A 72,089-nucleotide genomic window follows, 5' to 3' on the forward strand; every position below is an offset into this window, starting at 1 on the left:
TCTTTTTCTCAGCTCCTCTCTCTCTCTCTCTCTCTCTCTTTCTCTCTCAATCTCTCTTTCTATCCATTTTGGTCTCATTCTCTTTAACATATCTCTTTGCTAGTTTGATCTCTTCCCTCCTCTCTCTTTTTTTTTCTCTCTCTCTCTCTCTTTCTCTATCCCCTTCCCCCTCCCCCTCTCTCTCCGTCTTTTTTTTTAATTTCTGCACTCTCTATACCAATTCATGTCAAGGTCTAAAAACTTCTATTGACTTTCACTTTCAATACACTTGTTCAAAAAATGAGAACACCGCACTCCGACTAGATTAATTTCTCTCTAGTTGTGACAAATGCATATTTGTGAAAAATGATATCCAAATAATTGAACGCACATAATTATGTTATAGTAATTTTCTGATGTCTCAACCCCAAAACCCAAATAAATATTTATAAAATTAAGTTACAGGCGAACCATGTTTATCAGACCATCACCTTTTGGTAACAATGTGCTTCTAGGAGCATGCAATTAGGAGCGAAATATCGAATGACAGTGAGGAGTCAGTACATGAACGTTGTTGCCCATAAAGTTGCTTTCATGTGTTTTGATAAGAGAATGCGTTCTGGTGAAGGTGAACAATACTTTGTGGTCATTGTCATTCTCATGTCATAGTAGAAAGTCTCCTATAAATGGGATTGTCCTTTAATGCCCTAATATTCGAATTAGGACGAGAAAGAGCTGAAGAGTTTGAACCAAGCTTTCATGTCTTGACACATGTATGTATAGTCCCTTTTACCGCTGGTGGAGTACATGTGATTTGCAGAAGGGCTAAGTCAATTTATTAACATTTTATCACCCCAAACTTCAAAATATTGTAAACTTTTGTTCTCATTCACTTCATTAGGAACCTTTTCCAAATTGCCTCTTGACAATTTCTGTCACAAAGTAATCACCTGACCAGAACTTAATTTTATCTTGAACTTTAAATTTGAAGTATGAATTAAGATTTTGTCCACGTTTCGTTGTGTGAAAGGACTTATCAATATGGATATCAATGGCAACTTTGTACATAAGACTTGCGATTGATTAGAAGACCAGCGATTAATTGGGATCAATCGCAACTCTTTAAAAGATTGAAAAAGTATCATATTTCAGTTTTCGTAACATCTTTCTCTATTTCTAGGCTATTGACCGGGTCTATTACTTTACTTGCCTGTCTTCCCAGATTCATTCAGAGAGGGTGGGGTGAACTGTTTTCCTTTGGGGAACTTTCTGGGTATATGGCGGACGTGTCCAGGCACCCACATTCCCCTATGCATCGACGCCCATACTCCCTGATATCTTCGTTGTACTTTCTATCATGTTGACAAAAGGTACCTTTTATTCTCTAGTTGTTTCCATCTTTCTCCCCCCCCCCCCCCTCCTCTCTCTCTCTCTATCTCTCTCTCTCTATATATAATTTCAATATATTATTCATCTCTCCGCCACATTGGTGGCTAATATAAATGGAGCAAGGTTTATGAATATTTAGTCCATTTAGTTCGATTCGACTTTCACAAAAATGAGAATGGGTTATCATTTGGTAAGCTTTTTAATAATCTTGTCAACAGGGGGGGGGGGGAACACATATCAATAGTTTTATTAAAATACTAGCTGAGTCCACAAAAGTGTCATGGCAATATTGCCTTCTCCAATAAAAAAAAATATTGCAATTGTCATTACTGCTGATTATTTAGATAGTTGAAATACGGATATCGGTGTCTTTCATGTTTAATACATTTTTATTAATGTTATAATATATATCACAAAGGGGACTTTTCATTTACAGTAAGTAATCGTTTAAATGATTGATATAATATAATTTTATTTGTATGATGGCCATAAGCTTAAAAGTAAAACTTTAAAAAAAAGGAAAAAATAGAAAGGGGTTAGGAATTTTAGGGGCAGAATCGTAAATAAGGGGGACACAGTTATACTATCTGTGGTCAAATTGGAACGCTTTTTGTCTTCTTGATGAAAACAAATGGAAAAATTTGAGGTTTGAAATGTGAAATTTATCATTCTCACATTTGTTTTTGGTGGGGGAGGGGGTGTTCAGTTTTAGATTTAAAGTTTGACACCCTCTCCTCTCTCTCTTTTGAGAAACCAAACAAGTGCAGTTTTATCAGCTCTTCCAAACTGTGTCGGGATTGAGCGGGGGCAATTCACATGAATCGGAACAAGCAGTATGGTTATGGTATTTCCTTCCCCCCCCCCCCTCTCCCCACACGCTCAAAATGTTTATAATACTACATATTTGAGCATGATATTGGCATCTGTTTTCACCCTTTCTTCCTAACTCCATCTCTCTCTCTCTCTCTCTCTCATCTCACAACATTATATCAACATTTTTCACTATCAAATAGTTCTCCCTTAGTTCTTTCCCTTTCTCTTTTGCTCTCTCTCTCTCTCTCTCTCTCTCTCTCTATCTCTGTCACTGTTTTCGCACGTTCTGTTTCCAGACTTGTTGCTGTAATATCTCATATAAAAACAAAATACCGACATGTTTCCTTTTCAGCACAAGAGGGCACAACATACTAACAAACAAACGGTAACCTTAATTGCCAGTGAAAATTTGATCCATTAAATACGTTTCTGGTTAAGCGAGACGCCAAATATTAAAATAGGGGGGGGGGGGGGGGGGTTAATGGGTAGAGTAGGGGAGGTTTCCAAATGCAGTCAGTGTGTGGTTGCCCCTGTTTGTGCCAGTCTAGTCGCGTGCGTAGCTTCACGAAACCAGTCTTTCAAGCTCCGCCATGATGGAAGTTTGAACAACTGAACTGTTACCGGGACTCTTACACTAGGTAGTGTTAGATTTCAGTGATTAGGAACTTTTAGATTAGCACAACGACAACGTGGATTGCTACGATCGTCGTCCTTTTAATGCACCGCCTTGAATGAACGTTACACGTATCAGTCCACGCAAATCTAAAAGTCCCCATTATAACACGATTTGAAAGCGCCCGAAGCCTCATGAATTATTCATTTTATGTTCGATGCTTCCTACGTTCGTATATGCTCTTCACGCAACAATAAGCAACAAAATACAACGCGGATCAGCATCGAACATGCACATTGGGAAAGACCATCTCTGCTTAATTTATTCGTGAATGTTAATGTACTCATCACTTGGCCAATGACGACGCACTAGTATTGGCGAATCAGTGTCTTCTAAGTATTTTATTATAATGAGGACCCGATATGATTTTCACTGATTATTGAATACAGCTTCGTACTGCTGGAGAGAAGAAAAAAACCGAGTCAAAGTTGGTCAAGCTTTTAAATTTATAAACGGAGAACCCCCCCCCCCCCCCCCAACCTCACTATTTATTATGTTTGTGCTCAACGAGGAGGGAGGAGGGAAAGTGCCCACTATTTTTTTTTTAACTCAGCACCACTACCCCCCTCCCCTGTGCACACACACAAACACACACAAAAAGGTAAAATTAACGTGTTTTTACGCCAGGGAACCCCCCTCCCCCCGGATCCGCCACTGTGATTGATACACGTCTGTAAAAACCCAATCACCCACTTTAGGAAGGAATAATCGTCCACTAACTTCTTAAAGGTACTATGTCCCATTTGCAGCCAACATCAAATTATGTTTTGCAGGAATTATGAATATGTCACGTATGTCTTATCTGCGACATTTAAATGTTAGCAGTGTCCAATTGTTTAAATTATGCAAGGAAACCCGTTTACTTGCTAGACTTCCCTGTCAGACACCATTGAGTGACTGACTGACTTCTCCTTTTCCTTTGGTAATCACTATGAACATGACAGACAAAGAAAGCGGACAAAATATACAGTTCCTCAGGTAGACAAAGGAACATCCCTTCACTGCTATTATGTAGAAAGGTGAATATGCATGTGACACCTGTTCTACACATTTTTACATAATAGCAGTGAAGGGATGTTCCTTTGTCTACCTGGGGATCTGTATATTTTGTCCGCTTTCTTTGTCAGTCATATTCATAGTGAATAACATACATAAAATGAGCTGTAAAGGTACATGAGCATTTGTCTACATCAATAACCCACTTCTTGTAATGGCCAATATTAAACTGATTAAATCTTTGCGCTGCACAAAACGTACGACCATTCGGTACAAGATTCTGAAAATCAGACTATTACTAAAATGATTGCAATCACTGAAGTCGATTCGACAACCAATTCTCGTTATTTTTCCACTGAAAGACATTTTCAAGCCCTTCCGTTTTGGGGGGAGTTCTAAATTAGTATTATCTTTCAAATGCCGTTGGAATTTAACTTATCGTTTGTTTTGCTCTGCGAATGAGACATCGAACCTTGAAAGTGCCCCTCCTTTCCTTTGTAACATTCTGTTACATTATGGCAGTAGTTTGACGCACACAGATGTGTTTTAAGTCAATCGACCTAAACACTTCTAACATTATGAAATTACATCTTCATAAACGAAATTATCACATTCTTTAGAAGTTTTAGAATCGCGTCACAGAAACACGTGAAGCGTTAGTGATAGTTTTAGTCAAAATATCTGCGTGAAATTCACGTGAATATTACGAGGCTGACTTGAAATGAATCATGTTCTTCATTCACGTGAAATTTACGTCGAAGAGGAAATATGTTACTGTAACCCGCGTTCAACCCAATAATTACGCAAATGTTACACAATCAATGAACCAAAATAATGACGTTCTCATCCCGTTTCTGAACATCGTGTTTTCTTCCATAATTACGTCCAGACGCGCCGGAAGCAGTTTGGGAGTAGAGGGGTTTGGGGGGGGGGGGGGTGCAAACATCTCAGAATAGAAAACTAGTTGCAACTGGTCAAGTTGATGAACCATTTAATGCCAACTGGTAACCCTGAAATTGAAATGGGCTAAATGATCCAGTTGATCCAGTCCAGTTAGAATTCAACTGGTCAAGCTGAGCCATTAAAACCATTTGGTTAAACTTCCAACCGGTTGAACGGCAACAACACTTCAATACTGGTACGTCTGTATTTCCAATGTAAAGGCATTGGTAATAAATAGACTTACATAATTTAATTAATCGAATTTTTTTCATAAACTTGTATTTTATTGAAATTATTTTAGTTCATGGTTAATGTTTCCCTTATTCATGTTAATGTAATTTACACGACGTAGCGAAATGTCCTAATAACTGGTAATTTATATTTGTAGTATTTTCAAAATGAATTGCATACAACTGAATCATCAGTAATTAAGAAATATAATAATAATAATAATAATGGTGGCTTCTTGTATAGCGCACATGTCCGTCACGTTGTGACGCTCCTGGCGCTGCCCCAAATATGCTGTAAATTCAGATAAATTGTAAAAAAAACATAGATCTGCACGCACCCCATAGCATGTGCTATGAGCCCCATGACATCTCTCCCTTTTTCGCTTTAATTCATAAGATTTATTGAAATAACTATCGACCTGATTTTTTCATAGTCATAATTTCGAATTGATTTTATCAATAATGACTTATTCGTAGCAGAGAATATCAGTTATTATTGCAACACTGCTAATTTGAAGACATGCAGGTTTCTTAAGTTATTGTTGGTATTGTTTATGGAGAGACCTTATTAATTGATAATTTTTTTGATATTGAGCCGGTTTTGTATATTATTGAACTCGAATGATTTCAATATAGGGTTATATGGATCCAGATCGCTTTTCCCTCCCAAGAACAGGTGACGCCAAATACATAATAACGTTTTTGAAATCTATGCGCTGATATCACCTCATGTCATCAAATCTTCGTTTACCACCGATAAATTCAATATGTCTTACCTTGGGCTTGGGCTTCTAATAAGCCGTGAATGATAAAGATGGTTATGATTGTCTTCCACTTTGAATCCATTGCAATCCTCTTTCTTGTGAATGGAACAACAGTTTAAAAACAAATGTTGATATGCAGTAGCTTTCCCTTCCTATGTTTTGTAAACTACTAATCCAGTAAAACTTGCAGTCCTATACTCTGGGTCTAGAATCGCGTTCAACTAAAAGAACAATTATTTGCGTTATGGAATGACTATTTTGATGTATGTTTCAGAGCAGCATCTGTTACTATAGCAACGGATGATGGAGAGAAGGATGAGACTGACATTCATTCACAGATGAGAAACGTGAAATGAGCTGGATCGTAGATTCAGTCGAGCAGTCATCCTACGGATCACTTCACAAGGTAATTATTGTTTTTTGATGGGGATGTTTTTTTATTCTCATGGCTCATTCACATGTGGAGTGGTTTTAGTTTTAACTTGTAAATGAATTGCAACTGTGCGCAACAAAGGTCCTACGTTCTGAACACAAATTATAAGTATATTGACGTAATAACATCTCAGACGTGGTCGGGGACGTATTGGACAAGAAAGCAACGACTTGCCCTTGAACGAAAGTTGCTCTTGGTTGTCCGATTACATGCTCAAGACTTATCTGACCGTGTAAGTAACATAACTTATGCAAGATGGACATTTTGAGAATAAACATGAAATTATGTTTAGAGTCATAAGCACAATAACTTTTACCAAATGCGCAGCAGAAATCATGTCAAGTAAGGCCATTTTTAAATCCTTGGAACTACTTTTCTATCAAAGTGTGAATGGTGGGACAGAGCATCCTTGGAACTACTTTTTTAAAACTAAAGTCTGTATGGTGTAAAAGGGTCCCGGAAAAGGGTATCATCGGAACTACTTTTCTGTGAAGCTGTAAATGGTGTAAAAGAGCGTCCTTGGAACTACTTTTCTATCAAATTGTGTATGGCGTAAAAGAGCATCTGTGGAACTACTTTTTAAATTTAAAGTGTGTATGTTGTAAACAGAAATCATTGGAACAAATTTTCTTTGAAGGTTTAAATGGTTTAAAAGAGCAAGCTTAGAACTACTTTTTTTAAACTATAAAGTGTTTATGGTGTAAAAGGATATCATTGGAACTACTTTTCTATGAAGGTGCAAATGGTGTAAAAGAGCAACCTTTAAACTACTTTTGTAAACTAAAGTATGTACGGTGTAAAAGGATATCATCGAAACTACTTTTCAATGAAGGTGTAAATAGCGTTAAAGAGCAACATTGGAACTACTTTTCTATTAAAGTGCAAAAGTGGTGCAAAAGAGTATGCTTACATAATAAAGATAGGACCAGGGAACTTTTCACTACTACATGGCATTATCACTATTTCGCAGTTCTTCATTTTGTAATGGCCCTTTTTGTTAATATATTACACGAGATATAGCACAAACATCCACACTAGGTGATCAACTTAGGTTATGACCTAAAATTATAAATATTGTGTCTTTCATGACAAAAAAATGTGTTTATTTTCCCTTTATATAGTAAAGTTATGAATTGTATAAACTTGTACATCAGCATACAGAACACAGATTATAAATGGATATACACAGCCAGTGGCGTACGCAGGATTTTTTCAAGGGGGGAAGGGGGGTTAACATTTTCAAATCGGGCCGAAAATTTCGCAACGCCTCAGCCAGCCGCTGAATAAGCGGGGGGGGGGGGGGAGGGGTTAGAGGATTTTTTTGTTTTGGTCCCTGGTCACTCTTTGGGGGTCACCCTTTGGTACAAAAATAATTTATTTAACTTTATTTTTTATTTTTTAAATGAAATATAAAAAATTAGGGGGGGGGGTTTCATCAAAAATCACACATACAAAATTGAGGGGGGAGGTCAACCCCAACCCCCCCCCCCCCCCCCGCTGCATACGCGCCTGTACACAGCTATTGTCATACCATGTTTATACCTTTTTTCTGTGCTAATTCTGGCAAGCATCAATTTTTGATATCCAAATATCCTTCATTATCACACATGTATATTGATGAGTGTAATCAGCTATATGACTTATTATCAATTATTTATAATTTATATTTGAAACGAGGGATGGCCGGGAGAGGCTTGAAAGACCTCACAGAGCCTGATCAAATCAACTGAAGCGTTGTCCGACAACAAAAATAAATTAAATTTCCCAAATTGGCAATGAATTGTTAGATACTTTTATTGTCTGTAAACCTTGAATTTGACACGTTCGTTTTTTTTTCTTTTGCTCGTAAAAAATGATTAGTTGATGTCAAGCAAATATTGCACGATTTTGGCTGTTCCATGGTTATATCGATCAAGCTAATGACGAGCTTTTTTGTTGTTTATGTGTTTGGCAAAATTTCACAAAGTAAATGTTCCAAGAAAGTTGGAAATTATAAAATCGCTGATTTAAATCCAAACTATCTTGCAAGGTTTAAGAGCGTCAGTGAATAAATAGGTGAAATCTTAATCACAAATAACTGTGAAATTATGACTTCGATGATATCAATGGTCATGTGTGGATGATATAGTTGAGTGGATATCTACTCGTTTACAAGTTATATTAAGGATAATTTAGTCTGATAGTTGAATGCACTTAAAAAATGATAATGAAATCCACTCCAAATAGTGGTTTGGTTTACTATTTTGAGTGTCGATTCCGTTATATTTCTATTTGATGAAACTAACTTTGTCTTTCTCTATTGTATAATGGATATCAATAAACAAGTTTCTTTTATACTAACTATGCGAATATATTCACTTTTTCAGATTCCTTCAAAATAGTCCTTACATCCCGTATGTAGTAATCAAGAACCCCTAAACCCTTAGTTTATCTGGCTATTTACTGTCACTTATTTTCGCTTCTCTGATTTCGCTGGATCTCGAGGCAGCAGACAGCAGAAAACTATGTAAAGATTTACTTGGCTTGAGACAGTACTCATAAGTGGATGAAAACTTGCCTACTATTCTAAGTTTGAGAGAAGCCTGAATTACATATTATGATCACCCTCAACGAATGACAAGTTTACTGTAACAGTTCATACTCCTGTTGAATTGTCCATGTCAATTTCATTCAGTTGACGAGGTAACGCCTCAACGATTTATCGCATTCGAGAAGCGAGATGACGTCATCATGGACGATGCCATTAGACGCGATGGTGGTGGCGATAATGAGAGCAGAGTTGAGAGATGGGACCATGGCTTTAATGAGTTCGTCATCGAACAGGCACAAGCCAGCAGTATACTCGTTCTGGAAAATTGGAAAGGTATTAAACTGACTTTAAACTTTGGTTTTCATATCCAAGACGGCAAGATAGATTTGGTGAAAAGTGAAGATAAATATAGAATAAAAGTCAAATTCCGAACAATTAAACAAATTATATATGACAAAAACCACACAATAGGTCATTTTCGGGCCTATAACCAATAAGCATAGCTTTCAATTAAGGCTCCTATATATTCTTAATTTCACTCTTCTTTTAGTTGAGTTTAGTTTAGTTTAGAAATTGAAAGTCAGTAACCAAACTTCGGCTTTTTTAAAACTATTCAGTGTTAATATTTTATTTTTTCTCTTTATTTTGAACAAAAAAGTACATTCAAGTTGACTGTTGGTTTCTGATTTAGCTCAGTGAGAGTAAATAACACCCGGAAGTAGAAAAACATTCTTTATTTTATTCATATGATATGAAACCAAACTAGAAACAATTTTTCAGTGCCCAGACCATTTTCTCCGATGTCTAAGCTTTAAGTTGATACCAGATTTGGCTGCCGCCTTCTGCCGATTATTATGTTACAGCCGATTTTCCTTCCCACATTGCCCCCAAAAATGTGTTTACTTTGGTCCGCGGCTAAATAATAGGTTTCGCGGTCATAAATTACGGGGCGTGGGGGCCCGTGGTGTTCTGCCACTGCAGACCAGAAAAACAAAAATTGTCGATGTGGCAACGTAAATCGGCTATAACATAAAAACAGGCAGAAAATGGCAGCCAAATCTGGTATCAACTTAAAATTCCGACTAGTTGCATGTGACAAATGTTTATTTTAGATAAATGATATCCAATTAATTTAACGCACATAATTATGTATTGGTAAGTTTCTGATGGCTCAACCCCAACACCCAAATAAAAATTTATGAAATGAAATTACAGGCGAATCATGTTTATCAGACCATCACCTTTTGGTAACAATGTCCTTCTAGGAGCATGCATTGAGGATCGAAATATCGAATGAAAGTGAGGAGTCAGTACATTGTACGTTGTTGCTCATAAAGCTTGAATAAATTTTCTTACCTCTTTTCATGAAATGAATGTGACAATAGGAGTTATTCTTGATAGATACAAATTCATCTACTCAGAACTGTATCGATCAATATTGGTTGCCCGTAAGAATATGCAGAATACCCTGCATGGAGCTATAGGATCTGAACGAGTATGATCCATCTGACGGTGTTTACCAGAACAGTATAGTGTCAAAGCTTTTTAACAATGTCTAGAAATTTTATCTGATTCGTCAAGAATAAATGCATTAACAACATGAATTATATAATGAAGGAAATAAACATCTTGACGGGATAAGGTAAAAGCTGATGATAAACTTAGTTGCTGCCATGTTATCTTGTTAAAGAGAACGAATTCTGGTGAATGTGAAAAATAATTTGTGGTCGTTGTCATTCTCATATCATAGTTCAAAATCTCCTATAAAAGGGATTGTCCTTTAATGCCCTAATATTCAAATTATGACGAGAAGGAGCTGAAAAGTTTGAACCAAGCTTTCATCACACATGTATGTTTAGTCCCTTTTACCTCTTGTGGAGTACATGATATTTGCCAAAGGACTAAGTCAATTTATTACCATTTTATCATTCCACGCTTCAAAATATTGTATACTTTTTTCTTTTTTATTGCATTAGGAACCTTTTCCAAATTACCTCTCACATGACCAGAACCTAATGTTATTTTTAACTTTAAACTTGAAGTACTAATTAAAGTTCCTTTACGTTGCGTTGTGTGAAAGGACTTATCAATATGGAAACAACCATTAAGCCATTTAGCCAAATAATCGCAACTTATTTGCGATTGATATACAAGAAATAGGGGACTCCAAACTTGAGATTGATTAGAAGACTTGATTTAGATCAATCGCAACTCTTTATAAGACAAAACTATCTCATTTCAGTTTTCGTAACATCTTTCTCCATTTTACTCACTTGTCTGTCTTCCCAGATTCATTCAGAGAGGGTGGGGTAAACTATTTTTTTCCTTTTGGGGAACTTTCTGGGTATATGGCGGACATGTCCAGGCACACACATTCCCCTATGCATCGACGCACATACTCCCTGATATCTTCGCTGTACTTTCTATCATGTTGACAAAAGGTACCTTTTATTCTCCAGTTGTTCCCATCTTTCTCTCCCCCTCTCTCTATCTCTCTCTCTCTCTCTCTCTCTATATATATATATATATATAATTTCAATATATTATTCATCTGTCCGCCACTTTGGTGGCTAATATAAATGGAGCAAGGTCTATTTAGTTCGATTCGACTTTCACAAAAATGACAATGGGTTATCATTTGGTAAGCTTTTTAATAATCTTGTGAACAGGGGGATAAACACATATCAATAGTTTTATCAAAATACTAGCTGAGTCCACAAAAGTGTCATGGCAATATTGCCTTCTCCAATAAAAAAAAAATATTGCAATTGTCATGACTGCTGATTATTTAGATAGTTGGAATGGTTAGTGTCATACGGATATCGGTGTCTTTTATGTTTAATACATTTTTATTAATGTTATAATATATATCACAAAGGGGACTTTTCATTTACAGTAAGTAATCGTTTAAATGATTGATATAATATAATTTTATCTGTATGATGGCCATAAGCTTAAAAGTAAAACTTTAAAGAAAAGGAAAAAATAGAAAGGGGTTGGGGATTTTAGGGGCAGAATCGTAAATAAGGGGGACACAGTTATACTATCTGTTATCAAATTGGAACGCTTTTTGTCTTCTTGTTGAAAACAAATGGAACAATTTGACGTTTGAAATGTGAATCTCACATTTCCTTTTGGTGGGGGAGGGGGTGTTCAGTTTTAGATTTAAAGTTTGACACCCTCTCCCCTCTCTCTTTTGAGAAACCAAACAAGTGTAGTTTTATCAGCTCTTCCAAACTGTGTCGAGATTGAGCGGGGGCAATTCACATGAATCAGGACAAGCAGTATGGTTGTGGTATTTCCTCCCCCCCCCCCCCCCCCCTCCATACATGCTCAAACTGTTTATAATACTACATATTTGAGCATGATATTGGCATCTGTTTTCACCCTTTCTTCCTAACTCCATCTCTCTCTCTCTTTCATCTCACAGAATTATATCAACATTGTTCACTATCAAATAGTTCTTTCCCTTTCTCTTTTGCTCTCTCTCTCTCTCTCTATCTCTGTCACTGTTCTTGTACGTTCTGTTTCCAGACTTGTTGCTGTAATATCTCATATAAAAACAAAATACCGACATGTTTCATTTTCAGCACAAGAGGGCACAACATAGTAACAAACAAACTGTAACCTTAATTGCCAGTAAAGACTTGATCCATTAAATACGTTTCTGGTTAAGCGAGACGCCAAATATTAAAATAGGGGGGGGGGGGGGGAGGGGGTTAATTGGTAGAGTAGGGGAGGTTACCAAATGCAGTCAGTGTGTGGTTGCCCCTGTTTGTGCCAGTCTAGTCGCGTGCGTAGCTTCACGAAACCAGTCTCCCAAGCTCCGCCATGTTTGAAGTTTGAACAACTGAACTCTTACCGGGACTCTTACACTAGGTAGTGTTAGATTTCAGTGATTAGGGACTTTTCGATTTGCACAACGACAACGTGGATTGCTACGATTGACGTCCTTTTAATGCACTGCCTTGAATGGAAATCTAAAAGTCCCTATTATAACACGATCTGAAAGCGCCCGAAGCTTCATGAATTATTCATTTTATGTTCGATGCTTCCTATATTCGTATATGCTCTTCACGCAACAGTAACCAACACAATACAACGCGGATCAGCATCGAACATGCACATTGGGAAAGGTCATCTCCGCTTAATTTATTCATGAGTGTTAATGTACTCATCACTTGGCCAATGAAAACTCACCAGTATTGGCGAATCAGTGTCTTCTAAGTATTTTATTATAATGAGGACCCGATATGATTTTCACTGATTATTGAATACAGCTTCGTACTGCTGGAGAGAAGAAAAACCGAGTCAAACATAATTATTCAAGCTTTTAAATTTTATGAATAGGTCCACGAAAGTGACCAGGCATTATTGCCTTCTCAAATAAAAAAAATGATTACAGTTGTCGCGATTGCTGCTTATTAAGAGAATTGGAATGGTCGGTGTCATATGAATATTGGCGTCTTCTGTGTTTAATAGATTATAATTATCTTTCCTACCATAATAATTGCAAATGGATCTTGTTCATTGGCAATAAGTAAACTTTAAAAAGATTGATGTAATTAAATGATATGTGTATAATCAGTTCATGATGGCCCAAGCTTAAAAGGAAAAAGAAGTAAAGGTAAAAGGAAAATGTAGAAAGGGGATTGGGGATATTAGGGGTGGAATTGTTAAGTAGGGGGGGGGGGAGAGAAATGACATTACATTTTCTGGTGGCTAATTAGAACGCTTTTTTAATTGTTGAAAACAAATGGGAACATTTGACATTTAATTCTTTTTTTTCTTCCTCACATTTTTTGTGTGGGGGAGGAGGGTGCTCAGCTAATTTTAGATGTAACTTGACACCCCCATCCCCTTTCTCTTTTGAGAACCCAATCATGTGTATATTTATCAGCTGTTCCAAACCCTGTCAGTTGGAGAGAGAGCAGGGGCGGAAAAGGAAATATGATGGTGGTATTAATAGCCCCCCCCCCTCCCTCACATGCTTCGACTGTTTTTAATAGTATTCAAAACAGTTAAATTATTTTGAACATGATATTGGCAACTGCTTTCACTCTTTCTTCCTCTCTCTCACCATATCACAGCATTACATATTTCCCATTTTCATGACATCAACATTTCTCACCATTGTTCTCTTTTATTATCTTTCCTTTTCTCATTTGCTTTTTCTCTCTCCCTCTCACCATGTCTCTCCCCCCCCCCCCCCCTCTCTCTCTCACACTAAGTCACAGCATTATGTATTTCTCATTTTCATAACATTAACATCTCTTACCATTAAATACTTCTCTCTTATTCTCTTATCCTTTTTTTTCTCTTTTTTCTCTCTCTCTTTTTCTCTTTTCTCTCACGTCCTGTTTTCAGACTTCTTCCACGTAAGATTTACCCAACCCAACCGTATGCACATTAAAATACAATATGTTAAAAGATATGAAGAGAATATTGATATAAGATAATACAAATTATGTTCATTTTATTTATTTTCCTTAGAACATCAAAATATTGTAATTCACCAAGTTTACAAATTATACAATTTAAAGTCGGATATTAAGCTCAAATAGTTTCACTTGCTCCTTGAAATTATTACAACTTCAATCTTATGCATTTTGCCACATCAAATTTTTTCCCCAATATTTTTAAACAAAGCATAGGCTACTTCTGAGCCCTATTTCTTTCTTTCCAGGGAATGTATTATATCATGATTGGCACCGTATTACAAAACAAATTAAAAAAATAAGATGCTTTTTGTCCTTTTAATTTACCCATGACAATTTTTTTTTTTCTCCAGTCAAAAAATGAACATCTGATTTACAAATAATCCGTAAGAATGATGGTTGCTTTTTGGGGGTCCACACTAACACGAAGGACATATTGGTGCCTTTTATTTTTAGTAATGCCTATATGCAGCTTATATGGAATTAATTCTTTGGTTGTCTATGGAACGGAAATTCAAAGGAAAGGATAGGAGGAAAGATTGGGTCTAAAGGAGAAAAGGGGATCAAATAAGAGGCAAAGGGGTGAATGGTAGAATGAAGAATGAAACAAGGAATGATTTTTTTAAATATTAAAAAAACGAAGATATACACAAAAGAAGAGATTAACGCTGTATTAAAACATAGAACAGCATAATGAAAGAAAAAAAAAAGTTAAGAACAAAGATTAACACAAGGAAAGATAGGAGAAAAAATGAAATAAGAGGGGATAGGACTTGTACTGAAAACCAAAGATAGAAAATAACTTAAAACTCAATTATGGGCTTTGAATATGTGTTCATCACTGACAGTTATGGGCCTAGGTTTTAGCAATTCTTTCAACTTAATTATGTACACAGGTCTGATGAGCCATCAAAAAGGATTTAAATTTACAACAAAATTATTCAAATTCCTGTGCAACACCGCAAAAGTAGGAAAATCTACTAACAAGATACTGCAAACAAACAAGATTCTGATGAACACACAATTCTAATGAAGTGATTTAAGTCGCGCCAACACCGGTCTTATATCAAGTCGCTATGCCTTCCCGATCACATAAGATAAATAAACCTGTAAGCCCATAGGTTAGTCATTTAAAACATTATCAAACGTACAATTCTTATTGCGTCCAACTTTTACGACCGGTGGAATACTATACGAAGCCGATATCTTAGAACAAAGATGTATCTTTGTATAGCTAAGACCAAGTCCTATGGAATCTGATTCGGTTTAGATAAACCATAGGTCCTATTTTCAGCATTTAATATTTAGGTTACCCATAGTTCTGATTTTATCCTGAAAATCAAAACCTATTTATAGTACCCCAACAGTAAAGGCATGAATATTGAGAACATCAACATCCAATCTTCAGTATTTTATCTGTGTGTGTATGTGGGTGTGCGTGGACGTGTTTGTGTAGACCTTATCAGATTAATACCGTTATGTTGAAATTCATGAAAATGTAGGCCTTTGTTCAAAAGATGATCCAGAAACCAAATAATCAAAAAAAATCAAGGCAAACATTTTTGTGTTAATTGTCTCTTCATTATTTATCAATATAAAAGTGTATTTTTTATTTTATAACGCTCCATTACATGAAGGCAATAGTCTGACCCCAAAAGAGGCGTGTTTTTAAATCATTTGACCTTTAACAATGTAATGGATATAGAATTCACACAAACAAATAAAGAATTATTTACATACAGTGTCACAAGGATTGTGGTTGTCTAAGTGGCGATACACACATATAAAAACAATCACTGAAAGAATGAGTTGTAATATATGATAGTGTATCTTTTAATTACACAATACAACGAAATGCAACATAAATTCAAGATATTGAGCGTTGACAAATCCAAAATATATCAGCTTATAATTTCCTAAGAGGGTCAATTAAACTAATGCTGCCATTATACTAAACCGGTGTTCGTTCAAAGGATAACGCGTTAAAAACGTTGGAGTTCGTGACAAAGCCCACCGCGTCAGACGATTGTGTGCGCGAGAATGTCCACCGCGTTAGATGCACGTAGAATCATGTAGAATGAGAATTGGGTCGAAAGGCTCGATGGCTCGTGACGAGTTCACCATATTGCAGGGTAGAAGTCAATCCAAATCGGTCTCTTGTACTTCGTAGAGTCGATCAATGGAATGTGGTTGAACACCACCCTAAACGGCTGTAATACAATCAATAAACAATAATAAACATGGTATCCTATCATATTAGTTTGATACAAAAATACATCAACAAATGTTCTTAACATGTAAGGACTTTCTCACAATATAAACATACAATGTTGACTTAAACATCATTAATAGAAATACACAAAATCAGTTAGCTTTAACATATCTAAAGACAGAAACTTCCTTTCCAGTATCTCATACCAGCCTTTGTAAATAATGCTAATAACATTTCACATTATTTCTGGCTTTTAGAAATATGTTTATAACAGAAACAGTTAATGCATTCTGTTTGCATCAAAATTCAAGATGGCTACCTGCGATTTAATATAGTAAAAATGGCTGACTTTCAAAATGGCTGACATTCCAGCATGGCTGACTTTCCGTGTCTGCCGGAATAAAGGCACTTACAAAAACAATAAATATTTCAAACATGTATTGTGTCGTTTCACATGACACAAATCCCAATTAAATTACTTAAAGACAAATATTCATATGCAACATCTAAAAACATTTCTCCAGGCATCCGTTTACACTATAGGGCATAAAACAGGGTCATAAATGTGAATAAAATGAGAGATATGAGCTTAGAGGTAAAACTTACAGTTATTCTGTAGATTGAAGACCCCGTTGCCTGCCTCCCGGAGGGATCGTGTCCGAAGGACGGTTGTCTGCTCTTTCCGCTCCCAACAGCAGAATGAGAAAGCAGCAATAAAAAAGGGGACCACACTCGCTCTGAACAGCAAGCCCAAAAATCCTCCCTTCGCTGTCAAACGTACTCCCTCCCCAAGGGCGACACAGCAGGTCCTTCTCTACTCGCAACAAAATGGCTTCTGCCCACCACTCTCGGTAACGTATATCACGTACACATTCACACTTTCCCAAACGTAACCCAGTCACATGCGCGCTAGTGTTAAATTTGCATATCTAAATTCCAAGGACGAAGGAACAAAGGAAAAGGAATGCGCGCATCCAGACTTCGCATCTGAATAAGAATTAGAGAGGTCAGAGGGCAAATGGAAAGCTATGCATGAATATTCACGCAGCTAGGAAAACCATTAATCAATGCATTTTATTTTGACATACAGTTATGTACTCTTAACATAATTACTTTAATGTGTTAGCGATTGTAACAGTATTTGTCTGGTTAAACAGATATTGATCATTTATCATACAAAAGTGAATTTTATATAGATGAACATGAACAACATAACTACAACTTGTTGCCACTTTTCTTCTAAAGTTTCGTTATACACGTGAAAAGAAGTAAATCAACATTTTGATCGACAAATCTCTGTGAATACTCATATTCTCAGTTGGTATAATAAGTGAATGGTATATGAAGAAGAGTGAATCTCTATGTACGTCAATCACGTGTTTTCGCAAACCATTATCATGTTGGTTAATACCTTCAAGACAAACTTCGACTCAAAGCCTATTGTTTCTCGTAATATTTAAATCCCTCGTCTTCAACAAAGTCGTCTCTGATGACACCGGTGCCGCCTACCACCTGTTTGTTGAGCTCACACACACCTTTGCCGATGTTAAATGACACGCATTTGTCTCGCTTGTTACACTCGGCACCGCATTTGACCAATGACAATCCATGTTTGGTTTTGATCACGTGATTTTGAAGGCGCCGTCCCTCGATCCGTTTGAAGAGGGAGGTCTTCTGGTGGACTATGTCTGCTTGTGATGGTATTGTGGGCAATGCCTGGTGAATTGTGGTAAACTCTGTAGGAAATAACCGAAATAAATATTTTATGTAATGTTTAGAAATACCTATTAAAATTCAGGCCTTTATCAAAACAAGATCGCAAAGGCCTTTAAAGAATGAACCTTGATCAATTTCAATAACGTGATCATCACCTTTTAAAATATGCGAGCTTTACAGCGACGTATTTCTTAATCCAAACATTATTTCTTTTGGATATATGCAATAGTGTATATTAATTGCCTTTGAGTTTATTTATAGGAAGTCTTTGTGAACGTGTTATGAATTAATATAAAGTTTAAAGATGCAATGCTAGGCAAAGATTAACCTCTTTCAACCCACTTCGAGATCACGTAGGCATACACTTGACATACAAATACATAATTGACTACACCTGACTGATTTTTTGAAAGGCCAAGTTGAAATTTCATGTAGCCTGTCGAATATCTGGAATATTTCCTGACAGATCGTTAACACCCCACACTGTCTAAAGCAACGGTTTGATTTTGTTCACCCTCTCTCTCTCTCTCTCTCTTTATGTTCATTGTATTGTTTAATTTGTGAAAGAATGTTTACCCAAGTCCATTGGCCGTTGGAGAAGAAGGCATAGGACTATGTGGCCATCTATATTAGCTTACTTTCATAGAAGGTATACGGAGAGGTGAAATTACGTTAAAATGATGAAAAACCTCTCGTCCATAATATAGACCTATAATACAATACCTATATCGAATAACATTATAAGGCAATGGATGCTTTTAATTTTTCCACATAATAGATTCATTTTTTTTTGTGTGTGTGTCGGGGGGGGATGAGGGGCTTTGGATGCTGCAGGCGAAAAAATATTATTCAAGCCTCCCCCGCGCTGTATCCCTCCCCCGCCATCGTTCATATTAATAATGAAACAAATACTTATTATTGAACAAAATTATAAAAAAATTCTAACTCAACGAGAATACAAAATAAAATGGCAAGAATTCCCGAAGCAGAAACGCTTCCTCGGCTAACATTCAAACTGCCCCAAATACATAATATGTATGTATATTGTATATTTTTCGCTCAGTTTTCTTGTAATAGAAGTCCCCCATGTGTTGTACTGAAATCGAACGGCCCTCCCTGATATTAAACCACACTGTGCTGGTTGTTATCTGTACAGGAACATTACTTCTAGCGTTAGCTCAACCATGAAATATTAATGATATTAATAACAACGATGATGATGATAAATAACAACGATGATGAAAGTAATACATGTAATACTACAACTACTACTACCACTGCTACTACTACTACTACTACTACTACTAATATAATGATAATACTAGTAACAACTACGGTATTAATAATAAGAATAATAATACTTCTACTAAATTTAATAATAATCGTAATTAACAATAATAAAAAGATAATAATAGTTAAATACTAATGTTTATAATAACTGTACTATCGCAACTTATAGTATCTTATCTGGATTTTTCTTATCTTTGATAATAAAATAATGATGATGATAATAATCATTTTGTTTACAGGAAAAGCCTCATCAGCTTCAGTGCTGTTCTATCAAAGGGCCCTGCAATTATTATTACACTACGAATTGTCAGGTACACAATTACAGCTGGGTTGGAAGTGGCGAATGTGCGTTTATGTCTTGCCAGAGGACATTGGTGCCGGTCTGGGATTCGAACCCTACACATAAGGAGTGAGAGTCAAGTGAATGAACCACTTTACCATGACACCTCTACATAATTTGTGTGAATATTTACCTGGCGTAGGAGTCCGATATTCTGTAGGCGTTTCAGGAGTGCCCTGTTATCAAACAGAAATGTACCATTCTCTCCCGTCAGTTTGATCATAACAGATTATTTCATGAAATAACGTTAATTATTTTGTTGTGATTACTTTATTTCATGAAAACGGGGTAATATAGAATTACATACGTAATTTAGTAGGAAAATATGAAACGACCCGTTTACCTAGCAATGATCGATGTGTATCGTATTATGAAACCTATTATAATTCCCACTCATAATCGATGTTTGATACTTTTATTTGTAAGTGAGAAAAAGAAAAATCTATTTCAAAAGTAGCCTACATTGAACAAATGTATATAATTAATTATTGAATGAATGAATGAATAAGTGATTAGGCGAGTAAGTAAAATCGAATGAATGAATTGTATTATGACAAAAAATTATCCATAAAAACAAATGAGTTTGTAAATTATTTAAATAACACCGAATTATATTCTTCCCAGTTAAGGCCCGATCACACAGCCTTTCGCGTCTGTATCGCGGGTAAAATTTCGCGATTTTATTTTGCCCGCGGTTGCCCGTGGTGGAAAAATGTGCAAAATTGGCTTACCCGCGGTTTACCCGTGGTATGCCCGCGGAACAGACGCCGGCGACTGTTCCGCGTCCTTATCGCGGGTGAAGCGCGGCGGTACCGCGGCCTACCACGCTTACACGCGGTACACACGCTAATGCACGTGATAACAACGCGGTACAGACGCGGAACAAACGTGATATGACCGTGCTCCACCCGCGATTACCCGCTAAAATTTCGCGTCCAATTCCGCGTGTAACCACGTCTTAACCGCGGCCGTAGCACGTCCTAGCACGTTCGTTCCGCGTCTGTACCGCGTCTGTACCGCGTCTTTACCGCGTGTGTACCACGTGTACCGCCCGCGATTACCCGCGGTCTAAATTTTTGGGCAGCCCAAAACTTTTTCGCGCGGCCAACCGCGTGTGAATTTCTTACCGCGTGTAACGACGGGTAAAGTACGGCTGTATCGCGTCTTTATCGCGACCTCAAAGCGTCCAACAGCGTCTGCTTCACGGGCAGAAATTTTTGGCCGTGATTCGGCCGCGATACGCCCGTAAAGGGCTGTGTGACCGGGCCTTTAATGTGTGTATGTCCCATGACCCCGTTATGGATAACTCACACTTGTTGACCTTGTCGGCACGGTTGTTTCACCTCTGACACCTATGTTTGAAATAAGAATAGCAGTAAAAAGACGAGCATTAAAAGATGCAATGATAGATAAGGAATACCCCTTCCAACCCACTACAAGGTTACGTAGACCTACACTTGACATGGAAATACATATAGCACATCCCTATACCCGACCGATTTATTAAAGGCTAAGTTAAAATTTCATGTAGCCTTTTTGGATAACGGCAACGGATTCCTTCAATATTTACACAACGGCAGACTCGTGTATCTTTAGGGGGCAAGGAGGTTTGGATGCTGCGCCCCAAAGGTATCATTTATGGCCCCAACCCCGCCCACGAATTTGCCCCATTTTGATTATGAGAAAAAATTCTATTATTGCACAAAATTATACAAAATCTTAACTCAATATCTGTAAACGAGGATACAATACAAAATTACGAAAATTTCCGAAGTAGAAACGCTACCTCGGCTTACTCTGCCCCCAATGCTTGTATGTTTATTGTACATTTCCTACTCTGGATTGGCAGTGTCGTGAGCATGAGGCCAGACAATCCACACAAAATAACAACAGCAACAACTACAACAATAATACTACTACTAATAAAATGATAATAGTTACATTTATTGAGCTCTTAATCATAATGTTAATAATTGTTGTATGCCTATTCTCATAACCAATAGTGTTTTATCTGGATTTGCTTTATCTTAAATAATAAATAATAATAATGATAGTAATCATGATTTTGTTTACCAATTGAATCGTCATCAGATTCAGTGCTGTTCTTCTAGAGGGCCACGCAATTGATTTACCCTAGCTATTGCCAGGTACCCAATTAAACGGGGTAGGAAGTTGCAGATGCTGATTAATGTATTGCCAAAAGACATTGGTACCGGGCTGGGATTCGAACCCTAAACATCAGGATTGAGAGTCAAGTGAACAAACCTCTTTACCATGACACCTTCACATCATGAGTTTGTGAATACTTACTTTGCGTTGGAGTCCGTATTTCTGTAGGCGTTTCACGGCTGGCCTGTTATCAAACAGAAATATACAATTCTTTTCATTCAGTATAATCATAATAGATTAATTACAAAAATTCTTAGAATGTGATATGTAGATTTCACGAAAACAGGGTATTTAGAATTACTTACATAACTTAGTAGAAGAATAAGAAACAATCCAGTAACCAAGCAATCAGTTTGAAGTGTATCGTTTTATCATTCAACTTGGTGTTATGAAACTTATTACTGTTCGAACTATTAAAAATTAAATGAAATTAAATGAATGCGTGAATGAACAGGTGATGAAGCGAGTGAGTAAATAAAATAAATAAATTGTAAGATGAACGTTAAATCAATATATGATGTTATACAACATTCATCTGAAAAAAAAAATAGTTAGCCAATTCTTTAAATTACAACAAATTACAGTCTTCCTAGTGAATTCATGGAGGATAACTCACACTTGTTGACATTGCCGGCACAGTTGTTTCACCTGTGACACCTGTGTATGGAATAGGAATAGCATTAAAAAGACGATCGATGATTTAAACAATTTGATGTATAGGGGGACAAAAGATCGTCAGTGATCTTTATTGAACCACTCTTCGACAAATTAGCTGGAGATGCAGCTTTTACCTCTCCTGCTCGCTCACTCTGGAACAAGCTACGCCCTCAAATTAAAATCATCACCAACATGTCAACAGTAGACAAATTCAAACACAGTTTGGAGACATTCCTGTTCTAAAACATTACGCATTCATTGAACATTATACACTGTCACTGCTTGGTAACACTAACTCGTGGATGGCATCTTAGTGGAAAAAGTGCTGTATGAATGGCGACTATATCATTATGAAACATGTGAGCACTTAGAAAACAGTGCCAATACATAATTATGTATACATATCATAAACGTTCACTTCTCAACCCATCCCCAAATAAGAACAACTTGAATATATTTCGATTTTGTGTTTGTTTCTCAGTTTCAGGTGACTGTTATGCAATTAATTTTGCAGTAGGAACAACGTTTATGATTAATTTCTCTTAAAAATGATTTGATTTATTAGATGCATTTTATATCAAAGCTCTTGGAGACATTAAATGCAATTACATATAAACTAAAACTTACATTCAGGCGCTGTTCTAGAATAATTTTACTTTTTTGAGAGAGAGAGGCGCATGGGCTTGGGGATTCGTGCATTGATTCGGCATTTGCTCTTAGGTTCATTCAATATTTGTTTAAAGTTTTAAATTTTAAATTGAGAAAAAAGGTGTTTTTTAAGGGGGGGGGGTTATAGGGGTGAGGTTAATTTCCCGCCATTTATGGATCCGCTACTGCTTACATTCATAATCAGCGTAGATGTAGATGTACTCTCCCGTGCACGTTGAACCCTCCGAGCATGAGCCAGTGATGGTACATAGATTGCGAGTCGCGCAATACGGAGCCCACTGTGCCGTCTTGTCACTGATATCACACTGGCTATCCAGGGAGGGGTCATAATCATCGCAAGAAGGAACCCTCACACAAACTCCCTTGGTGATGCTGATCGTTAATCCTGAGTCACACTCCATCGTGATCCTTGCAAAACTATCTTTTTTACAATCTATAACTATGCACAGTGTGATACAAAGTTTTGATTATGATGATAAACACATTTCCATCTTCATATGTGCAGAATAAAACATACATTTATTTTATATTGAGATTAATTAAGTTTCATTTACATTGATACATTTAATTATTATTACATTCATTATGAAAAAAAATGAGGGACAATATGATATTAAGACCTCGTTACATTGAATTAATTAGATTGTAAAAGAAAGACAAGTTTATTCAGAACTGTTTGGTGTTCACCCCTTATAGAAGGAAATGAAGACGTGTACATTTTTCACAAAAATTAAGCTTTTAATTCCATTGTTTTTACCCCAAAATAACAAACCGTTGAAGCGAGCCTCAAATTATCGAGGTAAAGAAAATATATATCAGATATTAAGTCGAAAGCGGGAATATATTTATTCCAACTGTTTTATTTAAAATTTCAAGGGATTTCAAAGTTGGTTGGAGGAGGAATTGGTAATTCGGCACAGAAGCGTAGTGCCAGCAGACGAGTAGTGCAATTGTCTACGAATTGAAACCGATTCGGCTATTATTCTGACTAGAAGGTTTAAATTAATTATCAGAGAAATTGTATTGAACAGCAAACGCATTGAGGTGGCTTTAACGCACTCTAGACTAGTAGTTATCTGTTCTGTGCCTATTATTAAGGAATTATATAATAAGCAAATAATTACCGTTGGTGAAGGTGATGGGACAAACTATCACTTCCGAGGCGATCTGGATGTAGCTATCTTTCCGAAGCGAAGCTGAGGAAAGATAGCGTATACATTCTGATCGACGAGGAAGTGATAGTTTGCCATCGCCTAAAACCAAAAGGTGATTATTTGCTTTATATTCCACATCTAAAACAATTTAACTACAATAAAGAAAGGACGTGTATGCATTTACATAAAAGACACCTAGGCCCCAATTCACACCAAAAAAGTTTAAGTTTAACCAAACCCCTTTATTGAGGGTACGGTGCGCGCATGTGTTTTCTTTAATTGCGCTCAATGGTAATGCGCGCTTATTTACGCCTGTTTTAGTGCGCTTTTGGATAATCTTCAGTAAACGTGCGTTGCCCTGTGTAGATAGTACCTCTATCTTCAGTGAAAGTGCGTTGCACTGTGTAGATAGTAGTACTATCTACACAGTGTAACGAACTTTTTGCTTCTCCCATCAATAATGGACGAACTATCTTTCATCACGTGATTTACTTTTGACCAATCGTAGAGCAAGATTCTTAGTATGTGGAATATAAATGTATTTAATCGTAGATATGTCGTTTTATAAGCCCTTGGACTAACTTACCTCGGGGTGGCGCACTTCTTTTCTACAAACAAATTGAAAGAAAATCACGTAAGAAGGCTGTCATCCTGAAAACCTTTTAGCTATAATTTAATAGGTAGTCTAAAAACACCCATATTATTTTGTTTGCGTCTTAGTTGAGCATGAAAGCGTTATAGTTACCGTATCACTTTAAACAAAATATATACAGAAATTTGATACAAAAAAATAAAATAATCATTATTGATTTGTAGCCTACTCCATGTATTGCTATAAAGATGTGAAGTATAAGAGATTCCTGAAAATTAGATAATCATGTTTTCTTGGACTAAGTGTTGCATAGGCCATTGGCATTGTCTATTGAGAGACGTGGCTCATTTTGTATGCAAATCCAAAACCCTTAAAACCATCCTAGGGGTTCTGGAGAACGAGCACACTCCAACCCCTTTTTAATACAAAAAAACGTTTATATTTATTTATTTGATTTTACTAATCCCACAAAACATGAACTGTTTTAGGCTTGTCAGTGTGAGGAGTTAAATTTTACAAATTATATATACATTTTGTTGTTACCTGTACTTGTACCCCTTTAAACATGAATGTAAAGTAAGAACTTCATTATCATTATTTTTCACATTTGGCAAATGCATTTCATTGATGTGTTCTATGGTGACGTATAGATAGATGCAAGATTCATATGGAAATGGATGCACGAATAATTTCTTTTTTTACCTGTCTATGCTGTCCTTTAAACATGGATGATAACGTGGGATTGTCACAATCACCAGAGGACGAAGATGAATCAGATTCTAAACGAATAAGAGAGATAGACCATTTCTAAGATATTGATTACGATAGCAACTACTCCCGAAATGAACAGTAGTGGAAGTCCTTTTTTTTTTTTGGGGGGGGGGGTCATATAAGGAATCACTTCGCTCAAAACAGAGAGAAGAATAGTGGAAAGATTTTTCAGGATCACACTTCGTTGTATCCAATACTACTATCATTACTTTATTATCATTACTTCTACGACTACTTTGGAGTATCTTTCACGATAATTTGGTGTGGATCCCACTACAAAGGATATTCCCTTTCTATCAAAGTACCTTCTATCAGCTCGGAGGCTGATTGCAACATTTCTGTTCTCTGCCATTGTTGCCGTGTCTTTGCACTTCCTGTCGTAATGGTCACCTCCCAATCAGTTCTAGGTCTGGTACCTTTTACTCTACCTCAAATATCTTTCAAGAGACTATGATTTGATTTAATGTAGCGTAAGTATTTCACCTTTCTTTCTTTAACCACCCCATCAGGATATTTTGTTTAATTAAGTCCTACCATATTATTTGTCGGGTTAGTTTTCAGATCTTCCCATTATATTACCAACATTCCCATGTAGACCTACTTGTAAAATGATGTGATTTTCCTTTCCAAACTCTTTGTTAACGTCCATGTTCCTGTTCCATACAATATAAGAGACCAGCCAATTTGTACGTCTCATTCTAAGTTCAATTTTCACGCTTCTTACTGTTAATGGTTAATAAGTCTTTCATTGCCACGAACGTATTCCGTACAATTTAAATTCTTCTTTTGTGGGGTGGTTGGCATTCATGGCAAAACCATGTTATGAATTTGTTATGTTTTACTGACAGAGAAAAATGTTGCCTTTTTTTTATTTGGAACTTTGCATTTAAGAGCAATTTTGATGACACAGGGCAAATAAATCTATATCCACGCGATCTCTGCTCTCTAATGGGGATAGGGAGCGCAAAATGAGATATTCATCTTTTTTTAAAGATTCGATTTATCATGTTTTAGAAAAAAAAAAAAAAAACACTTTACACTTTATAGCAACATATCTAAACCTGACTTGAAGAAACATGTCCAATCTCCATAAACACTTTTTCAGAGGCATCTCATGCAACATTCTAAAAAAAAAACTATATATATATATAGAGAGAGAGAGAGAGAGAGAGAGGAGGCGCGATAACGCAGTTGGTAGAGGCGTAGAACAGTGGTCTCGTAATCAGGCAACCCGGGTTCGAAACCAAGGCGATGTGCTATTGCCCTTTGGTAAGGCATTAGTCCTCATTACCAGGTCCAGTGTCAGATCCAGGGGGGACCAAAAATTTTTTTTTTTAGCTCACTACCCCCCCCCCCCCCCCCCCCCCCTACTGAGTGACTTTTCGACCGGCACGATTTTCAAATTTTCGGGAGCCAAAAAAAAAAAAAAAAAAAAAAGTGCTCACTATCCCCCCCCCCCCCCCCCCCCCCCCCCCCCCCCCCCCCACTGAGCGACTTTTCGGCCGGCGCGATTTTCAAATTTTCGGGAGCAAACAACAACAAAAAAGTTGGGCCCCCTCCCCTAAGAAATCCTGGATCCGCGCCTGACCAGGTCTCTCGAAAAGGAGCTAAAGCCGTCGGACCTTTGATCGCTTACGAACAAGAATTGATGCTTTCTTACTGGTCAGGTAACATAACCACCACCACCATATATCACAAATATCAAATGGTTATATAAAAAATAATATATATACGTGATTAAATTATGTTCACACACGTCATAAACTGCTTTGCACCATATCAAACATATTTCAAGATGACTTATGACTTTTCCCCAAATAGCACAGGAGGTTTAGGGTATTAGGTGAGGGAATAATTTCACAAGGATATTAATAATAGTAATAATGATAATAATAACGATAATAATAATAATGATTATAATATTAATAATAATAATATTATTAAAAAGTTGTAACTTATAACTTATCGAGTATGTAGAAATAATTAAGAAACAGAAGCGTTTTTACAATACTTTTAAAGGAATCAGAGGTTATACACTTTTCGATGTCTTCAGTAGGCTATTCCATAACGTAGGACATGCGTGATCAAAGGATCTTTTACCCCAATTTTTTGCAACCTTAGGAATAATAAGGGAACCGGAATTGGATGAGCTTAAAGATCTCGCGATGGTGTATTTTTAGATTAAAGAAATATTGTATTGGGGAGCAAAACCGCGAATGCAGTGAAAAAGTGAGCAACACAATTTGAAGATAATGCGATCTTTAACTGGGAGCCAGTGTAGCGGCTGCAAAGCAGAGGTGATATGGGTACGCTTGGTGGACAAATAATCATAATAATAATAATAAAAGAAGGTTCTTGTATAGTGCTCATGTCTGTCAAACTTGATGAAATTATTATCCTGGCTCTAGCATGGCTGCTTTTATGGCGCTCTAGCATTTTAAGGAATTAATTCCTGCCAGGTACCCATTTACCTGACCTGATAAATGTAGATTACTGTCTTGTCAAAGGATATTGGTGCCGTGACGGGACTCAAACCCCGAGCCATGTGATCCACAGCCCGGTGACGTATCCACTCGGCCGCGACATCTTCATCCGTTTATACAATGTCACTTACCTTCCATCTCAGTCGAGCTGGAAAGACCAATAAAAAGAAAGAACAAGATAACCGAAGCGAAGATGAAAACGACTCTGGAACAATTCATTGCTCTTCCTTAGTGTATGATCTTGACTTTGAAGAAATTAAAGGTTAGTTGAAGTTTGACGTAGAAAATGAAGCAGCTGTTAATCTATGCAAGTGATAGGAGTTTCGAAATACACCTGGAACAGATGAAAGCGTGACTGTTGTGTCGGAGGAGTAGGTTGTCTTGTGTTGAACGCAAAGAATGAAATTGTCATAAATGTGAAATCTGTTATGAACAAAAACTAATATTTCACATTGAAATTTGATTAAACCAATAAAATTAAAAAAAAGTAATTGTCCAGCGTGACGCAATATTAGCCTTCGCTCCAGTCTCCTTTTTCTGCGTTTTAAGATCATATTACAAAATAAACGAATGAATGATCCATCTTCCTGATTGTTCCAAAATGGTATGCCTCATGGTAACGTCATGGAGAATGTTATGTAATTGCTTACCTCTATAAATAAGATATAAGTATCAAGATGCCGTTGAACATATAAATAGTACATGAAATACTCTATATACTCCTTGATAGAAGGCAAATCTAGAGAGCAAGAGATTTACACCCTCATATTGAATAATGTATTACCCTAAATAACACAATAGCAGATTTGTGTGTTTCGAACCAATTACTGATAAAGAGAGGATTATACAATTGGAGTGATTGATGATTCGTATCGGGATTTCGTTTTATTGGCATATATATTCTTCTTCTTTTTTCATTTAAATGTCAAATTTCTTTTTAAAAGATATTAAGCGGAGCTTTTGTCATGTGATTGCATTGTGAAAGATACTTTTTGGAAGCGATGGGGCAAGGTTAATCACCAATATAAGTATTGGTATATATATATATTGAGGTTTTGGAATCATCAAAATAATGAGAAATTGGCCCAGTTTTGTTCAAAGTCACATGCACTTTTCATATAAAATATATGGGACTACACAAGCATGCGGCAGGAATGAGGTTGGGGTCGACAATCTTTTGCTTTGGTTGGTCTGTTTGGTTAACCTGACTACTAAGAAAGCATGTGTATGCCTGTAGGTAAGCAATCAGGGGACCGACGGCTTTAAGTCATCTCAGAGGAACTTGGTAATGGTGATTATTGCCTTACCAAAGGGCAGCAACGATTTGGTTTTGAGTCCCCGGACGATATCTGTTTGTAAATATAATAACAGTTCAACAAAAAATTGATTCAGTCTTGTTATTTTTTTTAGAATTTGTAGATGTTACAATGGATCAGTTGTGGAAGTTAACTAGACGACATTCTATATACTTTTCTTTTTTTTTCTTTTTTTTACTGCACAAAGGATTTGAAGAGCATTTTATTCACAATTAACCTTAATGTCTGCTTTTCAACATTTTTACATGATTTTGAAACTTATATTTAACTTTTTTTAATTCCGTAATAAATGACCTTTCTAAGATATCCATGAAAGTTACTGAATCTTTCTTAGTAAGTTTATTATCAATAATGTAATAGATCTGAGATTGGCCATTCTGTAGATTCTGATGTGAACAGGAAAGAGATCCCTAACAACCCTCATCCAATGTACACAGGTATAATTATGGTCACGGTGAAAATAGATAATTTACTGCCCTCAACTGCTTTGATATCGCATATACAAAAATAAACAACTACATGTTTCCTTTTTCAGCACAAGAGGGCAGCGTATACCCAACAAACAAAATTGGTAACCTTATGAATTAGCATTAAAATAAAAATTGCTGATGCAAAATTAGATTTTGATCCTTTAAATGGGTTTATAGTGTAACGAGTCGCCATATAAAGGGGGGGGGGTGGCTTATTGGGTAGTGTGGGGGAGGTTACGCAATGCAGTCAGTGTGTGGTTGCCACTCTCGGTTGCCCATCTACTCTCGTGCGTAGCTACACGACACCTGGGGGGTGTTTCACAAAGATCCTAAATCGAACTTAACTCTAAGTTGGACTTACAAATTATTGAGAGCCATTTGTAGCCTTAAAAGAATCAAATCAAGAACATGAAATCTCCTTGATAATAGAAAATATGAATGATTTGAATCAACATTTTATTGCCTTTTAAAATAAATTTTACAAAATATTTTCCTAGATGCCAACGGCTTTCCATATTGTTAAGTTCAACTTAGAGATAAGTTCAATTTAGGATCTTTGTGAAACACCCCCAGGTCCCTCAAGCTCCGCCATGTTTGCTTTACTTATTCATGTATGTTAATGTATTAATCACTTGGCTAATCACGGTGCACCAATATTGGCGATTAAGTGTCCTCTAAATCCTTTATTATAATGAGGGCCCAATATGATTTTCACTGATTACGTATACAGCTTCGTACTGTTGGAGAGAAAAATAATCAAGTCAAACTTATTCAAGCTTTTTAATTTTTATCAACACTGGGAAAAACACATATCAATAGTTTCTTCAAAACACTAGCTATAGGTCCACAAAAGTGTCATGGCAATGTGGCCTTTTCCAACCAAAAATAATTACAACTGTCATAATTGCTGATTATTTTGGAAGGTTGGAATGGTTGGTGTCATACGGATATTGATGTATTGCGTGTTTAATACATTTTTTGTTATTGTTTCTATCACCATCAAGAACAAGAAAAGACTTATAAATTTACAGTAAGTAATCTTTAAATGGATCGATATGATCAAATTTTATCTGTATAATCAGTCCATGATGGCCCAAGCTGAAAAAATAGGAAAAAGTAGAAAGGGGTGGGAATATTAGAGGCATAATCGTAGAGGGGAGTGGGGGGGGGGGGGGAGAGAAACACAGATATAATCTATGTGGGAAAATTGGAATGAAATTTGAAATGTATCATTCTCACATTTTGTGTGCGTGTGTGTTCGAGGGGAGGGGTGTTCATCTAATTTCAGATTTAAAGTTTGACACCCCCTCCCCTCTATCTTTTGAGAACCCAAACAAGCGTAGTTATATCAGCTCTTCCAAACCCTGTCAGTTAGAGGGGCAGTTCACATGAAACGATTCAGGGAATATGATGGTGGTACCCCCCCCCCCCCCCCACCTCCACATGCTCCAACTATTTGTAATACATATTTGAACATGATATTTGCAACTGCTTTCACATTTTCTCCCTATCTCCATCTCCCCCTCCCCTCCTCTCTCTCTCTCTCTCTCTCTCTCTCTCTCACACACACACACACACACACACACACGCACATACACACAGGGACACACCCACACACACACAGCATCCCACACCGTTATATATGTCTCATTTTCATGACATCAACATCTCTCACTATTAAATAGTTCTCACTTCTAGCTTTCCCTGTCTTTTTCGCGCGATCTCTTTCTCTCTATCTCTCTGTTCTCTCACGTTCTATTTCCAGACTTTTTCCACTTGTAATTCAATTCATCCAACGGTATGCACATTAAAAATCAAAAGATATGAATAGAATATTATATATAAGATTATATGAATTATGTTAAATTTATTTCTTTTTCTTCAAACAACAAAATATTACAATTCACCATGGTTACAGATTATAACATTGAAGGTCAGATATTAAGCTCAAATAGCCTCATCTGCTACTTGAAAGTACATGTACTACAATTTCAATCTTATGCATTTGCAACATTACTTTTTCCCAATTTTTAAAACAAAGCATAGGCAAATTCTAAGTCCTATTTCTTTCTTTCTAGTGAATGTATTGTATCATGATTTGCAACGTATTACAAAATAAATTATAAAAACATGATAATTTCTTTCTTTTTACCCATGACTGAAAATCGCAATTTTTTTTCCAGTCAAACTATGACCATCTAATGTACAAAAGATTATCCTCTAGAGTGATGGTTGAATTGTGGTCCGAACTCACACCCGGGGACATATCGGGCTTTTTATTAATAATAATGCGTGAGGTTGAAATCGATCTTTCTCTATACTTAATATGTGATCAGGGGTTTTGGGAGCGATGAAATATCCAAAAAGGAGTGGAGCAATTAAAATACGTTTAGACTTAATGGTGACGACGCAGCTAATATGTAAATGATGCAGTTAGGCCTAAAGGAGAAAAAAGAGGGAAACTAAAAAAAGTGTAAAATTGTAGAATGATAACAATTGAAAAGAAAGAATAACACAAGGAAAGATAGGAGAAAAATGAAATGAGAGGGGATAGCTAGACTTGTACTTAAAACCAGTATAGAAGATAGAAAATGATTAACAAGTCAATCATGGACTTTGAATGTGTGTCCATCACTGACAGTGATGGGCCTAGGTTTAAGATGAGTCATCAAAATGGATTTAAATTTACAATAAATTAAATCATATTCTAGCTCAACACTGCAAAAGTCGGAAGATCAACTAACAAAATATTTCAAACAAAAAAAATTCTGATGAACACACAAATCTAATGAAGTGATTTAAGTCGCGCCGACACCGGCCTTATATCAAGTCGCTGTGCCTTTCCGATCACATGAGATAAATAATCCTGTAGGCCAACAGATTAGTCATTTAAAACATTACAAAACGTCGAATTGATATTGCGTCCAACTTTTACGACCGGGGAAATACTATGTACGAAGCCGATATATTAGAACAAAGATGTTTCAAGTTTCAAGTTTATTTATTTCCACTTTATCGAAGAAAACATAATTGAACACAATGAATATGGTAATAATTATAACTAAATATACAATATAGAAACATAATGTACATTGTAATAGTTTTAACAAAAGATACAATAATAAGTATGATAAATACATTGAAGAAAAAAAAAGCTAAATAAAGTGGGCGATCTACTAAAAAGCAAAGCTTGTATTATGTAGGTCCCAGTTAATAGGTTCTTTTATTAAATTAGGATATCTGAATAAATATAAGATATTTACAAAAGCATATGAATATACGAGGGTAGTCTTTAAATCACATTTCACTAAACATAGCGTAAACAATTGAGAGAAAAAAGGGAATAGTTCTTCGCTTTCCTCAGCATAACCAAATATATACAAATTAAATAAAAAAAGGACCCGTGCTTATTTTAGCACTACTTGTGTGGAAAGAAAGAATAATTGCAAGGAAACCAATTAAGAAAAGAGAAATGATACGTATCCTTGTATAGCTAAGACCAAGTCCTACGGAATATTATTTGGTTCAGATAAACCATAGGTCCTATTTTCAGCATTTATTAATCAAGGTTTACCCGTAGAAATAAAATTCTTTTTATGATGCCCCAACAGTAAAGGCATGAAGATTGAGAACATCATAATCCAATCTTCAGTATTTTCTTTGTGTTTGTATGTGGGGTGTGTTTGCGTTGACTTTATCAAATTAATACCATTATGTTGAAATTCATGAAAATGTAGGCCTTCGTTCAAAAGATGATTCAGAAACCTAATAATTAATAAGTCAAGGCAAACCTTTTCGCGTTAATTTTCCCTTCATTGCTACACTTATAAATGACGAAGTGTATTTTTCTTTTATAACGCTCCATTACATAATGGCAATAGTCTGACCCCAAAAGGCGTGTTATAAATCATTTGACTTTTAACCATGTAATGGATATAGAATTTACACAATCAAATACAGAATTATTTACATACAGTCATGTACTCTTAACATGACTAAACAATTACTTTAAAGACTGGACAGTATTTGTCTGGTTAAACAGATATTGATCATTTATCTAACATCATTTAGCTAAGACCAAGTCCCACGGAATATTATTTGGTTCAGATAAACCATAGGTCCTATTTTCAGCATTTATTATTAAGGTTTACCCATAGAAATCAAAACCTATTTATAGTGCCCCAACAGTAAAGGCATGAAGATGAGAACATCATAATCCAATCTTCAGTATTTTCGTTGCGTTTGTGGGGTGGGTGTGCGTAGACGTGTTTGTGTAGACTTTATCTGATTAATACCGTTATGTTGAAATTTATGAAAACGTAGGCCTTCGTTCAAAAGATGATTCAGAAACCTAATAATTAATAAGTCGAGTTAAACGGTTTCGTGTTAACTGTCTCTTCATTATTTATAAATGTTGAAGTGTATTTTGTCTTAATAAAGTTACATTACATAATGGCAGTAATAAGACATGAAAGGCGTGTTTTAAATAATTAATTTTTCAATATTTACAATGTATTGGATATAGAATTCACACAATCAAATAAAGAATTATTTACATACAGTCATGTACTCTAAATCATGACAAAACAAATTCTTTCATGTGTTGGCGATTTTAACTTTTTTTTCTGGTTAAACAGATATCTATCATTTTCAAAATTAAATCTATATGCACATGTACAATACAATTACAAGTTGGTGTCATTTTCTACTTCTAAACTATCATTTTAAACATGAAAAGAATTAAATCAACATCTTGATCGAAAAAATCTCTGTTAATAATTATGGTCTTAATTGGTATTTCAAGACATCGATATATGAAGAAGAAGAATTGATATCTATATACATCCTTAACGTAAATCACGTGTTTACGCAAACCATTATCATGATGGTTAATACCACCAAGACAAACTTCGACTCAAAGCCTATTGTTTCTCATAATATTTAAATCCCTCGTCTTCAACCAAGTCGACACCGGTACCACCTACCACTTGGTTGTTGAGCTCACACACACCGTTGCCGATGTTAAATGACACGCAGTCATCTCGCTTGTTACACTCGGCACCGCATTTGACCAATGACAATCCATGTTTGGTTTTAATCACGTGATTTCGAAGGCGCCGTCCCTCGATCCGTTTGAAGAGGGAGGTCTTCTGGTGGACTATGTCTGCTTGTGATGGTGTTGTAGGCAATGCCTGGTGAATTGTGGTAAAATCTGTGGAAAATAACCGAAATAAACATTTGATGTGACGTTTGACGATACCTATTAACGTAGGTCTATATCAAAGACGATCGCAAAGGCTTTCAAAGAATGAACCTTAATCAAGTTCAATAGCCTTGGTCATCACCTTTTAAAATATGCGAGCATTGCAGCGACGTATTTCCTATTCCAAACATGATTTCTTTGGGATATATGAAATAGTGTATTTTAATTGCCTTTGAATTTATTTCTAGGAAGTCTTTGTGAACGTGTTATGAATTAATATAAAGTTTAAAGATGCGATGCTGGGCAAAGATTGTACCCTTCCAACCCACTTAAAGATTACGTAGGCATACACTTGACATAAAAATACATGTAGCATAAGACTACACCTGACTGATTTTTTTAAAGGCCAAGTTGAAATTTCATGTGGCCTGTCGAATAATATTTCTCCTGAAAGATCGTTGACACCACACACTGTCTAAAGCAACAGTTTGAGTTTTTTGTTCACCTCTCTCTCTCTCTCTCTCTCTCTCTCTCTTTATGTTCATTGTTTTATTGTTTTCTTCATTTCTAATGATTTTAAAAGAATGTTTACGCAAGTCCATTGGTACAATAACTAAAGTACAATACCTATATCGAATTACATTACAAGGCAACGGATGCCTTTAATTTTTCATACGATAGAATCGTTTTTTGTTTATTTGTGTCGGGGAGGGGGGGGTGAGGGGCTTTGGATGCTGCAGACGCAAACAAATATTAGTCAAGCATCCCCCGTGCTGTCTCCCTCCCCCCGCCATCGTTCATATCAATAATGAGACAAGTATTTATTATTGAACAAAACTAACTCAACATCTGTAATCTGGGCTGAGATATGAACCCTAAACATTCGGATTAAGATTCCAGTGAATGAACCACTTTACCATGGCAGCTCCACATAATTTTGTGAATACTTACCTGGCGTTGGAGTCCGATCTTCTGTAGGCGTTTCAGGAGTGGCCTGATATCAAAAAGAAATGTACCATTCTTTCCTGTCAGTATAATCATGATAGATTATTTCATGACATAACTTTAATCATTTTATTGTGATACGTATATTTCATGAAAACGGGATAATATAGAATTACATTCGTAACTTAGTAGAAAAATATGAAACGACCCAGTTACCTAGCAATGATAGATGTGTATCGTGATATGAAACCTATTTCTATTCTCACTCATAATCGATGTTTGATACTTTCATTTGTAAGTAAGAAACAGAAAAATCTATGTCAAAAGTACATTGCACAAATATATAAAATGAACTAAATGAATGATTGGATAAGTGATTAAGCGAGTGAGTAAAATAGAATGAATGAATTGTAATTTGAACGTTAAATCATTTCATCATGTTATGAAAAAATTATCTATAAAATAAATGAGTTAGTTATTTAAATAACACCGAATTATATTCTTCCCAGTAAATGTGTGTACGTCCCATGACCCCGTTATTGGATAACTCACACTTGTTGACCTTGTCGGCACGGTTGTTTCACCTCTGACACCTATGTTTGGAATAAGAATAGCATTAAAAAGACGAGCATTAAAAGATGCAATGCTAGGTAAAGACTAACCCCTTCCAACCCACTACAAGGTTACGTAGACCTACACTTGACATGGAAATACATATAGCACATCTCTATACCTGACCGATTTATTAAAGGGTAAGTTGAAATTTCATGTAGCCTTTTGGATAACGGCAACGGATTCCTTCAATATTAACACAACGGCAGACTCGTGTATCTTCAGGGGGCAAGGAAGTTTGAATGCGGCGCCCCCAAATGTATTTTTTCTGGTCCCAATCCCGCCCTAGTGTTTGCCCCATTTTGATAATGATAAAACATTCAATTATTACACCAAATTATATCAAAATCTTAACTCAATATCTGTAAACGAGGATACGATACAAAATGACGAAAATGTCCTAAGGCGAGGCGTCAAAAATAAATATACCAGCCAGCGGCAGCTAACTGCACTTGTGCGTCCTGGCTGCATTTTTTAAATTAGCTCAGCCGGCTACCGCTGGCGGTAGGACCCTCAATTAACTCATGATGTCATCATAATGGTCTCCGAACAAAAGCATGCGCCGGCTGCCGCCTTTCGAAAGGAAACCGAGCCTCAGGCTAATAAGTGAAAAATAATTGCCCCAGCCAGGCTTCGGCCGTAATTGCAGCCTCGATGCGCCAATACGTGAGGCGGCAGCCTGCTGGTATCGATATTTTTGACGCCTCGCCTAAGTAGAAAAGCTACCTCGGCTTACTGGCCCACTGCATCAAATACTTGTATGTTTATTATACATTTCCTTCTCTGGGTTGCCAGTGTCGTGAGCATGAGGCCAGGCAATCCACACAAAATCACAATAATAACAACAACAACAACAACAATGATAATAATACTACTACTACTAATAAAATGATAATAGTTACATTTATTTAGCTTTTAATCATAATGTTTCTAATTTCTGTATGCCTACTCTATTAATCAATATTGTTTTTCTGGTTTGTCTGATCTTAAATAATACGTGATAATAATGATAATAATCATAATTTTGTTTACAGGAAAAGCCTCATCAGCTTCAGTGCTGTTTTGCCAGAGGGCCCTGCAATTATTATTACACTATGAATTGCCAGGTACCCATTTACAGCTGGGTTGGAAGTGGCGAATGTGCGTTTATGTCTTGTCAAAGGACATTGGTGCCGGTCTGGGATTCGAACCCTAAACATAAGGAGTGAGAGCCAAGTGAATGAACCACTTTACCATGACACCTCTACATTATTTTGTGAATATTACCTGGCGTAGGAGTCCGTTTTTCTGTAGGTGTTTCAGGAGTGCCCTGTTATCAAACAGAAATGTACCACTCTCTCCCGTCAGTATAATAATAACAGGTTATTTCATGAAATAACTTTCATTATGTTATCGTGAATACTTTATTTCATGAAAACGGGGTAATATAGAATTACATACGTCTATGAAAATATGAAACGACCCGGTTACCTAGCAATAATCGATGTTTAATACTTTTATTTGTAAGTGAGAAAAAGAAAAATCTATGTCAAAATTACATTGCACAAATATATAAAAAGGAAACTAGAAATGCAATCGTGTCACAACGATGTGCGTGCAATGACGCCATGTTTCTACGTGCCAAACGAAAGAGCTTCTCTCGCCCTATCCAGAGCAATTTGTACGAAGTCTGTAGCTTCTGTGATATTGGAGATAGGTAGGGCGAAAGAAAGGCCTCAACAGTGACCTTGATGGGATGGTAGTGACTATGCCTACGAAGTTTGAAAGAAATTGGGATATGGGAAAGGACGTGGAAAGGGCTCGCAAGCACTGCGTGCAAAAACCAAGGGGATTTGGTGCATGTTCGTCATTGCAATAAAGATCGTTCTGGGGGTCAAAAGCGTGAACCCGATATGCCCCATAGACAATGCGTGTAATGCATGAGCGGAAAACGTACAGGATCTGTATTATGACCGGAGTTAAATTGTTTTTTCTCTCTCTCTTTATGTCTCTTTATGAGCCGTATTTGGTATCATTAGAAAGAGAATTTCATGAATGTTATTGTAAACCACTCTCTTTTTTCCCATGATAATCCTATCGAAACACGTGATGTAAAATAGATTTATAGGACAAAATGGCGTCTTAAATAGCCACATTGACCAATTTTAAAAATCCGGCCATGAGGTGCCCTGCGTATTGGAACTCGGCATGTCACTGCAAATTTTCAAGGAAAAAAAAGGACGTTTAAGGGGCGAAAAGCAGTCTGAAAAAATGACGTCATAGCCGATACGTGTTAGATTCGGGCGGAAACTCGGCGGAATTCGTGTAGTGATCTTTGTTCAAATGCGATTTATTCACAATTTTCTGTGTGAACATATACTATACTTGGTATCATTCGAAAGGTCACTTCATTGCGGTCAGTTTGACACCATTGTTATCTTCGCGCAATGTATTGCACGCATTTAACGCGCTATCACGCAATGCATAGTAAATACATCATTTTTTTAGATAACTTTGCGCTGACATAATCAAATTTTACCAAACTTTGCGGACAGTTGTCACGTATATAAATACATGTGTGTGCCAAGTTTTATTGACGTAGGTCAAAGGATCGTAATTTTAGAGCAAGTTGAAGTTATTTTGGAATTTTCTTGAAAATGGCGAATTTGGAGGGCAATTTTCTCAAATTTGGTCAGTGATAGGGTATATAATTTTGTATATGGCTGGAAAGGGCATATCTTCAAGTATCTAAATCCAAAAAAGGGTACGGGTTTGCCAAGCCATTATGGAGATACGGCCACAGAGAGAAAGCCAATTCCCAGAACTTTAGAGGGCGCTATTTATGTTGTGCAAAGTCATTGGAGCGTGAAATTTGGCATGGCTATGTGCAATTATGAGATAAGGATACTGTGAGATTTAAATACAAAACGGAATTTATATGAGAAAGTTATGGCAGTTTTAGATTATTTAGGTGTCAATTTTTCAAGAATTTGAGAGATAGTTGACGGAGTCGGTTTCAGATTTGAATTTTGAGTATGAAGATGGCATTTTGAAGGGCAGGTTATACGTCGCAGATAAAAGAACATCTCTTAGACTATCTAGAGGAATTTGTTAGAAATGTGTAGGATCTAGGATAGTGGAGATAGGAAGGAAGAAAGAAAGGCCTTAAAATGGACCAGAAACGGACAAAATGGCGCCTGGACGGTTATGCATGAGTGATTTCGAAAATCGAAGAATGTAGTGACCTTGAAGGGATGTTAGAGACTATGCCTATGAAATGTGAAAGGAAAAGGACATGAGAAAAGCACCTAACTAGGAATAACAAACATTACGTGCAAAACGAATGCGATTTCCTGACGATAAGGATAAGGAAAAGGAAAAGGAGGAAAAGGAGAATATTAATGGGGCAGAATGTGAACGAAAACAAGGCAATGACGAAGGTCGTCATTGCAATAAATGAATGCTTGAATGAATAAGTGATTAAGGGAGTGACTAAAATGGAATGAATGAGTTAGTAAATTATTTGAATAACACATAATCATATTCTTCCCAGTAAATGTGTGTATGTCCTATGACCCCGTTATGGATAACTCACACTTGTTGACCTTGTCGGAACGGTTGTTTCACCTCTGACACCTATGTTTGGAATAAGAATAGCATTAAAAAGACGAGCATTAAAAGATGCAATGCTAGGTAAAGACTAACCCCTTCCAACCCACTACAAGGTTACGTAGACCTACACTTGGCATGGAAATACATATAGCATATCCCTAAACCTTAACGATTTATTAAAGGCTAAGTTGAAATTTCATATAGCCTGTTGGATAATTTCATATTTATTTCTAATTAAATTACAATGCAACGGATTCCTTCAATATTTACAAAACGGCAGACTCGTGTTTTTTTTTTTTTAGGGGGCGAGGAGGTTTGGATGCTGCGCCCCCAAAGGTATCATTTATGGCCCCAATCCCGCCCTAGTGTTTGCCCCATTTTGATAATGAGAAAAATTATATTATTGTACACAATTATACAAATCTTAACTCAATATCTGTAAACGAGGATACAATACAAAATGACGAAAATGACGAAGTAGAAACGCTACCTCGGCTTACTGGCCCACTGCCCCCAAATGCTTGCATGTGTATTGTACATTTCCTAATCTGGATTGCCTGTGTCGTGAGCATGAGGCCAGGCTATCCTCACAAAATAACAACAGCAACAACTACAACAACAATGATGATAATAATACTACTAATAAAATGATAATAGTTACATTTATTAGCTCTTAATTATAATGCTTCTAATTTCTGTATGCCTACTATCATAACCAATAGTGTTTCATCTGGATTTGCTCTATGTTAAATAATAAAGGATAATAATGATAATAATCATGATTTTGTCTACCAAGAGAAGCCTCGTCAGATCCAGTGCTATTTTGCCAGAGAGCCTTGCAATTAGTATTACTTTAGCGATCGCCAGGTACCCAATTAAACGGGGTAGGAAGTTGCAAATGCTGATCTTGCCAAAGAAAATTGGTGCCAGACTGCGATTCAAACCATGAACATTAGGATTGAGAGTCAAATGACTGAACCACTTTACCATGACACCTTCACATCAGTTTGTGAATACTTACTTGGCGTTGGAGTCCGTTCTTCTGTAGGCGTTTCACGGCTGGCCTGTTATCAAACAGAAATATACAATTCTTTTCATTCAGTATAATCATAATACATTAATTTATGAAATAATTAAAATTCTATATATGATATGTAGATTTCACGAAAAAGAGGATATTTCAGAATTACATGCATAACTAAGTAGAAGAATAAGAAACAATCCAGTAACCAAGCAATCAGTATCAAGTGTATCGTTTTATCATTCAACTTGGTTTATGAAACTTATTACTGTTCTAACTATCAACAACTAAATGAAATTAAATAAATGCATGAATGAATAGGTGATGAAGCGAGTGAGTAAAATAAAATAAATAAATTGTAAGACGAATTCAATTGTGATGTTATACAAAATTTCATCTGAAAAAAAAATAGTTAGATATTTCTTCATATTACACTAAATTACAGTCTTCTTGGGAATTTTTGTGTGTCACATGACCCCCTTATGGAGGATAACTCACACTTGTTAACGTTGTCGGCACGGTTGTCTCATCTGTAACACCTGTGTATGGAATAAGAATAGCATTAAAAAGATGATCGAGGATTTAAACAATTTAATTTATAGGAGGAAAAAAGATCGACAGTGATCTTTATTCAATCACAGTGGCGGATACAGGGGGGGGGGGAGGACAGGGGGCACGTGCCCCACCCCCCCCCCCCGCCAAAAAAAAAATGTTATAATCAGCCCTAAATTTGCCCAAAATATACCGAAAAACAGGGGCGTTCCCCCCCCCCCTCCCCGGCCCAAAAATAATATAACATAACATAACATAATATAATATGACGGTGCAAAATGTCAAATTAGAAAAATTCTTTACCCCCCCCCCCCCCCCCCCCCCCCCCCCCATACCGCTTATTCAGCTGCTGGCTGAGTCGTTGCGATTTTGGGGGGACTAAAAAAAAATATATATATATATTCTCTTTCCCACACGGTGCCCCCCCACCCCCCCCCCCCCCCCCCCCCCTCTCCGGCAAGAAATTCCTGGATTCGCGCCTGAACCAATAATCGACAAATCAGCTGGAGATGCAGCTTTTACCTCTCCTGCTGGCACACTCCGGAACAAGCTACGCCCTCAAATTAAAATCATCACCAACATGCTAACAGTAGAAACATTCAAACAGAGTTTGGAGACCTTCCTGTTCTAAAACCTTACGCATTCTTTTAACTTAAACTTTCACTGCTTGGTAACACTAACTCGTGGATGCCATCTTAGTGGAAAAGGTGCTGTATGAATTACAACTATATCATTATGAAACATGTAGAACACTTAAAAAACTTTGCCAATACATAGTTATGAATACATAACATAAACATTCACTTCTCTACGCATCCCCAAATAAGAACAACTTGAATATATTTCGATTTTTGTTTCGCAGTTTCAGGTGATTGTTATGCAATTAATTTTGCAGTGGGTTCAACGTTCATGATTTATTTCTCTTGAAAATTATGTAATTACTTGATTTATTGGATGCATTTTATATTAAAGCTCCTTGAAACGTTAAATGTTCATCCTTTTTTACTTTCATGCAATTACATATAAATAACAACATTTGTTTTAGGAGGAGCGCCGGGGCTTGGGGATTTGTGCATTTATTCTGCATTTGCCTCTCATAGATTAATATTTTTTCTAATGTTATGTTCAGGTGCAAGATTTTTTTTTTTGTTCGAGGGGGTTGGGGGGGGGCTGATTTCCTGCCAATTCTAGAACCGCTACTGCTTACATTCATAATCAGCGTAGATGTAGGTGTACTCCCCTGGGCACGTTGATCCCGCCGAGCATGAGACAGTGATGATACATGGATTGACCGTCGCGCAATATGGAGCCCACTGTGCCGTCTTGTCACTGTTATCACACTGGCTCTCCAGAGAGGGGTCATAAGCATCGCAAGAAGGGACTATCACACAAACTCCTTTGCTGATGCTGATAGTTGATCCTGGGTCACACTCGATCGTGATCGTTGGAGAATTGCCATCTCCTCGACACTCTGTAACTATGCACAGTGTGATACAAAGTTGTAATTATGATGGCAAACACATTCCCATCTTCAATTACATTACACAATATATTAAACATACATCTATATTCTTTCAGATTAATTTATTTTCATTTAGATCAAATACAAAACATTATTTTAAGAAAATGAGTGACAATAAAAGATTACGATTATATTACATTGTTTAAATCATTTAGGTTAATAATAGAGAAAAGACATGATTATTTGAAACTGTTTGGTATTCACCCCATCCCGTAGAAAAAAATGAAGAAGTGTAAACTTTTCACAAATGTGGAAGTTAAAATTCCGATGTTTCCAAAAAAAAAGCCAACCGATGAAGTGAGCCTAAGTTTAACGAGGTAAAGTAATATATATATATATATATATATATATATATATATATATATATATATATATCACTAGTTGGCAAAATGTGGCGAAATAATTGAAAACAGAAATATATACTGATTACAACTGATGTATTTTAAATTTCAAAGGATTTCAAACTCCGTTGAAGGAAGAAAAAGTTAATCGGCACAGAAACGTAATGCCATCAGACGCGTAGTGCGATTGTCTACGATTCCAAGCTGATTCGGCTATCATTCTGACTAGAAGGTTTAAATGAACTAAAATTCCGGTTGTTAGTATTCTTATCATCATATAAGCACCTAAATCGGGAAGATGATGCTGGTTTAGGTTCCCATATCTATTACAAGTACCATTTCTTCGGGAATCGGATCGCAGTCGGGTCACGTTGTGCGCTGCATGGCCTTAGGCAAAGTATAATTGATTCTTAGTTTCTCGTCCAGAAATCTCGAAATGACGAGGAAGGGTTCAAATTTAGATATTTCATTTTTGATTAACTTTTCTGCACACAAAATTGCTTCTATGACTTTTTCTAAACATTATTTCATGATCATATTTCATTTAGATTTGCACTTCAACGGCTCAAAACCATGTGAAATGTCATTATTTGAACGATTTTGGTTATCTACTTGTTCCCATTTTGTATACGTATTTTCATTTCACAACGAAAATATGAAACAACAAACTAACTGAGGCGAGTCGTAAAAAGGAAGAAAAATGGGATGAAAACCAGGTTTGAATTAGGTTTGGCCTTAGCCTTTTTTTTAGTACAGGCCTAAATCATGAAATTCCACTATATTGGACAGCAAGGAAATCAAGGTGGCTTTAAAGCACTCTAGCAGTTACAATATGTTCAACTCCTATTTTTTTACAGGATTTATAGAAATGTCTTATATTGATATTTCGTTCCAAAAGAAACCCTCGGTCTTACTTACCTCGGAGTGGCGCACTTCTTTTCTACAAAAGAAATCAAATAAAATTCCGTAAGAAGGCTATATCATTCTGAAAACCTTTTAGCTAAAAAGATACAGGTACAGTAGTGTAAATGCATCAACATGTTATATGTTTGGGTCTTATTTGTGCACGGGAGAGATTTAGGAACCAACAGTTTTAATATGTTGGGGCCACTTTATTGTTGTTTATTGAACGATCAGAAAGTTACTTTATCACTTTAAAAAAAAAAATAGAAAGAAAAATTGCAAAAAAATTAAAAATAATAAATACTGATTTTAGTCTACTCCATGTATTGTCATGAATACGTGAAGTATGAGACATTCGTGAAAAATTAGATAATCGTGTTTTCTTGGACTGAGTGTTACATAGGCTATTGTCTATAGAGAGACGTTGTTCAATTGATGCAAACCTTAAATCACGTAAAACCAATCTAGGGGTTTGGAGAACAAGCACACTCTCACACGGCTTTAAAAAAAAACACGTTTTTATTTATATATTTGATATGTTCTAATCCCCAAAACATGAAGATCTTTTTTCGGTTTTGTCGACTATTTTGGAGTGTGAAGAGTGAAATTTTCGCCCAGAATTCCCTGCGGTCCCCCTTTTTTTTTAATGTAGGGGATTACTAATATCCCACTATTATTATGTATACAATTCGTTATTACCTGTCTTTTTCTCCCTTTAAACATGACTGTAAAGTAAGAATGTCACGATCACCATTTCTCACACTTGATGTGTTTAGTACATAGTAACGTATAGATGGATGCAAGATTTATATAGGTAGTGATGCACGAATACATTCATTATTTACCTGTCTATCCTGTTTTTTAAACATGGATGTTAAAGTGGGATTGTCACAATCACCAGAGGACGAAGATGAGTCAGATTCTATACGAATGAAAGAGATAGAATAATTTTTAGATATTGATTAAGATAACAGCTAATCTCGTAATGTACAGGAATGGAGGCTCCCTTTTTTAAGGGGCGAGTGGGGGATATATAATTTTCAGGGATCACTTCGCTTCGAGTAGAGTGGAATCAATCCTCAAAACTGAAAGAAAAATAGTGAGAAGCGCTTTTCAAGAATATTGTTAGAGCGCCTCGAGCACCTTGTGTTGTATCCAATAGTACTATCATTACTATATTATTATTGACTCAACGACTACTTTGGAGTATCTTTTACGATACTTTGGTGAAGATCCAGTCACGAAGGAAGTGATCCATATCTATCAAGGTATCTTCTATCAGCTCGGAGGCTGATTGTCATTCCACTGTTTGTCTTGATGTTTACCTCCCAGTTGGTTCTTGGGTTCCCTCTTGTTTTGGTACCTTCTACTTTTCCTTTCAACAAATCTTTCAAGATACTCTGATGTATTTTGATGAGGTATAAGTATTTCGCCTAACTCTAGCTGTAACAATTCCTACCAGGATATTTTGTTTAAGTCCTGCTATTTGCAGTATTTCTCGGTTAGTTTTCATATCTTTCCACATTATTCTCATGTACACTAAATATTAAAATGATGTAATTTCCTTACGAAAAACATAATACATGTATAATTGTTTTTTTTCCTTTCCATGGTCTTCGTCAATGTCCATTTTCTTCTCTGTGTTTATCACTTTGTTCCTCACTATGTTCTTCACTCTCACCGCACACAAAACAGTGTCACCAGCAGAGTATTTTCACCTTAAACACTGACACTGCAATTTCCCTGATTATCAACTCTGCGCACAGGTTCAGGGACATTACGCACCCTTGACGCACTTCTCTTTTGATTTCTGTATAGCCGATAATCATAACCCACCACCCACCCCCCCCCCCCAAAAAAAAAAAATGATTTCAATTCCTCGCCAGTTTTGCATCAAAATAGCATGTTGAGAGTATCGAGGTCATTGTTTGAGTTAAATGCGCCTATCTTGATGAATATTTGTGGTCATAACATTTTGCACATTGACTTAAAAAATATCTATCCAGGATTGTCCGCAAGCTTCAAAAGCGACCAATCGGTTTAGAATAATTTCGTAACGAACAATTTTTGGTAATGAGGATGTTATGCCTTACCAAAGGGCACTAGCGCATCGTGTGTAGGTTTATACACAGTCAACTTCAAATACTGTACCCATTCCTCATATTCCGAGCTAGTTTTTGTTGTTCTATCAGTGGCGTAATGAGCCAAAAGGTGAGCCAGGAAGAATTGAAATATTTATTAAGCGCTGGAATGCAAATTTTGCATGTAGGTCCCATCATATTTTTCTCAGTTAAATCCGTTCTCTATATTGACCACTTATATGTATGTTATCTATTATGTATCATTGATTGTTATTTCATCACCAAAACAAAACTTGTACTTTATTTAGAAATGTAAATGTAACATGAGAAATATGAAAATAAATCAAATCAAATCAAATCAAATCAAAATATTAGGGTATTAATCTGTTGGATTTGGTGAGGGTTGAAGTGGCTGGCATTTCTAGCAACACCCTTTTATGAATTATATTTGATATTGAACGAGAACATTTTTACCTTTTTCAGTTGGAGTTTTGCATTAAGGAGCAATATTGATCACACACGCAAATAAAAGTGTGATCTCTATATTTACGCGTTCCTTCCTCTCTTGTGGGATTAAAAGCGTAGAAATGATATTTCAAATTATCTTTTTAAAGATTTGATTTGGTACGTTTTTCAATGAAATTATAAATTAAAAAATTACATTTTGCAATAAAATTATTTAAACCTGACTTGGAGCCAAATTTCCAAACTTCACGAACAATTTGTAAGGCATCTCATGGAACATTCTTAAATACAACTGTCGCTTAATCATATTAGCAAATATCGCATAATCATTAATTAAAGGGAACAAAATATACGTGACTTTATTTCTGTTCATGCACGACATAAACTGATTTGCATCATGTCAAACACATTTCCCGATGACCACTTTAATGAAAATTATGACTTTTCCCCAAAATAGCTAAGGAGATCCAGGGTAGGCGAGGGCATAATTCCATAATTTTAATGATAACACTAATGATACAGTAATAATAACAACAATAGAAGGTTCTTGTATAGCGCTCATATCTGTCAAACTTGACACTCCTGGCACTCCACTATTATTATTACCCGGGCTTTAAGATGGCTGCCTCTATGGCGCTCTAGCATTTCAAGGAACTAATTCCTGACAGGTAGCCATTTACCTCAACCGGGTCGAGTATGGCAAATATAGATTAAGGTCGTGCCAAAGGACATCGGTGTCGTGGCGGGACTCGAACCCCGAACCATGTGATCCATAGTCCGGTGACTTATCTATTTGACCACGACACCTCCATCTTCCTATATGAATGTCACTTACCTCCCATCTTAGTTGAGCTGGAAAGACCAATGAAAAAAAAGAACAAGATAACCGACGCGAAGATGAAAACAGCTCTGGAACAATTCATTGCTCTTTCTGAGTTTATAATCTTGACTGTGACGAAAATTTAAAGGTTATTCGAAGTTTAACGTCGAAATGAGCAGCCTTTTATCTGTGGAAGTGATAGGAATTCCGAAATACGCCTGGAGAGATGTCAGAGGAGTATGTTGTCTCCGATGTCGAACGCGAAGAATGAACATGTTCATGGACGTAAAACCTTTTTATTAACAAAACAAATATGTCAAAACGAAATTCAATTGAAGCAATAGGATTAAAAATATTTTCCGCGTGACGCACTTTTAGCCTTTGTTCCAGTCTTTTTTTCTTCCTGCCTTTTAAAACCGTGTAGCAAAATAAACGAATGAATGATCCTTGTTCGCGACTGTTCCAAAATGTTATGCATCATGGTAACGTCATGTCATAAGAAAGGTTGTGTAATCGCATACCTCTTTAAGTTTTATCTCGAAAATAAGAATTAAAATACGGTTAAACAAAAATATATATAGTACATGAATTACTTTATATAACTTGATATAAGGCATATCTAGAGAGCTAGATATTCACCCTCACAGTTTGAATAATATATTACTCTAAAAAAGTACAATAGCAGATTTGTGTGTCTCGAACCAATTACTGATAAAGAGAGACTCATACAATTGGAGTTGTTGATGATTCGTATCGGGATTTCTTTTTATTGGCACACATATTTTTTCTTTTGTTCATTTAAATGTCAAAATGTCTTTTTTGAAAAATATCAAGTCATGTAATTGCATTGTGAAAAGAAAAACTATTTGGAAACGATGGGAAAAGGATGATCACCAATACTAGGTTTTGGAATCATCCATCAATGGCCCAGTTTTGTTCAAAGTCACATGCATCTTTTATATAAAATTATGGGACAACACAAACATGTTGCAGGCATATATGTCGTGGTCCACAACGTTTAGCTTTAGTTGGTTTATTTGTTATACCTGACGTGTAGGTAAGCAACCAGGGGACTGGTAGTTTTAAGTCCTCTTCGAAGGACTTGGTAATGAGGATTAATGCTTTACCAAAGGGCACTAGCGCATCGATTTGGTTTCGAACCCGGGACCTCCCGGTTACGAGACCACTGCTCTACCACTGGGCTATCGCGTCTCCTGTTACTATATGCATTTCGAATTATGAGGGCATTTTAAATGCCATACTTTACAGGGGATAATTTTTCTAATATTCCCTTCAGGTCGTCAACACTAAAAAAAAAAAAAAAAAAACGCTCAAAAATTATTTGTTCACCTTCTCTTTAAAAAGATTACAAGGTTATATTAACCGATTTGGACTACCAATATGAAAAGTAAATGCGTTTGATTATGAGCGTCTGCGATCTATTTGCTTAAAAATGGCGAATCCAACGTGCCTGTTAAAATTGTAATGAACAATGAAGCGTTTACCGCATAATGATGTAATGCAGCACCTGTGATTGAGAGTCGGTAAGATTAATTTTATTTTTATCATCTGTTCAATGTGTGTGTATATGAATTAACTATACTGTCACATCAACAGAGAGAGAGAGAGAGAGACGTGCATATGAATTTCCAAATATTCTTTCACTTTTTTTAAATGTATAAATCCCTTTGTAATTAAATATCCATTTAACGAAGGCTTGATGATGCGTAGTTTAACCTCGGTCTAATCTTCTATTCTATGGGCGCACTCGATCATTCTACAAAGTGCGACAAAATATCTCGAAATTGACAAGAACAACATGTAATCTTTATAAGCGTGAAATGTACAATGGCTTTTCATATTAAAGTGCTATTTAACCCATTGTATTAATTATATTCCGTGTCTGTATGAAACATATTTTAATTAAAAACTATGGGGGGCGGGGGTTGAGAACAACAGCTACAGTTATTACAAAATTACGTGATTTTGTAAATATCCATTTAACGAAGGCTTGATGATGCTTAGTTTCAACCTCGGTCTAATCTTCTATTCTATGGGCACATTCGATCATTCTACATAGGGCCTAAAATAAAAAAACTTGTTGGATTGCCCTTGGCGACCGACCCCAAAATCTAAAAATGTATGGTCAGCATTTTAAAAAAGTTTTTTATTTTTTATTAACATTTTTTAAATTATTTTTTATTATATAATGAATACATAAATATGTATTTTGTTTGTTTAAATGAGATATGAATGAATAAAATCAAATTCTTCCCAAATTCTCACTCGTCTTCAAAGTTCTGCCCTAGTTTCAAAATCCTACTAGCGTAAACGTGCAAGTAGGTAGTAGTCCAGTAGACGGTACCATATACCATGTACATGACCTGGAAAAGTTGATAAGTACAAGGTTTTTTTGTTGATTTGTGTTCTAGATGGGTATTGAAGTAAATTCGACTTGGTTGCCAGCTTGGCAACCTTGGCAACCTTTTTTAATAGCCATATTATCATAATCATCTAATTAGCATATGTGCAATATGTAATAATGTTGCTAATCTCAATCCTGGAAGCCTGAAAACATGGATAATATGACTTTTCAAGGGTTATATATGACAAGGAATTCATTTATGACACCAATTTTTATTTTGAAGTAATACAATTGTCTTAAATAGCATAATTAGCATAATAATGTACAATATAAGGACTTCATTGTCATTGTTTATCTAAAGCCCAAATATGGTGCAATGCAACATTGTAAATCCTTTATGAAAGATTAATATTAATTCATGAGACGATATTCCATGTATATGTAGTATAATTAGCCTAATTAGCATAATCATTTAATTAGCATATATGTACAGTATGTAATAATGTTGCTCATCTTAATCCAGGAAGCCTGAAAACATGGATAATGTGACTTTTCAAGGATTTTCCATGACGAGGAATTCATTTATGACACCAATATTTATTTTTGAGTAATGCAATTGTCTTAAAATAGCATGATGAGCTAATTAGCATATGCACGATATATGGAATTTATTGTCATTGTTTATCTATAAAGCCTAAACATGGTGCAATGCAACATTGTAAATCACTTTTAAAAGACTACACATTAATTCATTAGAAGATATTCCATGTAGATGTCGTATAATTCGCCTAATTAGCATATACACTGTTTGTGCCATATGTAATAATGTTGTTAATCTTAATCCAGGAAGACTGAAAACATGGATAATATGACTTTTCCGGCGTTTTCCATGACGAGGGATTCAGTTGTGACACCAGTTTTTATTTTAAAGTAATGCAATTGGCTTAATACGTAATTATTATACTAATATGCCTAATTAGCATATATGTAGAATATCAATTATTTGGGACTCTATTTAGCTTCACAAATTGTATGTCCAATGTGGTGGTTATCTTGGTCTTAAGGCAATGTTGTCGAACCTCATGAAATGTCTAGGAAATGACGGGGTCATCATACGCAGTGATGGTTGGGCTTCAGTCCTTGGATTTAGAGAAACTGAATAAGCCGCCAGCCGCTGAATAAGCGGGGGGGGGGGGGGGGGGGGTAAGAGGTCACTTTTTTTTCTTTCTTTTTTGGTCCCCAAAAAATCGCAACGACTCAGCCGGCCGCTGAATATGCGGGGGGGGGGAGGGTGGAGAGGGGGAGGGGGGGGGGGGGGGGGGGGGGGGGGGGGGGGGGGGGGGGGGGTTTAGAGGTACTTTTTTTTTGGTCTCGAAATTTGAAAATTTGACATTTTGCTCCGTTGGGGGGGGGGGGGGTAAGGTCAGCTATTTTAGGTCAGCCATGGGAATATTATTTTTTTTTTTAATAGATAAAAATTAAAAAAAAAATTAAAAAAATAAATCCAAAGGGGGGGGGGGGGTTAGGGGGGTTATGGCGGGATTAGACCAAAAAAAAAAAATACCAAAGGGGGGGGGGGATTTTAACCCACCCACCCCCCCCCCCCCCCCCCCCCCCCCCCCCCCCCCCCCGTGTACGTGCCTACACACTGAAGATGGTTAAAGCAGATGATAATGATGGAATTGATGATGTGGTGAGACAGGTACGTACATATAGGCCAGGGATGTTGAATACAACAATGCGAACTATGATCTGTCTATGTTTACCAAAGCCAGAACCATCGAGTGTACAAGCCCGACGTTGCTCAAGCTGGTGGTAGAATTCCTGGAAAAGTCATATTATTCATGTTTTCAGGCTTCCCGGATTAAGATTAGTAACATTATTACACATTGCATATATATGCTTATTAGGCTAATTATACTACATCTACATGAAATATCTTCTCATGAATTAATGATTTTTCTTTCAAAAGGAATTTACAATGTTGCATTGCACCGTTTTTAGGCTTTATAAATAAACAATGACAATGAAGTCCATAGATTGTACACATGCTAATTAGCTCATTATGCACATTGTGCTATTTAAGACAATTGCATTACTTGAAATCAAAAACTGGTGTCATAAATGAATTCCTCGTCATAGAAAACCCTTGAAAAGTCGTATTATCCATGTTTTCAGGCTTCCTGGATTGAGATTAGTAACATTATTACATATTGCACATTATTATGCTAACTAGGCTATTTATACTACATATACATGGAATATCTTCTCATGAGTTAATGATTAATCTTTCAAAAGTGATTTACAATGTTGCATTGCACCATTTTTAGGCTTTATAGATAAACAATGGCAATGGAGTCCATATATTGTACATATTATGCTAATTATGAAATTTAAGACTATTGTATTACTTAAAGGTGAAATTCAAAGAAAATCACAAATATGTCAACTAACGTATCACTAGAAACTGGTAAGCTAACAGACGGCCATCGTACAAGTTTTAGGTCAACTACATATCGGGTGATTTTATAAAAATACAAATACAAACACCTCCATAGCAGCTGGGATATACGAGAGATTCGCCGGAAAAAATAACGATGTTTTAATGACGTCACTATATGGACCCATACTGCCATACTGCCCAAGCAGACGACATCCCATAAAGAATAAACATAATATTGCAAAGCTATTATTTGTCAAATTATAATGAGTTTATTAGTGTATATAAATGTAATGGCATGTCAAACCAATCAAAAGGGGATAGGACCCGATTCTGATAACTAAAATCTTTTGCTTGTAAATACACAGAATAGGGGTTAATTAACAATCAAAGAAACCAGACTTTCAAATTGAAAACCCCCTGGAATGATATTAGGGACGGCATTTGTTCCCTCTTGAAACGCCGAACATACCGCGGTGTGTACAGCTGAATATACAATGGCGTCTTATTTTGTTTACAAGCGACAGATTCCTTTATTTTTGTATCGCTGCATTTGTCATCAAAATAGACCATGCGCGGGGTTTAGAGTGAGGCACTAGACTATACATTTAGCCTGACGGTAGTGATATAAGAGAAATAACTCAAGAGAAGATGAAAACACAGGCACTGAAAATGTGTGAGATGTTATGGGACATCGTCTGCTTGTGCAAATCATGTCCATACTGTGATCTCACACATCTCAGCAGCGTTTGGAGAGCTCTTCGGGTGCTATGCCGGGGCTGTATTTAAGCGTTTTGTAATTTATCATAATCATTACCTCGAATGTTTCCAAGCATTGAATTTTGATAACCTTGTCGAATCAAAGTTTCAACTTTGCAATAATGAAAAAAAAGTTAGTTTTTAAAATCAATGAATATCTACTTTAAAAATAAAAATTGGTGTCATAAATATATTCCTTGTCATAGAGAACTCTTGAAAAGTCGTATTATCCATGTTTTCAGGCTTCCTGGATTGAGATTAGCAACATCAGGGGCGTAAATCCCGGGGGGATGGGGGGCTGCATCCCCCCTGGCTTGAAGTAGGGGGTGGCTTGTACAAACATCCCCCTGATATTACCAAAAAAAAGAGAGAAAAAAAGGAAGAAGAAAAAGAAGAAAAAAATGTGATTGTTTCAATTTCAGCATAATGCATTAGAAATGAGTTATTTTTTGTTTATGTATATATAACTGTATAGCCTACACGTATACAGTATGTCACTATCATTAAGAATAGTTGTGCGACGTGCGCGAACAAGCACTTCATAAACTTCAGAATAATTTTTCGTTATTTTGCAAGGTATTATTATAGCCCAGACGTAAAGTGCACCTGCGCGCGAGCGCTTAAAAAGGGCAATCATTTACAGTAGATGCCCGGTTCCCCCACTTAGTGTTATTTAGGGTACGCGTATGCTCGTTCCCTTCCCTTTGAAAGCACCCCCTTCCCCCACACGCTGCCATCATTTCTGAATCCCCCTTTCGCCGGCTTTTCGCTGGCTTTTCCTGCCTTGGAGACCCCCCCCCCCCCAAACAAAAATCCGGAACACTGCTAAATGTACCACACCCACCCCCCCCCCCTACCCAATTTCAGGTGAGCTCTAGTCGATCGAGGGGGACTGGGGGCCAATGCTTTTACTTTTCAAAATAAAATTTTTGAAATAATCCTGAATGAGCTTTCAAAGCTAGCAGGAATTTCAGGAATTTGATCCCGGGATTTGATCAATTTTTCTATGATATTCAAGATATTTTATAACCTCCTTGTTACATTTCTCAGGAGTCCAAAGAGAGAGAAAAAAAAAAACCCACCCCCTTTTTAAAGAAATTAAGAGTCGAGAAAGGTACAACAAATCGTCGTCTTTCTCTAATGATTAAATGAAACGTAAAAGCTTCCGCGCTTCGCGCGGGAGGGGGGGGGGAACTGAATTCAGACGAGGATTAAGAGTCGAGAACAGAACAAGGAATCGTCTTCTTTCTCTAAAGATTTAATGAAACGTGATAGCTTCCGCGCTTCGCGTGGAAGGGAGGGGGGAACTGAATTCAGATGAGGATTAAAAGTCGAGAACGGTACAAGGAATTGTCTTCTTTCTCTAATGATTTAATGAGATGTAAAAGCTTCCGCGCTTCGCGCGGGAGGGGCGGGGGAATGAATTCAGACGAGGATTAAGAGTTGAGAACGGTACAACGAATCGTCTTCTTTCTCTTAAGATTTAATGAAACGTAATAGCTTCCGCGCTTCGCGCGGGAGGGAGGGGGGGGGGAGGAGGGTAAAAACTGAATTCAGACGAGGATTAAAGTCGAGAACGGTACAACGAATCGTCTTCTTTCTCTAATGATTTAATGAAATGTAAAAGCTTCCGCGCTTCGCGCGGGAGGGGGGGGGGAACTGAATTCAGACGAGGATTAAGAGTCGAGAACGGTACAACGAATCGTCTTCTTTCTCTAATGATTTAATGAAACGTAAAAGCTTCCGCGCTTCGCACGGGAGGGGGGGGGTGGAGGGTAAAAACTGAATTCAGACGAGGATTAAAAGTCGGGAACGGTACAACGAATCGTCTTCTTTCTCTAATGATTTAATGAAACATAAAAACTTCCGCGCTTCGCGCGGGAGGGGGGGGGAACTGAATTCAGATGAGGATTAAAAGTCGAGAACGGTACAAGGAATCGTCTTCTTTCTCTAATGATTTAATGAAACGTGAAAGCTTTCGCGCTTCGCGCGGGAGTGGAGGGAAAAACTGAATTCAGATGAGGATTAAAAGTCGAGAACAGTACAACGAAACGTCTTCTTTCTCTAATGATTTAATGAAACGTAAAAGCTTCCGCGCTTCGCGTGGGAGGGGGGGGGAATGAATTCAGACGAGGATTTAGAGTTGAGAACGGTACAACGAATCGTCTTCTTTCTCTAAAGATTTAATGAAACGTAATAGCTTCCGCGCTTCGCGCGGGAGGGAGGGGGGGGGGAGGAGGGTAAAAACTGAATTCAGACGAGGATTAAAAGTCGAGAACGGTACAAGGAATCGTCTTCTTTCTCTAATGATTTAATGAAACGTGAAAGCTTCCGCGCTTCGCGCGGGAGGGGAGGGAAAAACTGAATTCAGATGAGGATTAAAAGTCGAGAACAGTACAACGAAACGTCTTCTTTCTCTAATGATTTAATGAAACGTAAAAGCTTTCGCGCTTCGCGCGGAAGGGGAGGGGGGGACTGAATTCAGACGAGGATTAAGAGTCGAGAACGGTACAACGAATCGTCTTCTTTCTCTAATGATTTAATGAAAACGTAAAAGCTTCCGCGCTTCGCGCGGGGGGTGGAGGGTAAAAACTGAATTCAGACGAGGATTAAAAGTCGGGAACGGTACAACGAATCGTCTTCTTTCTCTAATGATTTAATGAAACATAAAAACTTCCGCGCTTCGCGCGGGAGGGGGGGGGGAAATGAATTCAGATGAGGATTAAAAGTCGAGAACGGTACAAGGAATCGTCTTCTTTCTCTAATGATTTAATGAAACGTGAAAGCTTCCGCGCTTCGCGCGGGAGTGGAGGGAAAAACTGAATTCAGATGAGGATTAAAAGTCGAGAACGGTACAGCAAATCGTCTTCTTTCTCTAATGATTTAATGAAACGTAAAAGCTTCCGCGCTTCGCGCGGGAGGGGAGGGGGGGGGACTGAATTCAGACGAGGATTAAGAGTCGAGAACGGTACAACGAATCGTCTGCTTTCTCTAATGATTTTATGAAACGTCAAAGCTTCCGCGCTTCTCGCGGGAGGGGGGGGGGGTGGAACTGAATTCAGACGAGGATTATTTTCGAGAACGGTACAACGAATCGTCTTTTTTCTCTAATAGTGTTTATTGTTTGTTCGTTCGTGGGTGTGCGTGTTTGTGTGTGCGTTTGTGTGTGTGTGTGAACTTAAAAGAAAAAAGTGTGTATGTGTGTTGTGTGTTTGTGCGTGCGCGATCGCGCGCGCTTGCGTAAATTAGTGTGGCCGTGTGCTCGTGCTAGTATGTGATGGCTATCGCCGATCATCCCCCCCCCCCCCCCCACTCCTCGGTACGGATTTACGCCCCTGAGCAACATTATTACATATTGCACATATGCTAATTAGATGATTATGCTAATATGGCTATTAAAAAAGTTGCCCAAGGTTGCCAAGCTGGCAACCAAGCTGAATTTACTTTAATACCCATCTAGAACACAAATCAACAAAAAAACCTTGTACTTAACAACTTTTCCGGGTCTGAAAAACTTCTACAGGACTATAGACCCCGGCCTCGTGTACGTGTTTATACGCCCGTTTATACCATGCACTGCACCAGCTAGAAACCAAGGAGATTTTGGCGACGGTCGCTGTTTAGAGTTTTCTACGGAAAGGCTCACTACACTTTTATATTCATGACACATTTTGAAGGCACTAAAAAACATTGAAAATTTACGTAAAGACGAGATGAAAGGACATATACATCGAGACAAATTTTAATTTTTTTTTCATCAATTTGGAATCCGTTCACATTGCTGAATTATGTCAAGATGAAAACCAACTGTATTTCTAAGAATGATTTGTAATGTTTTGGAACCAATAAAAAAAAACTATGGAGAAAAAAAGAGAGACAGGTATATACAATGAATCAGGTTTAGGGGTCAGGAAATTGATTGGAATTAATTGCACACATCGTACATCGTACAGCAAACTCAATCAGGAAGGGATTAAGAGATTTGATTTAATGCATGGAACTAATCCTATCGATTATCGATTTTCTTCTAAATTCAGTCGCAGTCGGATAGTAATATATGCGTGTGTGTGTGAGTGTGGGCGGAATTCCTGCACCTAAAATCACTAGAGATATATCTCTGAAAGCGAAATTGACAGGAAAATTATACGTTAAATTATTCAGAAAATCAGGGGCGTAGACAACGGGGGGGGGGGGATGAGGGGGATGCATCCCCCCCACCTCACAAGGTGGGGGGGGGGGATGGCATGTACAATCATCCCCACCAGGTTTTGGGGAATGATATTTGCTTACTTAATAAGTCATAATGATGATAATAATAGTAATAATAATAATGATAACAATTATAATATTAATAATAATAATAATTATGATGATGATAATAATAATCCTCATCATTATTGTAATTGTGTTTATTGTTATTAGCCGCATTCACACGGTGAAAGCCAATTCAGACGGTAAAAAAAAAGAAAATCTTACAAGTATTTTGTGGTTATCTTGTGGTTTGGAAACCACAAGATAACTACAAGATTAAACAGGCGCGGATCTACGGGGGGGGGTTAGGGGGTTTAAACCCCCCTTGGGCGGCCCAAAAAACAAACAAAAAAAAAAGGGGGAAAAAAGAAAAGAAAAAAAAAAGAAAAAAAGAAAGAAAAAAGAACGCACGCTGGAGAGAAACCCTTTCAAGTGCAAATATTGTGAGAAGATATTCAACTCATCTGGTAACTTAACCAAACACATGATAACTCTGGATATAACTGTGTATTTAACTGTTACTTGATTTAAAAAGACGTTATCATGCACTGCTTTTTATGGTCTCCATTGTGTTAATAGATGCCAGGAAACATCACTTACGGCTCGCCGCTTCGCGGCTCGTGGACGATGCTTTGCATCGTCATTATTGGTCAACCCCCCCCCCCCCCCTTAGCAAAAAGCTAGATCCGCCCCTGAGTCATCCCCCCAGGTGTACGAACCTGTCTACGCCACTGCAGAAAATCATTTAAAAAAGTAGTGTGCCACTCGTTCATCATAATCTCCCCCATTCTTTTTCTCCCCTTCTCTCTCTCTCTCTTCCCTCACACACACACACACACACCCTCTCTCACCCTCTGTCTCGACCCCCTTCTCTCTGATACGTTGTTCATATACGTATATTTTCAACACTCATTCAATACAATCATACGTGTTCCAAACTAATAATATCGTTTTCCAAATTGCAACTGCTAACAAAGGACATATTGATACCAATATCCTGGGGATAACCTGTCAGAAAAAACTGAGCTGATTTTTTTTTTAATATCTTCTTGTATTGAAAAGTTCTTGACTATAATTTCAAATAAATGTTAGGAGCATTGTTTTTCAATATCAACATGGAACATTCGAAAAACAAATGGTAAAATATGAAATGTACAATATATTTTGTATATCAATTGTACTAACCTATTACCTTACAATGCATGAAGCTCCACGCCCCGCAGACCAATTTCCTAGGTTTAAAAAACAAACAAACAGAGACGTACTTCAGGTATATATCTTAGAGCAAAACTCAGCAAATGCTCTTTAAAATACTAATGGCAAATCGTCCTAATTTGTAATATTTTAATGAAATACAAGAGAAACAGAGCCAAAACAATGAGTCAAATCGGATGACTAATAAGGGTGTTGTGAATTTTTGAAAAAGTATGAAAAACTGTGGAACAGTGGAATTCACTACACAAATTGCCAATTTGGTTATCAGTTTGTGACGTCATTGCCTCACTATTTATCAATTGCTTTACATATCTTTATCTCAACAATTTCCCTTTTTATCCCCACTAAAATCTTGATTTCCCCATGCCTTTGCAAAGGTTATATGATTTGTATCATAATTACGAGCATAACATTTCACTAAATCTTTTATGAACTTTCAAGAATGTATACTGTTTTCTTAATATTGTATAGATCTATTCATAATTAATAATTTTTATTTAAATAGTTTATTGAAATTCAAATTTTTCATGAATTAACCGAAAACAATTACTCTACATTTATGCATCCACACAAAAATATATTTCTATCAATATAACTTGGATGCTGGTACGAGGATATAAGATTCTTAGGGGGAAAAGGGGAATTTATATTATCAATATAAAACAAGCAATTAGTAGATAGTGAGACAATGATGTCACAGACTCATGAGTGAGTTGCCAATTTGTCTTGAGGTTTTCAAAGTTTGTCATGTCATTAATAAGTGAGCACTAATTTTTTTGTTGGTCCTCGAAAATTTGAAAAATTGCACCCCCCCCCCCCTTGAGCGCTCAAGGGGGGGGGGGGGCATCTCCCAAAAAGGTAAAATTAACGTTAAAAAAGGTAAAAATACACATTTTTTTCACAGGGGGGGTGGGGGTCGGGGCCCCCGGCTCCCCCCCCCCCCCTCTGGATCCGCCACTGACTAGGGGATCTACGTCCTTAAGTCATAACTGACAGTAATGAAGATTAATGCCTCACAAAAGGGCACTAATAAAAGTAATATATCACATCAACACGGTTTTGATCATGGGGCCTCACAGTAACGAGGCCATTGCTTAGACACTGAATTATGACTGTACGCAGCGTGGGCTAGGGTCCTAAGACGGCCCCTGGATGCTCATCTGACCGTAACTAAATACCTTAAAACCTCTGAGCTTCCGGGAGCTCTGCCTCCTGGACCTCACGACAATGTACGCTCCACTCGCTGCGATCTACCCGATCGGTTAATGCTCCACTGTAAAAAACGTTCCGCGGGGCCTGCATGTTACATGTAAGAGTCTGTGGTGGTGATGCAAATTTCTCTTCTGCCCCCCCCCCTCAAAAAAGAAAAAGAAAAGGTTTTTGCTCATTACGCCACTGCCCCTGCAAGGTGAGCCCCCTGGAATGTTTGCCCAATCCCAAACTGCCTCCAGCACGCCCGACCACTTCGGGTTGTAACATTCCTTTTTATGGGTGACCTAATATGATTGGATTGTTTAGATTCATTCGAACAGCAACATATGACATTATTCTTATTATGAAGAATACTAATTTCTTTAGCTGTCCTATACCGGAACATAGAAATAAATTCAACGTGAGTAATGTGCAAGGGCATTTAACTACTTCTTTACGAACGAAATAACTCTCTTTCCTTTCTGAAAAAAAGGGAAAACAAAAAGGTAATGGAATTTATCACCAGATTCATGCATATCGCAACATATGGGCATTCTATACTAATTTTATTTAAAGCTTATTTGAATCTAATTTTATTTAAAGCTTATTTGAATCTGTTATTTTTAATTGGTAACCGGTGTGACCTACATCCAAAGCGGCTCAATGTTATTCTATTTTTTTTACTCAGCAAAACTAAATAACTTTCAAAGATATAATAATTTTTAAAGGTCCTATAATTCAGGTATACACTGTTTGACCAAATTGTTGTCATCACATCTTGTTTTGAAATATCGTTGAATCTCAACTTTAGAGTGCTCAGTATCTTACTATTGCTAAATCCTTCCTATTGCTTTAGCCAAGCAATACTTTACCTTTGCCAAAAAATACAAATTTGCTGAATATTTAGAGGGGGGAATCTTTTACTATTCCTAACCAGAACATAACCATTCGATGTTTGATACTGTTAACTAACCATCCCTCCCAGTTTCTATACATAAGTGGTGTAAATTATGTAGGCCTACATAACGCTTACCTGAGAATTTTTTAATGAAATATTTCAATTTGACTCCAATCTTCATATCCCCACACTTCACATCCATAAATTAGTATTGGTAATACAAATTGGTCAAACAATTCACAAATTCACATTGAATATCCAACGGAAGTTTGAGTCTTTGAACCTTTAATGACATAGAAAAGAGGGCTTTCCTGGCCTGTGATACCTGTTTTGAAATGCCTTATCAGAACTTCCATTATAATTAACCGAATCCTCAAGATATACAAAATCATCCACAACATCAATTTCATCTTTTCCTTAAATCTGAAAACTGGAAATTTACGCACTTTACTTCTTGAAAATATAAGTACTTTAATTAGTTTTCATAACAAGGCATTAACACTTGACTTCTAAATTGATTGAGCCGAGACATTCGAAGCCACTTGCAATTATTCTGCTGTGTTAGCCAACATTAGGGTCATCTGCATACAACAATGTACAATGTATATAATTGTATAAAAAGATCTCTATTGTTTTATCTTTATCTAAAATGTCAGCACATACGTTTTCAACCAAAAATTTGAGACCTTTAAAATGATCACTGAGAAAATCGTCGAAATCATTAATTTTGGGAAATTTTGAAAATTGGCTGACATATAGTAATTTTTTACAATTTTGAAATATTGTAGAATAGGGTATCGAAGCTGTGACATCATAATTTTTTTATTTTTTTTTAAAATAGAATTTCTCAATTTTTTCCTTCATTTTCCGAAAGAGCATCAAAAATAATGTCCAAATGTCAAAAGCCAATAATTTTGGGAAATTTTGAAAATTGGCTGACATATAGTAGTTCTTTACAATTTTGAAATATTTAGATACCCCTGTGGATATATAATAAGCACTAGAAAATTTAGCTCCTAAAACACTTCTGCCTTATTTTATCATCAGCTAGAACTCAGCTTAGGATTAATACACTTCCACATACTGGACCATTTGATTTGATTTGATTTGATTTGATTTATTGGTTTCTGCATCTTTTTTCTTTTTTCATCATACATTTTCATGAACATAATATGGCTTGATACAATATTTCAAGTGTATATAATTTTTATACAGATAATAAACGATATTAAACACATATATTGAATTTAAACAAATATATTGAATTGAAATTAATACATTAGATGCAGGAGGGCTACAGTAATAAGCAAAGTAGCTTGACGTGCCGGCAGCCCTCAATTTAGATACAACAATACAAATACAAATAAAAAAGAGTGACTTGCAGAGAAGAAAAGGAAAGGGGAGAGAAGAAGGAGGAGGAGGAGCGTTGGTAATAATACAATAAATCTCATTAAGTATTGGAATTCTTCAGACTGTTCTATATATTAGGCAGTCTGTAAGCTCTTCTGTCTTCAAGTCTTTATAACTGTTTCATTGTTGCTTGATGCTACTGTTCTTGAATGAAATGCTTTTTTTATGCAAGTGGAAAGAAATAAATAAATCTTGAATCTTGAATCTTGAAAAGTTTACCGGTGCTGCCGGTAAATTTCGATAATTTCAAATAGCGCCTTCGGCCATACAATACCTGCGGCCATGCAAATCTCAGAATATGAGTATACAATTTTCAAATAGATCGGTGGATTTAGTCAAGAACATTGTTTTATAGCTAAATTAGTATCTTTACCTTGAGAGGGAGTTATACATTGAAAAGAGTTTATTATTTATAATTTCATCACTTTAGACTCTATTTCAACAGCGAAAACGATCACTGAATATTGTAGGATCTAGGATCGCATATGTTTTCCCCGGATGTTTCCATACTAGCAAAGAGCAGCAGCACATAACATCACATTGAAAAGCCTCAGACATTTGACCATTACTATACCACATATGATTTTGCTTGAGAATACCTTTCCATACACCCCTGACCTCAATAATTTGTGTCAAAGTGAAACCCTATCAATGCTTATCAAAAGCTTTTCTATATCTATAAAAGCGCAATAAATCCTCTTCCGCTTAGACTAATAAATGGCAAGCATGGATTTCAAAACAAAATGTGATCTGTTGTAGAATAGGGTACCGAAGCTGTGACATCATAATTTTTTTTTTTTTAATTTAAAAATAGAATTTCTCAATTTGTCCTTCATTTTCCGAAAGAGCATCAAAAATAATGTCCAAATGTGGGAATTTTTGAATTTTTTTTAGAAATTCTAAAAATATATATTTTTCACTACTCGATCAGCACGAAACCCAACCTGTTCTTCTCCAAGCTTGCAGTTGCATTCATTTTCGAAATAAATTACAATTTTCCCAAACAGCTTAAAAGTGTTATCCCACGATAGTTATCTGAGCTGGGTCTGTATCCTTACCTCTATTTTTGAAAATAGTGAATAAAATATATCGGTATTTCTTCCATGCCCACCCCCTTTCAAACCTTTCAACCAATAAAAGGTTGCGATATAAATAGTGAATAGACTGAATTCATGAATTTGACCAATCACAATCACGGACACTGAGAACCACTCTGCCGGTTTATTTGAAATGTTTTGAACGACACTTACCACTGGAACTGAAACATCGCTTCAATTACTATCTTTCTGTGTAAGCACTTTATTTTTTTTGTTTAGAATTTGTTCACAATTGTGCAATTAGATATACTTTGTTTGATCTTGATGACGATGTTATATTTATTGGTAAATGGTCATGATTGTGGAGGCTTTCATAAATAAAATTAAAAGCTCTGTTTGTGTAGTCCCACGCGTAGTAGATCTATGTCATGTTGTATGATGGGGGAGAGGTAACTCCAGGGAGCTCCGACGGCGCGCGCCGAAGGCGTCGGACCTTCGGCTTAGGCGTCGTAAGTGATAGGGGAGAGGGGACCATAACATAACTTGAATGAATGAATGGTAGTTATTTTACCTTACTGCTAAGAAAGTATAAATGCTTGTAAGTAAGCAACCAGACGGCTGGCCAACTTACTTAGGGTAAGCTAAGTAGGTCAAAGTAAGGGCCTCTCCGCAAGGATCGTCTGCATTTTCGCGGACGTTTTTTTTCATTGGCGCTCTGCTGGTTTCGCATTACCGAACCGCCCGCTGGCAATGCCAAATTTGGATTCCCCAGGGGAAAATAACCCTAGTAGATCTAGTTGACCATCTACTTTTATGGGTTGTCCATCTCCCCAAGGATTTATTGCTCATAATAATGTGAAGGTCTCTGTACAATTAAAAAAGTCGATGTAAAATGCATCAAGAAAATCATCCTGGAATCTGTTTTTTGCAGACGATCCTTGTTTTTGAGAACGCATTGGTCCGCGTTTACAAAGACGATCTTCGTTTATGAACACTATCCTTATTCTCGGACCAGCGCCCCTACTGTCCGAGGGACCTGGTAATGAGGATTAATGCCTTACCAAAGCTAGGGCACTAGCGCATCTACCGACTGAGCTATCGCTCCTCGCCTTCTTAAGCACTCCAGGCTCCAGGAAAGCATAGATCAGGGACATGTCTAGCATGTCGCTGCATAGATAGAGTCAATGCTAAATGCGTATTGACTTCTGAAGTTCTAGATACTACTAGTACTAGCACTGCACTGCGTACTTGCTGAGAGGCTGGGGCTGAAACCAACGACAAGACAGTCATAACTTTATCCGCCAACTACGGAGATGTCTCTGATCTTCCTAAACTGTTTCACGAAGAGCTTACTAGCTAGTATCTCGTGAAATCGATACCTTAAATATAAATATGGCATATTTTCATACGATTATCGAATACAAAAAACGATAACTCACTGTTTAAGTGAATGTGTAGAAAAATCATAGTTGGAGGATGTATTGACCTTTTTTGCCAGCCATAGTCTATCCAATAAATGACATGTGATGGCACTGCCCATCGACTAAAAAGTTATGACAGCTAGAGATATGACGGTGTCAGAGGCGTCATAACTACTTAGTCAGGATGTTGTCGTTGATCTTGGCAAAGAGGGCTTCGTGAAACACGTAGCGGACAACTAGCTCACTAACGCTGATTTAGTCAAGAAGTTAGACTTATGACGGTTTTTAGGAACGGGCCCCAGGTATAATAGTCACAAATAGCATAGTCTACACAGACTGCACACAATACTAGACCCGATGTGGCTGATCGTCAAATTTGACACTAGATTTAGATCTAGATCTAGGCCTACAATTTGAATTTTTAAATTATTCTTTTTAACATCAATAACTGTAAGTTGAAAAAATTATATTTTACTGCTTAACAATTGTCACTAAACTTGTACCGATTTTGAGTGAAATAAGTTGAGTTTTGTAGGCAATGACATTGGTGTTTGAAATGTTGAGAATCAATAACACAGCTTTTAATACTAGGCCAGGATAGTAATGCAGTTATGTCTGACGAACATATAGCTACGCTATGGCCTATGCACTCAATACGCATTACTTTAGTATTGATTATAAAATAGCTCTAGTATTTTAAGCATCGTGATATTGGCCAAAACGGGTTACATGACATGCACCTATTTTGGTGCATGCACGATCATGCCAAAAGAGCGCTGTCAAAAGTGATATTGCACGCTAAAAGATCGATATCCAGCGCAGCGTACTCATAGAGCAAGTAGCAAGGTCTTAATCTTTTCATTTTCTAGAACCAACATAAGTCTCCTAGATTACTCTAAAGTTAGATCTGGACTTTCGTTTGTTTTGATTTTCACATGTCGCTATTTTTTTTTTTTTTTTACTTGACCCCTGTTGTGCGTAAAAATTGTTAATGCATTGTACGCTAGGTTTCTTCAGATGGTGTGCACTGTGAACTCGCCGCAAGCAGCTCATGCACAGAGGCTAGGCAGCACCAATCTAAAGAAACCTTGCGTGCACTGCATTCACCACTAACAAACGCTGGGCCGTATGTTATTTGTAATTGTATACTATCATGCCGGAGTGTACAAAGTACGGGGGGCCGTTTCTCGAAACCGTCATAACTACAAGATCAACGACATCTCGACACTGTCACACAACTTGTCAGCTACATGTAAGTGTTTCACGAAGCTGTCTTTGCCAAGATGAGCAACAACTTCCGCGACAATGAGTTTTCACTGCTCCGAACCCGTCATATCTTTTTAATTGCTGTAAAGCGCCATCACAAGTCAGTTTGTTGCTATTCCATGGGCTGCGAAATGTATGATTACTTTCATCATCATTTTGAGAAAAATATAGACGAGTTCGGTACGTAATTCTCTGGGATGCGAAATGCAAATGTAAAGAAGTGATGGTACAAATTATACAGAAATTTTAAAAAGCTGAATATAAACAGTAAATCACAAATCATTAAACTATAACATATAAATAAAAGAGATAAGAATGTTACACACCGTTGTCCATAGTTGATCCATAGTCTTTTATTAGGATACCATCATACCTTTGGGGCCTATGTGCATTATTATTCCTTCTCTAATTACTTCTTCCAAATTATATTTTCAATATCAAATCAATTATATAACAAGTATTTTTGAGACTCTAGAATAAAAACTGGTGCAAAAAGGTATTTTGCCTAAAATTCCTCGTCACGATAAACAAAAAAGTACGTATTGATAAACTATCACATTACGGTATCCTTCAACTACCTTTTGATTGGATTGTCGAGAAAAAAACACTCACCGCTTTTTCTTCAATTTAAGAATCTTTACAGAAATATGCAAATTGTATGATGATCTACATTTGATAATGACACTATTTTTTATTTATTTTAGGAGAGTCAAAATGTATATGTTTCTTTTTGAACTATTTTAGCCCCAAAACTTGTTTTGGGTTATTCGTGATAAATCAAATGGATCGTGACAAAGACTACATGTATGTTCTTGAGCTGCTAGTATCACGATATATCGATATCATGTCTGTCATGGCTTCGTGAAACGGTTTATCCACTTCATGACATCTCTGTAGGTCGCGGACATAGATATGACTGTCATGGAGTTGGTTTCATGAAATGGCCCCCTGGTTTACGCACTTAACCAGTTAACTCTTAAGCACTTTGTTTTCAAACAAAGGCTAAAATCCCTCTATAGACTCTAATTCAATGTTTTAGGGTAATTTCTTTAATTAACCTTGGTTCTAACTTCTGCATATTATTATTTATTATTATGATTCATAATATGAAGTTGAGTTCCTCTTTTGTAGAAATAAAAAATGATACTTCTAATAAACCTAGGGTGACAGTCTACTTATAATAAATTAGAAAGTCAACATGCAGCCAGGTGTAATTAATGAGCAATCTCTCTACAACTAGAAATCACATGTTATGTTCATAGCCCATCAATGTCAATAAAAATAAAAATAGTACCGGTAACCAAAATCATGAAAATGAGTGACCGTTTCCAAGTGGGTTGCATAGAATAAAAATGAAATATTCATTCTTTACAGGAGCCAACGCAGGCCAGCACAGTTAATAGCAGGCACCATGGCCTTTGATGGTCGGGTGGTAAAGACCTACGGGCGCCTCAAGCAGAAGACGATCAAACAAGACAACTGGATCTCATCACCACACCTTGCGGCAGGACGCAAGATATCCAATGTCTTTAGCTCACCTGATAATGACTCCAACGCTTCATCTGATGTCTTTGCGATAAAGTAAGAATGTGACTTAACTCTTTAGGCCAAATAATAAACAAAACATGTTAAGCGTCCTGCCTTTTTGAAAAATAGGAAGGAGGATGCCCTTTTCTTTTCTTTTTTTTTTCCTCGATATGGCCGCGCAAAGGCTGCTCGGTACATTTGCCCTGACAGTCAGGCTATTTTTCAAGATGGCCGACGGCAGTTTTAAAATAATTTTTAAAATCAGAAATAGAACATTTTAGCAGTGTAAAAAAAAAAGGAAGCGAGCAGGGATGCTAAACATGAATATTTCTGTTAATGGCCTCGTGTCTTTTACTGTCTGCTCTCTGGTTACCAATCTGGGTTGGTATTCCGAAAGCTCTTGTTTCTTTACTAACTAGAACAGACTTTGGTATTCTGAAAGTTATCGTAATTTTTCTTATAATTTTTCTTGTATCTTTTCTCTGATTTCTTTACGTAACCTAACCTAATCTTAATTCTAAAAACCTAATTTTAACCCTATTTCACCAGTCTGCCTGCAATCTATTAGCCCATGAAAACACCCGAAATAGACCCATGGCCAAACTAATTAAGTTCAATTTCAGAGACAGATATTTTAGATTTGGGAACTTGTTTATTCTTGCTCTTTATTCAGGCAGTGAGATTAATATTCTTTCCCCATCACACTAATATTGATATGTATGTTGCCATGATTAACGATCAATTTGTTCCATCATTTTTGTGTAAATTTCTTTTACTAGATGTATGAAATAAAATTCAATAAGCATGTACCTAGTTAGCACAATTTTCTTATGTCCCTCCACCCCCCCCCCCAAAAAAAAAGGAAGAAAGAATGAATGTTAAAAAAAATGGATATGGCCTTGTCTAGTCAATCAAGATTAGCCAAAGAAAATGCTTTTCTTTCACTTTTTTAAAGATAAATCTTTCACCTTTTAATTTTGTTGCAATCATTATCATGGTTCATATAGTTATCCTTTTGAAAAACAGTAACTTGACATGATTTTTTTTTTTTTTTTTTTAAATCCCCAAACTTCATATATTCTAATAGGCATATTAATATTTGATATAAAAAACAAAATTATTTTGAATGGAGCCCGTTTACACCTTGTTTTGTGTTTGTTAAATAAAATTTATTTTGTATTTTATTTACTTTGTAGTGTGTCTGAAAAGGAAAACATTCTGCCTACAGTCACTGATGAAGGAAAGAAACCACGGAGGAAAGCAGCAAAGAAAGCCACTGCTGTGCTTGAGGTAAGATGGAACTGGCCCCTGTTGCACAAAACTTACCATTGATTTTGATTGGCTGTTGGGGGGGGGGTGGAACATCTTTACAGGTCTTTAATTGGAGAGCATACATTTTCTAAGCCAATATTTATTATTTGATGTGGGGAAAAAGCAGAAATTTCATCAGGAATAGCTTCCAGGAGCCTCTAGAAAGTACTGTAGGCCTAGGGCGCTCGTCCGAGAATAAGGATCGTCCGCATAAACGAGTATATATTTGTGAAGGAGGACAAATCGCGTCCTAAAAAATAAGGATCGTCCGCATTTTCGCGGACAATCCTTATTACCGATTCGCATGTTGGCGATGCAAAAAACAAATTCTGCGATGATGCTGAATGATGCATGTATCACATACGCAGCACAGAGACTTTCATGCTATGAATGATAAATCCTGGGGAAGACCGACAACTTGTAAAAGTAGACAGTAAAATGAGGGTATTTTATTATGCGGAATCCGTTTTTAGCATGCCAGCGCGCGAATCGGTAACCCTACACCTGCAGAGCGCTGAAGAAAAATGCAGACAATCCTTATTTTTTTAGGATTCGGATTTGTCAGCGTTAAGGAAGATATCCTTGTTTATGCAGACGATCCTTATTCTCGGACCAGCACCCCTACTGCTAGAAGAGCTTATATCTTCATGGTACAAAGGCTTTAATTCGTCAAAGATATAAACTTAGGGTTAGGATTGCAATTTGAGTTTTATAAGGTTTAGGGTGACAGTGTAAAGTATAGTGTTAGATTTGGGCTTGAAGTTTGAAATTCAATATCAGTTAGAAATAGCCTGCAGAGGAGTTTTGGTCATGGCAAACGTTGGGTAGTCACTCAGTTTGTGAAGGCCTAGACCTTTATATGATATAAAAATGAGATGTTTGAAGGGCAATCCAACCCTTGTAATAAGTTAATTTGAATCAAAGCAGATAAAAATGGGCACTTTGTCATACCATCATATATGTACATGGTAATTGGAAATAAAACCAGCGTTTCATACATTGCCTTATACATTTGTTTAACTGCCAAGACAACAGTTCAAAATTTGGCTTTTTACATCCGTTCTGTATTTATTGGACAAAAGAGTGTTTAAAAATTGAAAGATCACCACTGAAAAAAAACTACTATATTCTGGTTGATGAGGAGACTCATGAGAAAATGAAGAGGAGCATCATGCATGTGCAATGATTTGTCTTTTTTAATTTTTGTATTGATTGATTTTGCTTTCCACTTACAGGAATATGTCTTGAAGGATAATGGTGGAAAAGCAGATTCATCCAAAGGAAGGAAGACGAGACGGAATAAAACCGGAAAGGGCAGACAGTTCTCTAAACTGAGTCGGCAGTATAGGAAAGTCAAAGATGATGACCCAGAAGAGGAGGAGGAGGATTGTGATGATGTCCATGAAAATAAAATGGAGACAGGCAGGATATTAAGAGGGAAAGCAGCGGCAAAACCAGCCGATTCATCGTTTGATCTGATCTTCAAGCTTACTGAACAAAAGAAAACAGTGACATCGTCTAGCAGCGGTGATAGTGTAACCAGCCCTGTCTTGAGTGTAGAGATATTGGAAGGTTTGGAACTGGGAAGTGGGGTGGTGGAGACCAGTACGCCGTATGAAACGCATCAACGTAGCCTTGGTCAGTCTCTCGATAACAGAGGCTGCATCACGCGACGCAGAGCAAAGCGCGATGTCCCGTTCTCGCCGGGAGGGCACGGACGTAGACGTACAAAACGTCAGAGGGTGGTCGTTCCCCAAATCTTGAGCTTCAGTGATGATGATTCCTGTCTCTTTGCACCGAGAAGGTTAAGGACTAGGCAACAACAGGAAAACGTGTCGGACATTGCCTCTCGTCTGTCGGCTATCCACCTCGAGCAGTCGCCGATTGGTGATTCTCATGTAAGTAATGAGAAGAGTAGGACTCGTGAGTGCAGTGTGAGGCTGAGCAAAATATCCAACGAATCCATCGAGGAGCTTGGTCATGGTTCCATGGACCTGTTTGAGGAGGGGGACCAGGATCTGGGACAGGATCCTGAACAGGACCAGGGTCTAGATTCAAAGTCGGAGGTCAGGCTCCGCTCTTGTCTGGTTTCTTTGGAGAGGATATCGCTTAGCTCTGGGATTTGGTCCGATGCGGCCGATGTGTCTGCAGAACAGGAATCTATGTGCCGGTCGAGAAACAATCATCGACCCTTCCTACGACAGAGGAATGATCCCATATTGGATGAACCAAACCCTATAAAGACACCTTTAGTCAATAAGAGTATCAGCAGGCTTGCTCTTGATAGCTTCAAGGTATGATTTTTTTTTTCTTCATTTCTTCAAGAATGGTGATTTGCAAAGAATTTCAAATTTGGTAGTTTCTATCTGAAGGTTTTTGTAAAATATATGAATAAACATGCTCTAGTGATAAACAGATGTTTGGCATGTAATTATTTGAAATAACACAAAGTAAAAAAGTTAATTATTAAAAGAGTTACAAAGAGCCAAATAGAAAAATTTAGTCAACAAGAGTATCAGCAGGCTTGCTCTTGATAGCTTCAAGGTATGTTTTTTTCTTCTTTCAAGAATGGTGAATTACAAAGCATTTTCAATTTGGTAGTATCTATCTGAAGGTTTTTGTAAAATGTATGAATAAAGATCAGGTCAACGTGCTCTATTCATGAGACAGAATTTTTGCATGTAATTATTTGAAATAACACAAAGTAAAGAAAGTCAATTATTAAAAGTGTTACAAAGAGCCAAACAGAAAAATTGAACCTTGTGGAACAAGTTCTTAGAATGATGGCAATGTTCATACTATTTGTTGCATTGCTTTGCTGTAAATGCATAGAAAACAAGAGCCTAATGAATATAAAGTTGGCCAAAATTCTCATTTAGCCACCTACAAGTAACTGATATTTATTTATATTTTAAA

The 72,089-nt window shown here is 36.8% G+C and overlaps 1 protein-coding gene and 2 long non-coding RNA genes across 3 annotated transcripts in view; 1 reads left to right on the forward strand and 2 right to left on the reverse strand.

The window, feature by feature from the left end:
• Positions 1–35,210: 35,210 nt before the first annotated feature.
• On the reverse strand, positions 35,211–36,831 carry LOC115924281. The gene is made up of 3 exons (XR_004064258.1): positions 36,727–36,831; positions 36,181–36,223; positions 35,211–35,238 (listed from the first exon to the last, which is right to left on the reverse strand). It is a non-coding gene; the product is annotated as an uncharacterized LOC115924281 (long non-coding RNA).
• A 1,225-nt stretch (positions 36,832–38,056) lies between these two features.
• Positions 38,057–41,441, reverse strand: LOC115924282. Its single transcript, XR_004064259.1, has 3 exons — positions 41,399–41,441; positions 40,361–40,401; positions 38,057–38,095 (listed from the first exon to the last, which is right to left on the reverse strand). It is a non-coding gene; the product is annotated as an uncharacterized LOC115924282 (long non-coding RNA).
• Positions 41,442–63,796: 22,355 nt separating this feature from the next.
• Positions 63,797–72,089, forward strand: part of LOC579644 (serine/threonine-protein kinase haspin) — a 16,873-nt gene continuing 8,580 nt past the window's right edge. Inside the window, exons 1-4 of the mRNA XM_030985801.1 lie at positions 63,797–63,901; positions 67,710–67,916; positions 69,059–69,152; positions 70,409–71,467. Coding sequence (XP_030841661.1) covers positions 67,747–67,916; positions 69,059–69,152; positions 70,409–71,467 — 1,323 coding nt within the window. The 5' untranslated portion in view covers positions 63,797–63,901; positions 67,710–67,746. The remainder of the gene's footprint in view (positions 63,902–67,709; positions 67,917–69,058; positions 69,153–70,408; positions 71,468–72,089) is intronic.

The sequence above is a fragment of the Strongylocentrotus purpuratus genome, unplaced genomic scaffold (assembly GCF_000002235.5).
Source record: "Strongylocentrotus purpuratus isolate Spur 01 unplaced genomic scaffold, Spur_5.0 spur5_scaffold_15, whole genome shotgun sequence".
NCBI lineage: Eukaryota > Metazoa > Echinodermata > Echinoidea > Camarodonta > Strongylocentrotidae > Strongylocentrotus > Strongylocentrotus purpuratus.